Raw genomic sequence first — 60948 nt, 5'->3', positions numbered from 1 at the left:
GCAGAGGTTTGTATGGGCCCAGAAGGGAGGGTTGAACCTTTCTTCATATATAGCATGTTTCTACCCAAAAAAGCACCAATACCCAACCCCTATGTCTGCGCACAGTCTAATGCATTATTTTACATAGAATTTAATTTATTTGGCCAGGGAGGGAGAAGAGCGAGCACTAATATTTAGCAACAATGACATGAGAAAAAAGGTAGGATGATGAAATGAGGAACAGAATGACTAATAACCTGGCAATGAATTAATCCCTACATTTTGTGGTATCTAGCACAACATTACCCATATTAATTAAGAGTTTCCACTAAAACAGTCCAGTGAAAGGTCGCTCTATTTTGCTTCTGGTTAAAACACTATCTCAAGACAGAAGGACCTTGGGTCAATTCCTGTTCCAGCCAAAGAATTGCCAGATGCCACTCAATCGGTTTAAATTCTAGGTCTCAAATCTTCTCGCTATAAAAAAGGAAGAGGGGAGCTTTTATTTCCCAACTCCAAGACTACTGTGAGGATGATTCTACTAATGTTTGGGAACTAACGTGGTTATGTGGCCCATGGAAAAGTTTACTGGTAAAGACAAATTAAAGACTAGTGAAGACAGAGAATGCCAGATGCTTTGATATTTCAGTAATACTAGACAGAGAAAGATGTAATAGATCTTGTAAGGGCAAACAAAATATTTGCAGGAGCACTCTGATGCAATCAGTCAGGAACATTACATAGCTTGCCCTCAGTAGCACTCTCTTGTTACAGAAAACTCTATATCCCTGTACCTAGATTTAATTTAAAAATGACTTTGTCCCTTTTATGGAAGGGATAAGGCTTGAAAATGTTTGCTGCATCCCAGCAAGTAGTTTCACTAATAACAACAAAGACCAAAGACAGATTTTTTTCCATTAGAAAGAATGCTTTATTATTTCTCTCTTTAACATTCTTGCTTGCTTTGGAGTCCTGCTGAAATGTTTTTGATTGCATACAAGTAGGAAATCAGCTGTAATAAGGTGTGTCCTTGTCTCTCACCCCTTTTTATAACCTTTCAATTGCTGGCAGGCCTGACATTCCTCTTCATGATTTTTGAACACTCTTGTGATTTTAAAGGGCCACTAACAATAAAAACTGCCCCAAAAGTTAGCATCCTATTCTTAATTACATCTGACTGGCAGTTAGGCATACTAAGTAGGAGATCCAAAACCACCCACCATTGGTCTTTCTCTTTTTTTTTAAACAGACTGAATTTCACAGACCAATGCTTGAGTATTTCTAAAAGCATCTTTCTTGATCTTTAGACTGCAGTTCTCCATTCCTGTGCTACTCTGTCTTTAGGTTTACTCTTTGCATACTAATTTTGCCTACTACTACTTTTTGGGCAGTAAAAGTAGACTAGTCCAGGTCTCCTGGTGTTTATTCATTTATGGTATATGAAGTCTTATTTGGGTTAACACATTAGAAGAAAAGGTTAGATTTTAATTGTTTGTTTTCAGTCACATTAAAAAACAAAACAAAACAAAACAAAACAAAACACTTTCCTCTACATGAGGTGCTGTAAGTTCCCTTCCCCTGTGTTGGTTTTGGACCTGGAGTATTTTGAAAATGACCTCTAAAAAAACAATAGTACTTTTAGAACCTCCTACTGGAATGCATTTGATATGAGTTATTCAAAGCAAATGAAAAGGACTAACAAATCTATGAAAATGATCTGTGATGGGAAAACAGGGTTGTTTGTTTAACTTTCCAGGACATGTTCTGTTCTGGATGCACTTATGTGACTTCCTGAGAAGTCAATGAGAACTATGTGCATCTGCAAGCAGAATTTAGCTCCCTGATAACCAGATACATCTGGGCATCATGCAATGTCACAGTCTGCTGGTGCTGCATTTCTGGTGGGAGCTAAAACTTTGGTCAAGAGTGTTAAAACGAACAGGCCTGATGCTCTCCTCTTTGAGGCCCTGGCTCTAACAATTATGCATCCCCTTCTGGATAAGAACAGCTGTAATAGCTCCTGTACCACCAATTCAGAGTCGGGGTACAGTACAGTGTTGCAGGAAGGCCTGTAAATACATATGCCAAAACCTTGGTTGCCATGGATGTAGCTTAGCTCCCCTGACTCCATCAGAGTAATGTCAGATCATGTCAGCTCATAATCCAGCTTTATATATTTATGTCCAGTGGGTCTAATGGACAATCTAATGGCTGGTTTGTTGAGATAATTCTCACTTACAAAAGGTATCAGATGTGTGTTTTGTGCTTCTCCTCTCTTCCTCTCCTAGGATCAATGGGAACAGTCTTCAGGTGCTTAGGAATTTGTCTTCTCCTGTTACCTATTCCCACATGTGCAGACATACTCCTTCAGTTGTCACATTGCAGGTATTTGCTGTAGGGAGGATCATGATTTCAAGTAAGAGAATATGAAGCAGGATCAGATGAATTCCTTAAGCAACCATGATCCTAATCTTGTGTGTGTGTGTGTGTGTGTGTGTGTGTGTGCATCTCTCTCTTCAACAATAAAGACAAGATTACACCCCCTTGACTACATATAAATATCAACAGAATTATTTTGAGAATGCATTTTTCTTAAAACAATCACTGAATCACTAGCAACTACCTCTTCTACCAATTAACAAAGAATGATGGATTTAAGTTCAGCTTTCTGACAGACACTGGTTCTATTTAAAACCCTTTCTGGACACAGTCATCAATTCCAACAGCTGTGTGAGGGAGGATGGGAGGAGCAAGGCATGATGAGACCTATGTAAAATCTATCATTTTTTTGTTGTTGCTGATGAAATCTCAAAGCAAAGAGGCTTAAGAACCAGTGAGCACATTAATACAAGCAGTACAAAAATAATCGTTTTAACTTCCTCGGTGCTTTCATAATGCAGGTAGTGAAACTGCTTCTTGTGTGTACTCACAAAGTCTGGAGATGCTTATTTAACATGTGTGAAGAAACAAAAAGGTGAAAAATTACTATGTCCTGAGCAGCGCACTTGATGCTTACCCACTGTAGAATTCTATCTGTGTAAAGCAGTGTAAAGAATTTGCTGCCAATCAGCATTTCAAACCTCTCTGCATAAATGCCTGTTAGACTAAAGGCAGTCATGTGAAGCTCTGATTAGTGGTAAACCTGAACGAAACTTTGCCTCAGACATCCTGAAGAATCCGTCTTTGGTTATTCATATATTAGTATATACAAGTGACAACAATGTGATTCAGATTAAAAAGGTAGAACACCTATCCTCTGGTCACTCAAGTCTTATATAAAATCAGCCTCTTTTTTCTGAGATACTTCCTGGTTTGTGGTGGAAACACCAATTGTGTGAAGACAGTTATATTAATTGATGTATTATCTCATTCCTCTTCAGTGGTGTTATGATCTGATTCAATCTTTTAGAGAGTTATAGGCTTTTGTCGTCCTGTTATTGATGAAATCTGTCTTCTTAAAGTCGGCCTTTGGAAAGAAAGAAATAAAAGTATGATCTCCAGTGACAATTCTGCAAGGGAAGGGAAGGTTCACCTGTGTAAAAGCTAGGTGTCTAGCCATGTTAGGGGGCTAGGCAGGCTCATTTGCAGTCATGAAGACAGAACAGACATCTCCCTAGAGTGGAAGATAAGTGAGATAGCCAAAGATAGGTGAGATGAATCATTGCTGGTCAAAGATAGGTGAGATGAATCATTGTTTGGAGTTGCTTAAATCTCTCTACTGACTGTAGGGAGCCTACTCTTCTAGCTTAGCTCTGCCTCAGGATTGTATCAATCTCATTTGATCAACTGATTTCTGTTGCTTGTTAGACTGACTTTGCAAAAATGAGTAGACAATAGGGGGCCTACAGTTTCCAGTGCCCTACTTGGTACTTCTAAGGGACCTGATTTACAGAGGAACAGCAAGTAATCAGCATTGCCTATTATATGCACACCCAAAGTTACATTGACTTCAGAAAATTCATGCCATCAGGGTTACTGTGGTACAGTAAACTCAAGAATGTAGCTGCAAAAAAACAGAGACAATTAAATCTAGTTAAAGGTTATTTGGTTACAGCACTCTTATTTGTGAGCATGGATTTCTGTTTTTTGGGCAGTATACTGATGAGTATGATGCAAGACTGTGAAAGGATACTACTCTAAGTAACTTCTCTTGGGCAAATTTCAACAAAAAATGTGTAGTTCTTACTGATTTTTAAATCTAGTAGCCTGCAGATGCATTTTTCCTTTTCTAAGAAACAAGCTGGCGAATAAATTTTAAAGGCTAGAGCTTGAAAAATGGAATATTTTTAGTTTACAGGGAACTTTAGATGATAGAAGTTCTAAGCAGCAGGAAAATATGGAATGAAAACAGTTTAAAATGCAGAGTTCCACCCAAAGCATTAAACAGGTTGAAGTCACCCGAGTTGTGGGTTCAAAAAGCAGTCAAAGAACCTTGAAAGGAAAGAAACAACCTAGTTTGTTGGCCAATTTATGCCGGTCATTATTTGTTTGATTTTGACTCTGGCAGTTAATATTTGCCAACACCCTTCCCTGGCTCTACCTTTTTGTTTGTGTATAACTAACGCCTGGCCTTAAAGACCATACAAACAACAAGGAGAACAAAATTGCTCTGATTTTAAAGCAAGAAGCTGCCTCGCCCTTCTTTTGCTTTTGCTGGCACCTTCTTCCCTCTGCACCAGGTTGGTTCAGTCAGTGGAGGATGGACACCTACTGTGCATCACTTCTCACTATCTGACAGTTTTGGCAGGCAACATCTGTTTTTTTTCACAAACTTTGCCACTGCATATAAAAGAGAGAATAGGAGCATCAACGAGCAGGAATTAGGTGCATGCATTGCTTGTGCGGGAATATGCACGAGTAATAGAAACACCAGTTAGGAGACTGCTTAAATGCCTGTCACGGGTTCGCTCCTAACAATGCAGAAATGCTGTGTCTCAGAGGACAAAGGAAAGGGTTCTGGAACTGAAAGGACAGATTAAATGTCTTTGCAACAACCCCCATCTTACCTTTTTGTAAGCACTATGGAGATCAGTATGTGACCACAAGGAGTAGAGGAGAAGGGAAGCAGCCCTGCTAGCTTTGCTGAACTTGTTACTGCAATTTTATAAAAATGAAATGTTTAAAATCCCTCTTCACAATCACAGTGCATGTGCAGAATTCACCAAATGTAACCTCTTAGCATTCATTCTGTCTGTTCCCACCTAAATGCTGTTTTATCACTCTTCAGGTATCCAAGCACATTTCACATTGTCCTGACTACCAAACCTAATGCAAGAAACATACCTTCCTGATTTTCTTATTTTAAAAAATAGAGAGAAATGAAGTACTCTGTAGCCTTCAACTTCAACAGCTGTTCACATTCAGTTGAGTAAAATATACTTCAGCATAACAAGCGTTCAGAAGCATCTTTCCCGCAGGTAAAACCTCTGTTTAGCTAGATAGGGTTTATACTATTTAGGGCCTCATCAGGCCTCCTTTACTGAGATGAATTTCCTCTTTAAGAGGGCTCTTTCATTTTGTAAAAGAGAGGACGGCAAACAGAATAATTATTCATATTCAAAAAGCATTAATTATTCTCTTTTATTAAATATTGGTTGCATTTGGTTAAATGTTAAAGGATGATTAAAGAAAATTCAAAATTATCTAAATTGCCACTTTATAAATAGTTTTACATACAGTTCTATCAATTCTATAAAACACATTCTTGAACTCTACTGTTAGAGGCAATCTTGGCTCTATTATGAAGAACAGGAAATACAGAAACCTTTTTTGGGTAGACATGATCTGCTGATCAGCCACTCCATAAGTTTATAGATAATATAGTGCTATCATCCTCTCAGGGGTTATTTAAAATGCTGTAACATGTCCAATTTACCTGTGGATGGAACAGCTGTTGTAAGAGATTTTTCTGTATGTGTAATTCTATTCACAGCACGATTACTTAAGCTGTCTACTCCTTTAGGATACAGTGTTCCCCTCCCACCCCCCCAAACGGCAGATGTTGCAGTTTCCTTTTTTCCCTAGGGAAAGAAGGGGGAGGGAAAGACTTCTCACACATCTCACCTGTCATTCATGCTGATGGTAATAATCTTTGGTAGGCCACCAGTGTTAAGCAGAAGCCGCGCATTGTGGGAACTGCTCTGTGTCAAATTGTACAAGGTGTAGCAGATGGAAGCTGTGGTTTCATAAACAGTATCAGACTCTGGGACAGAATCAGGAAGTATCGAGACCAAATCAGGCAAAACTTCTCTAGCTAGAAGTTAAAAGAGAGACAAACATCTCCATTACTGACAGGTGGATTTTTATTTCAGTACGTACAAGACCTTAGTCCTGCCATTATCTTTTTTTCTTTCCACTGGTAAACCAAGTAAGGCAATTTTCAGAAAATCTATATTTGACAGTATCTTGAAAATGTCAGTTCAGAACAAATGTGGGTTTTTTTAGATAAAACAGAAAATTTTGTGGTTTTTTCAATCATTTTATTTGTGGAAATGTTTAAAATTAAATTTGTCTCAATTTGATATCAAAAGTTCATTTTGCTTTACGGATAGAGACATTTTCATCCAGGAAACGTTCTGCCCTTCCAAAAGTCTGGCAAAAATAAACCTTTGGCCAAAATGACTTGGAGAATTTGACCTGAATCCACATGTTTTTAGTCAACCAGAACCAGCCCATTTTCACAGAGAAAGAGTTTACCAGAAAAATTCCCCCATGTTTTCTCTGCCATGGGTGAAGCAAGAACATTGTGAAGGTACAAGATGAAGAACCTTTCTCAGAGCTTCAGGCTTTTCATTCTTTCCCACATTCTTTTATAGATTGCTTTCCCTGATGAAATGGTTACTGCTTCTTGTCAGGTAAATTCCTACTCTTTCTGGGGGATTCGCCACTTGTAATTTTTAACACCACATGGATTATGCCTTTGAAATCAGGCCAATGACATATTACAATATTTTCATCAATGGGGAATGCTTTCTGAGGATTAAATGGTGCCCAGGATTTTGGAGAATTCTGTAAGTTAATCTGTCACATGAAGCACCTCTTTGCCTCTAATTTCCCCTCCTGCCTTTTGCAGGAACATCAGAGAAAAGGACAACAAATGAAGTGAATTCACTTTGTTCTATCAGTAGGAAAAAAATTCAAATACATTTTAAATTGAAATAAAAATACTCAGAATAGAAATGGCTTCCGATGTGAAACTAATTAAAACATTTTAGAAATAAGGTCCTCCAAAAAGACTAAGCTATTTCCTCTATAGCATATTCTAGCTTCCTTTCTCAAAAAACTCATGCAGGCCAACTGAAAGATGCAAGCTTCCAAAACTTTGCATCTAAAACAAGAAAATACAATGTTTGCTAGAAAAACCACATATGTTCTGTGATTTCTTCCAAAGGATTACATAGCTATGGCAGCACAGAATTCAGCACTTCCCTTCCTTTACCCTATTTTAAGCAGGAGAAAAATATTCTTCTCCAAATCTGTGTATATTTTACTTTTGTTAAGTATTTTTTGAAAGTAACATCAATGGAAGTATCTGATAAGGCACGCACATTTTAGGGAAAACTCTTATTTTCAACCTTGTATACGGACTGAATATATCTGACCTAAAAATCTACTACACCCATATAGCAAGGTTTTTGCTTGTTTCTTTTTTGAAGAAGGATAGCTTAAGGTGAAGAGAGCAGCAAAAGAAAGGCCGAGAGCCAATGTTAGCCTTTGCTTACCTATATCACTTTGCAGAGAGGCGTTGCGAGATAAGTTCCTGAGCAAAGAGACTGCTGTTTTCTTCACCGTCGGGTTGCTTACATGCAGCATATTTCGAATGTTCGGAAGGCCATTTGCCTTCCGAACTACAGTCTGGGCCACTGCAAACGGCATCTGTTATAAGGCATACAACAAGGATGTGTCTTTACCATGAATGTACAGCTTCATAAACAACTGCAGTAGGTTCTCCACATCATTTTAAAGAATGTTTAAAATAGTTTTAATCCAGAGCTATACATAAGTTGCAACAGGAAAGTAAGGTGATATAAAGGAAACTTCAAGTCCCCTTTCTCTCACATGCTCTTTGGCCAGTTCCTCAGCCAAAACATGACAGAGGTCATCATTTTCTTCACCATAATAGTGATCTATGGTCGTGCCAAAGATATTCTCTCCCCATGGGACTTATCCAGGAATAATTATTTTCCACAAAAACACTTTTATTCACTTTTCTAGCACTTACACATCCTTCCATTACGCAATGAATTAGGAAATTACACACATGGAGATGTACACACATGGAGTGAGAAGCAGCAGTCCCCATATTTGCCAAGCAAGAAATATTTCAGTGCTGGCTATGACTTTCCCTTTCAGTGTTCTTAGATTTCATTGACCACATGTGCAAGCCAGTGACTTCTCAGTGGTTATCTGAGTTCAGTGCTGTCAGCATGTTGCACTGCAGCCCTTATGAATCTAAATTCAGAAAGAAAGGATAACAAATAGAAAAAAAGCTGACTTACTGGTCCAGTGCCAGCTGTGAGGTTCTGAAGTGCTCCCAGGGATGCTTCCTGGGTATAGTTCCTGGTACTCTTTGCTATTAAGGAAAGATATATCCTGATCAGTGTGGAATGCCAGAGTGATTCTACGCCTCTGGGATTGCTCTTTTCCTCCGGTAGTGGGGTGTCCTGTTGCTTCTAAACATATAAACAGATCAAACCTTTAGAATCAGTGACCTTATATAACTTAATGTATCACAAGCTGAACTAGCCATTCTGTAACTCTCTAGGTACAGAAGATTTTGCAGAGCTGAACACATGTTAATTTCTTCATGTGAATGAAAGTGAGCATGAAAGTAAGATAGAAATTTATCATCTTATTGTCACTCCTGTTTTAACAATCAAAGGGTCAAAGAAACCTCAAATGAATTAAAAGCTGACTGATGTTCTTTTTCCAAGATAAATACTTCTGTTTGTGGTTTCATCACCCTTCCCTGTTAGCTGAATAGGGGACTGCAATTGAAAGTAAACAATACTAAAATCCTATTCTCATTTTTATCATTTATATGTTGGAATTATTGGCTAAAAAGTGCCCACCAACTAACTCAAGTTCTATTATCAATCACATAAGTCAAAATATGGCAGTTCGACAATCAAACTGCTACCTGACAGTGTAGACAGTTTGACAATCATGCCAGAACAAGAATTCTCACCAATGGGCTCATGTGAGAAATCATTTCAGGTATGTGATGTTTTATGGAATGAACGGGAAGTAATCAAATAAATAGAAATAGGGATGCATTTTTCAGGAGAGAAGATCCTGGTATTTAGTACCACATCGCCAAGAATGCTCACTCCCACAGTCTTGCTCTTGTTATACTGCCCATATGTTGAAATAAGAATACATTTAGGGGAAGACTAGCAGACTATTGTGAGAGGATATTTTACCCTGCTCTTGACTCCCTCTATTTAACTGAGGAGGTCTGTGAAGTTTATTAGGTTCAGGTATTAAAACGAGGCACTACAGGTGAGCTGCTGAGAAGGCCTTTAATCTGGAAGTGAGTGAGTTGGCAAGAAATTAGACTGTCCAGTCAAAATCACTGCATATACCAAACAATTTTGTGTTTGGTGACTCAGCATTGTCCAATGGAAAGAAATTCTTCTGAGCAGGCTTTAGGTCAAAATGAGCTATAAAGCACAAAACGAGATATGCTCTGTATGCTGGAATCCCTTTGAAAAAGTATGCATCAGTCAAATAACCTCAAAAAATGTATAGACCCTTATTTACATTCTTAATATATCTCAAAAAATATTGGTGTTATAAAATAATAATAAAAAATTGAGAATGCAATCTAAACAATTTCATGATGTTCTTGGTATCAAAGAACCATAACTTTATGGAATAGCCATAGGAATACCCCAGTAAAACCAGAAATGTTTGAGGATTTATTGCATATTGTGCAATGTGTTTAATGTGCAATAATTCTTCCAAAATTTCATAGGCTAAGAACAGGCCTGATTTTGCTTTACTTTTACTAACTGAAATCAACATTATAGCATTTGATAACCACAACAAGATCAGCTTTGTGTTCACACTCATTTGTTAGCATTTAAGCTCCTCAGCAAATAATATCAAGTTATGTATGCAAAAAACAACTTTCAAAATTTAAATATTTAATTATACTGGCCATTCCATCTAAAAAGAGGAGATAGGTATGGGGGAAGCTGCTTCTCCTCATTTCTCAGCTACTGACACTGGGGGCAAAGGCCAATGGACACAGAAATGGGGAGAAGGAGGAACAGACACCAGCAAAGCTAATGGATGGGAATTGGGCATCTATGCTTTTTTGTCCCCCATCCTCCTCTCCTGACACCTGTTTTTCTCTCCAACAGTCCCCAGTTGCCAGAATATCTGAGATCTGCACTATGTGGCATAAAAAGAAGAGGTCCTGAGATAGCCCAAAGGCCAGCAAGCCATGAAAGTGGCAAGTCATCTTGCGATGGTTTCAGTGAAGTTCCATGTTGCTGACCACTGATCAGTACAGCACTTCCATAGTTGCTATACATGATATATATACCACATGTTTTTTAAAAGCTGCATCAGTGGGGATGAAACTGTGTGGCAGTACTCCTTAACTAATGAAACTCTGAATTACTATGTCACTTTCATCATCAGCAACTTGAACAAGATAATGGGTATTAGGAAAGGCTACTGATATATTTGCATTTTTGGGGCATAAGAGTGTCACACTACTAGGTATATAACTAAGAAAGAAGCAACCTAAATATATCATAGGCCTTATTCTCTGGATGTTGCTATAACTGATTAACAAAATGAGATAAAACTAAACGTGTGCTTTACCTCTTTCACTTTTCTGCTCCGTGTTCCAAAACAGCCTGGTGTTTTATCACTGGTAGACATATTTCTTCTTTGCATATAGATGCTTTGGGCATAGCTGTCAGGGAGCTCTAACTCTAGTTGATAGGAGAGATTGTGAAGAATGCACACACAATTCTCTGTGGCCTAAAATAACAAAAGAACACAAATCTTTAAGGCTCTTGCATGCATCATTGAATGGACATGTATAGACATGGGAAGAACTTTCATTTTTGCATCTTAAGTAACTAACTGCAGAGCTTAAACAAGAGCTAGTCTTCATGCCAGCAATCCACAAGACTGCATTTACACTGAGAAGTTAAACATGCCCTGGGATGTTCCTGAGCACTGAGGCCAGCTGGCACAGAAGGCCTTGCATTCAGAGTGGGGTGCATGCCTGTTGGAAATGGTCCTGGAACATTATAATTCCCAAACTACCTGGGAATTGTTTGGGCGAGTGCTATTTGGCACACACCAGAAGTGTGCCAGGGAATGTTTCAGAACTTAAAAGGAAAGATGATCATGTACACACCTAGTCATAGTGTCAGCAATAGGAAAGCTTTGTATCTTTCTGAAGGAAGAAATATCTTTCTGTGATAAAAGTGCTCTTTCTGGTTTGATCTGCCCTTCTGAGGGCAGCTAAGGTCAGGTCTGCAGTTTCTGAGTGATGAGACTAGTGGCAAACAGTTATTACCAGTACCTCCTTTTCTGAAAATGAAAAGGGAATGAGTGGTTTTAACGCAAAATGCAGCACGGAGCTATTGACATAAGTGTTATTTGTTGTGATTCTCTCTGAAGCTAATAGCACTGAATATATAGAGATGGAGAAACTCAAGTAACTAATTCTAGAAAAGAACTGTAAATGTGCAGTAATTACTGCTACACTGCACGTTACAGCAGGCAGGCTAGAAGTACTTCACATGCTACAGTTAACCTTCTCATAAGTGACTGCTGGTCTTCTCACCTAACTTCACCCAGCTAGAAGACAACTCTCTAGTCTGAGCAATGTGTTCAGAGTTCATCTGCAGTCAGCGAAGAGAGGATGGGAGAATGTGAGGAACTGGCTTCTGGCGGTGTCCATTTCTTCACATTATCTGTAGTTACTAGCTTGGCCAGAATGCATGACTTCTAAACAAGTTAGGTAAAATGAATGCCATTCTAAATGATGTAAACTCCTTAGTTAAACTGCCACCCAAAGAGATTTAGGTTCTTCATTTCCTTAGGGTTATTTAGCACTAAAAATACAGGAAAGTGCCCCGATTAAATCTTTAAAGTTCCTATCTAGCTCCCTTAGACAACTAAAAGGGGGTACCAGCCTCTTTAGGTGTTTCAGGATCTCTGAAAGCTGTGACTTTGTATCACTTTTAAAAACAGGACAGAAGTTTCTAGCTCTCCCTAGTGATTCTAAAAACATTATCCTAAAGCTAAAGTATGTTGCTTTTTTAGTCAGAAGGAAAAAACATCTTTCTGAACTTTTGTCACTGGTGGCTGTTCTAAAAGCTTTGGAAATGAATATAAGTTTGGCAGTTTCATCACAGCTGTTTCTGAATATTGGCTTCTAGGAATAGTGAAGAATACCTTGTCATTAGGCTCATGATCTGCAATAGCTCCTTGAATATAATACACAAGAGAATCAATCAATCCATCACATTCTCTCATCTTTTTCCTTCCTTCTGGGCCAGCAGAGCTCATGTTTCTGTGCAGGAAGGAATTAGTAAGAAAAGATTTAGTCACACATATTTGTGCCCCTCCAACAAACCTTTACAGCTAAATCTTAAAGCTACTGAAGTTAAGGATGACCAATTCCTTTCTTTAGAGTTGATAATGTAAAATAATATGAGCCTCTGTTCAGTAAAATTTCACTTTAGAGCACTCCCAGACAGTAACAAACACTCCAGAAAAAAAAAGTTGTTGTATTTGGATGGGTAAAATAAGACCTGACTCAAACATTTACTTCAAAATTGAATGAATCCTTTTTAAACAGTCAAACAAGCTAAACTTTTTTCCTATTATTTCATTTTTAGTTACCTTTTTATATCTGGAATGGTTGCTATATCAAAATACCAGAAGAAAAATATCTGTAAAGATTTCCATGCACACAGATCTCCTTTAGCATTAAGCTAAACCAAACCAACTCTTGCTCTAATTTCACCCATCCACAGACATGTTCTGAGATGTTCAGCAGTATTTGTAGATTAGCTGTAAAACTCTGGAAAATGGAAAACAGCTTTTTATATCCTAACCTCACTCTTCTGTTTCGAAACTAACCACAAAATAAACCCACCTTTTCTTACTTGATGATAACTGATCCTAGCTACAGGGCCAAATTCATGTGGTAACATTTTGGGAAATTCTCAAAAGCAGTGCTAATGGGGATGAGGGAATGGGAAGGCAGCCTGCTCTGCATATGACACCAGCAGCCCTACCGACCTCCAGGCGGGAGGCTGAGGTGATGACTTGCAATGCAGTGGCTGTTGCAAGCCTTGCCAAAGGATCAGTGTGAGAACACCAAAGCTTCTTCTATAGCGAACTGGGAAGATTTTGCTACAGCCAACTGGGAAGATTCCGTTATCTAGTTTCCCCACCTCCACCTCAGTGCTCCAAGGATGGACCAAAAGGTGGCTGAGATCTTTTTTTGCTTAGTTTACTCTTTTGCCATTCTCCCTCAGGGTCCCGCAGTGACCAGTAGGCCTATTACCTCATAGGCTTTATAAATGTTTGTTTCCCCTCGCCTCACAGGAAAAGAGATGCATGAGGGATGAGGAAGGGAATGTCTTTTGTACTGTTTCTCATGAACACCAGCTCACTGTGCCAAATGCTTCTTTGTGCTTCTCTGCTGAGACATGGGGCGCTTCTGGCAGTGAATGGCTTCTCTGCTCCACTGAATGCCCTCTGCATAAACTGCCAGTGCAGTTCTCCTGTGTGTCCCCTGGGGAAGTGCATATTCAGATTAAATAATAATGCATTCCAATTACAGTTTTGTTCTAGGTCATGCTGTTACTAATGTCCCTATCTATGAGTTCAGTTTTTCTCTCATGGATTTATATACAACAGAATTAATATCACGGTTCCTCAATATGGCCTATGATAGGCATCACTTTGGAATCTAATTTTACCTATACATAACACATTTGAGAGATGTCATCCTTTCACCAGTTTCTGGTTATGCTGGCAGAAATGTACATGTCACAGCCTTTGTAGTGCATAGCAAAAATAGTTTCTGAGGGACACAGACTAAAAATACCTTTAAAAGATAAGTGTGGAATTTCCCTCCCCAGAGACACTTCAGCTGATACAGCATTTCATTTTGTCGCAATACATTACTTCAAAAATCACTGAGCTTTTGACAACTATAATCATGCTGAGTGGTTGTACAAAGAAAGGCCATCGTTCATCCTTGTTAACTAGCCCAATAGGTGTGGCAGACTTTATAACTCAGGAAGCAGAGAAGAGCATGACTCAGAGGCACTGTTCTGCTCTGCAGAAGAAATGAATTACTGAACTTTGTTTTGTTAAATAGCTTATGCTCTACTCTTTATTCAGTCAGACAGCAGTGTGTGTGTGATTGCTTATCCACTCAGACAGAAATGTGTGTGTGTGTGTGTGTGTACACATATGGCCACTCTATTCTCCATCTTTCTCTGTTTCCTCATTACCACAATTGGACACGGAAGGAAAAGTACTCTCCTGCCAGTCCAATTACAGTCATTACCACTTCCCTCTGCAGAGGGTAGGGTGAGAGCTGTTTGAAGGTAGAGAAGAACATTTCAGGCAAAACCTCGGGGCAATGGGCTGGCAGTCAAAAGTTTGCCTTCTAATTAAAGCTGTGGGAAATTCCAGGAAAAAAGTTACTAGATTTGGAAAAAAGAAACAGACATGTTTCTGAGAAGTCTCACAGAAGAGTTAATGTCTCTCACACACACAAAAAAAGATTAATTTTGAAATAATAGCAACATTTTGCTTAGAAGATTGCAAAACTAAGTTGATCCTCGCTTCACAAGATTTGAGGCTTCTGACAACTGGAACACCTCCTCTAAGCTCAGGAGTTGGACTCTCTCATAGCAGAGCTCCTGAGGACCTGAAGTAGCCAGCATTTGGGTGGTTGCTATGGTTGGGCTGCCCCACAACTGTGGTTCCTGGAAATGCCACAGTGAGACTTCAGGGCTAGCTAGAAACCTTCAAGCCTGCTGTGTTTTACTTGCATTTCATCAGGTCACTGCCATGAATACATCTGTGGAAAAGAGAATCAGCTGGAGTCAAGATCAAGAGTTTTTTTCTAGAAAAACTCTTTTGCTAGACAGGTCCTGATATCTCTAACATGGATTGGTACTGAATGGTTGGGAGAATCCAGCATTAGGGAGATTGTTGCTTGAAGGGATGCTCTCCTTTGAATGACTCAGAACTTAAGTTTTCAGATCCTGTAGCCAGTAAAAATCTGAATTCTGGCATACCCAAAGATGCTAACCCTGGTGACATGCCCCAACTATAGTGCATGCTAGTGTGGATGCACTGTACCAATCGTGTCTCATTTATCTCGCCCAATACTTGTTTCTTCTGTTCTTTCTTGCACACATGCACAGTGTAACTACATCTGTAACTGATGTAGCCCCTTGCCTATCTGCCAGTCGGGTTTATGGAGGCTCAGCTAATTCCCTACTGGAAAATATTTTATGGTCCAGAGATGTAAGGTGGACATAAGGAAAAAGAATAGCAGCGCAGTAAAATAAATTGTCATTTTGAAAGAAACAGAATGATAATATCATTCAATTATTGTTTAATTATATTGCAAATTGAATCAAACGAAAGGGATACTTCCTTCAAGCCCACACTGAGTCACCCATTAGGCAGGCTATGTTGGGAAAGGATTTTGAACAGCTACAAGAGATCCACACTACTGAGAAGAAGAGGACTTTTGCCCCTAGGACTCATTCTGCCAAAACTGGTGATTTGAATTTAACTTAAATTATGAGACTACTTCCTGAAGCAGTTCAGGAAACTTTACTCCCTTCATGCCTTACACAGTTTAAAACTACAACAGAGAGGAAAGGGAATCCAGGGATCTACCTGGTAACTACAGGCACCAGCCTGCAAACTGCTTGCTGGAAATAACAAAATTCCTTTCAGGAATTGGGCGAGTAGATAAGCTGAAGAGGAGACAAGGAAAGATAAGAATGAATGGAAATAAACCTAAAGGAATGGCAATAGTATGTAAACGGCCTTGGTTCAGAGAGTTGTTATCATCAGTCATTTGTTTTACAGCCTCATCTAGAAACTTCCATCACAAACTTGAGCTGCCATTATACTTCTCAACACACAGTGAGAGTTTTGGCTTTACTTGTCAAATGGAACTACTTGCTGAAACTACAGCTTTCCACAGGCTTTATGGGTCAGCACGTAATTTACAAAGAGCTTACAAGGGAGCTGGGACACACAAAGGGTGAAAAATAATAAAAGAAGGAAGTATGCTTGCTATTCTACTGGCTGGGCACAGAGAGGTGAGCTGACTTTTCTGAAGGCAGTTGCCTAAAACATTCTGTAGAGTTACAATACGTAGGGCCACAGGCTGCTCCAATTACAGAACAGTTTAAAAGGAAGACACAATAATGAAACACAGGAGTTGTGATCTTTAGCTTTAACAGTCTTAAATGAAAAGGTCTTCAGGAGGAAGTGTGACCAGTAGGGCTGAACTTTCCAAAACTTACAAGGCAACACCCAGGATAATTTCCCCTCAGCAAAACAATCACATTCTGTCCCTGAAGAACAGAAACCGCTTGCATTACAGAACTTTTGGGAACAGGTATTTCAAGCTAAAAATGGAACAAGATCATTATCAGCACTCAAGGTATAATACAGACAACCAGGTATTAAGCCTTCCTTTTATTTCAAAGGAAGAGTCAGGCCAGAAATGAACTACGTATAAATAACATTTAAACCCATATACTCTGCATGCTGTTGGCATCTTACCCTTTCAGACTGGGAGGATACTTAGCCAATCCGTTTCTATTGGAATTGGAGACAAAACTATGCAGTGTAGTATTTTCAGGCCAAGAAAAAGTGAGTTTACCTCTAAAATCCAACAAGAATTTTCTTGTCTGCAGAAAGTCTGCAATACTGCTCTATAGAGTTCATTACACCAATTTTACCTATTTGCCTGGTTGTCAGGCAACCAATGTACTCTTTTGATTAGGCTTACTTTGCCTGCTCAGGGCACAGTGCTTTTCATTGTGTTTCAGCAGTGAACAATACCATTATTTATTCTAACTGCTAATGCAAAATTGTGTGGTGTACACAGCTTCATTTTATTATATTAAGTTTTTGACCTGCAGGTCTTGCAAAATGCAGTGAAAACAAAACTTTAAGAGTGATTACAGATCTAGAGCAGCAAAAGGGGATTAGCAAATCCTTCTGAAAGACCAGACTTCCTTATCACTCTGCATACATAGACACAGGCACCTTAAGCTTAGGATTCCATAATATTTCTTGCAATAACTGATTAGCAGAACTGCGAGCGTTCTTGTCATTCACTTATTCCAGTGTTAGTATCTGCAATACTATCAGCTGGATGTGGATACACTTCTCCTCCTGCAACTCTGTCAAAGAGGACGAGGAGAGCTTTAGTTTACTAGCTGGTAATTGTGTGGCGCAATGCATACGCCCATGTCAGATGACAGTGTTAGATTTGGACTGTGGGTGTCCCTGTCAGCCAATGATTGTATGTAAATTTTTGAAAAGCAGTTTTGGCATTCTCCCATAACTAAGTACTGTACTATGCATAATGCATTGCACTTCAAAGTACTACTTTTACCCTGTAATAGAAGCTGCAGGCTATAGACTTTATTAACATGCACAACAAACATGTTAGTTTTACAAAAGGAAAGACTAATTACAGATTTATATTCTGGCAAATATATATACTCTTTAAACATCTTATTTGGTAACATAATTCCCTGAATGCACAGTTTTTCATTTTGTGATGTGCTGTTCTTTTAGTTTCAGTTTTTAGGTTTTTTTTAGTTCTTTGTGGAGAAATTTTTCAAAAGAATTAATACGTAAGGAAGGAATACTTCTACTGACCTAATATGGGAAGTGTGTTAATTTCCAATGAAGAAAAGGAAACTGATTCATCTTAAAAATCTTGGAGAGATGGTCTGTACTAATACAGTAAGCCTCATTAAAAACTATTCTTTGCTAGAAAGTATGTTGGCAATCCTCAATCCTGCAGATCAACTTTACCTGTGAATTTTGAAGTCCTTGTTGTTCTCCTCCCAATTATAATTTATAGTGTTTAAGCTCTTTAAGGGGAGAAGGCCTATAATACAGACATCATATTTTAAAAATATATAACTTTTGAAGGTAATAAATTTTTACAGGTAATCTTGGGGCCTCTAGGTAAAGTCAGTTTGAGAGACTTTTTATTAAGGCTGTAGAGCTAACTGCAGCTTGGGAGTGGCCACAGTCACTGACTTTCTGTTTGGAGTAAGGCATATTCAGAATCTATTTTTATTTGATCTAAAAAACCCTCAGCTTCTGTTACTCCTCATTTGTCATGTATTGAGGTGTGTCAAGTCACTACAACAAACTCTGAAAAAGTAATACGCTAAGACTGTGAATAATTCTCTGCCCCCACATGCTGGCTCATTGAGAAGAAACCTCCAGAGTCCAAATACAAGAGCAGGTAATGAATCGCACCTAATGCCACCATAAAGTGGTGCAGCTAAGAGTCATGCTGTTTTCTACGCAAATGCAGCTCAGGCTAACTGACACGAAAAAAGACCTTCCTCATTTCATAGACAATACCACTAGTGTTAGCTATGGAAATTTTATCATAGGTAGTTAATGTTTCTCTGTATTTATTTTTGAGCCATCAAAGTAAATAAAAGGTAATTACTTAGAGCTGAAGTTAATTAGTAGTTAGTGGGCTGACAGGTGTTTCTGCAGAAAAAGATGCTTTATTGTTATTTTGTATAGCTATCACTTCATTTGTGCTCTGAAACCACTTATGAGTCAGAAGCAGAGCTATTTACACTGTAAAACCTCATGCAATACCGATACAACTACTCCACTATGGGACATGTCAGCAAACAGTTATCTGTAAGGTAAAACATTCAAAATTAAAAAATAAAATTTTAATTTTAATTTCTTGGACTTTGGTAAGAAAAGCCTAAAGCTCAAGCCACACCGTTGTGCTCATATAATTGCTCCTAAGTTATTTCAATCTATGTCCTTTCATGCATTTTTGAATGCATGAATGCCCTGAAACAGCTATATGTGAATATAGTGAATTTTCTTTACTCTTAATAGAAGGCCAATTTCTAGTCAGGGAATTTGTTTATATGACACTTGTTGGCATAAGATCAAATTCTCTAAATGGGTGTATGTGATGATAAAAAGAGCTATTACTGTCTATAACAGTGTTTCATTTCAGCATAACTAAGAAATTCTGTTTTAAAAAAAATAAACCTTACTGATTTACCTGCTATAATCTAGACCTATTCACTTGGTTTTGCTTTGCTACTTTTCAACAAATGCGATCATAAACCTGCTCTGCCAGTCAGAAGTACAGACACATACTCAGGCTATGTGTAAGAGTTTTAAGTATTTTGGGTTTGTAGAACAGGAAGCAAAAAAAAAAAGTAAACATATTTTTGTGCAGTTCCAATGGACAGTCACTTATTATGCTGCATATAGTTTAGAAAGGAAAATGAAGCAAGAATTGTTTCTAAAAGAACAAGGAGGTTGTAAGCAATACATATATGATTCAAAGAACTTGATTATCCTATGAAACTGTCACTTCTTTATTTGTATCAGTACATCATACAGCTCTAGTTCTGAAGACACTGACTTTGAAAGTCACCATGCTACGTATCTGCTAAAGTCTCAAAATAACTTTAACAGGCTTTCAGAGGTTTAAAGTTCCTTTTAAGTTACTTTTAGTTCTTCTCCAATGCTAATTGATAATAGTATTCCTATGACCATTTCAAAAAGCTGTGTTAGTGTTACTATCAGCAGCAGCCAGGGGCTAACTTTCTACCCCATACCCACAACTGTTATTCAGTGAAGGATCTCTTTGGCTTCAATGCAACCATGCACTACAAATACAGTTTTGATTATTTTCTTCAGTAACGGATATATTTAGCCTGTGGAGTACCCATCAGAGGAAGCTACAAGAGCTTTATAATGAAAAGTTGTTTTTATTATATTGACCAGTAATTCTTCTGGTCTGATACACAGTACTTGATGCATTTGAAAACAGGATCTGTATGCAAACTCTTCTCTCGGAGACATTAAAGTTCAAAGAAAGCAAGAAAATAAGAAGTATGCAGGCTTATCTTATCAGGATTGTTTTGGGTACTTATAGACTGAATGCTCACCTCAGGCATCCTGTGGCATTGTAGAAAATATCAGGGTCAGGTAAGACACTTGACTTTGGGTAATCTCTATCTGGCCAGCCAGAGTAGGGAATGAGAACAGTTTCCGTCAGTGTCTGTAGCGCTTCTCTAATCAACAGGTGCTTCAGCTGGTCATTGGAGGACAAATTCCACAACAAACCTGCAACATCCAAAATTAAATCAGAGTGTCAAAACGACTTCCCCACAGTTTGAAAGACCTAATCTCAAACTCCTTGAAGTGAAGGAGCCTTTCACCACAGGACATCACACCACACATGATTGCACATGAGTTCTGGAGGTATTTTTCTTGCTTTCTCTAATGAGATAAGCATTTTGGCATTCAGTCATATATGGATTAAATGAACAATACTGCTCTTCCTTTATCCTGAACTACTGTAATTAGCTGTAAAAAGTAGGTCAAAAGGGTGCTAAACTGACAGTCAAAAGGATCTGAACCACATTGTGGAGTTTCTATGCCTGAAAGTGGGTCAGAGATAGAACTTCTTGTATTGAACATCATAGAAGTTTGAAATAGCTGCCTACTGATTCATATATCTTCCTGCAAGGGAAAAGGAAAAAGGAGGAAAATGAAGCATGTGCATAAGGAACTTGTCTCCTTTCTTTTCTCACAACTCCCATTGATACTGTGGGTAAATGACAGAGCCTTTGGACATACTTCTGTGACTGGAGGACACAGTACAAGGTGGATCTTAATACTGAAAAGAGAAACAAATAGCTTTGAATATTCATTATTGCATCATTTATTATTGCCATTTTGACCACATGTCCTTCAGCTGTCACAGGTTCACAAAGAACGTATTTCCTAACCAAAACCTCCCACTGCTGAAGATGCAGTTGGTTGACACAGGGAGATGTGTCTCCACATTCACTCCAGTGTGTTGCCACTCTGTGAGTGAATTTTTCCTGAATGACAGGACTTTGAGCTGAAGATGTGGAAATGGGTCAAAAAAGTGTGCACTTATCCATGTACTTAAAGTCAGATCTCTATACAGTCAGTGTAATGACCTACTATCAAGTGCAGTCTCCTATAGCTCTGCATGTGCATTGACAACTTGCAGTTCTGCAGCAATCATTTTCTCAATTACCAAAGTAATGCAAGTTAAACAGAGCTAAGAACACTTCATGCTGGTGATCTTTCAACATATTTACAGGGATGAATTCATCCCTTCTAGTTACCTGTCAGAACTATTTGCACTTTCAGGTATCAAGTAAAGACCAATGTGCTGGAGAATAAACTTGCATGCAAAGAGGGATAGATGGGAGGTTTAGAGAGTGAATTTAAAAGTCTTTGGAAATCTGCTGGAAGATGAGAGATGCCCACTACCATGTTTCCCTAACACTTGATAGCAAAATTCCTCATAGGAGTGAAAAAATTTTAATCACTGGTAGGCTGCTATTGTCCAGTCATTTGTGAATACATAAATCATTAAAGGGGGACACTACACACCTTGTCTGCTCACAATCTCCAAACATTTAAACATATTTCAAATATAATCTTGTATAATTGAGTAGCTTTGCTTGTGCTCTGTTTCAACAGATGACATAAATCTTTTAAAGAGTCTTCCCTTGGCAAGAGATATGTATTTCTGCCTTTCACTACAAAGGCATGTATTGTTCCCCAGCTTGCTGCTCTAAGTTTCACAGACCTCTTCCTCCAAACTCTAGCAGAATATGTGTGAATGTTCCTTTCATCAGTTCACAACAAAAATGTTTCTATTGCATCTCCTTACACTTTGAATTTAATTACTGCTATTGTGAGCAATAGTAAAATCAAAACAAAAGTCAGCCAAAAGAAGCCTATTTATTTTTCTGGGAGCAGCTCCATAATCTCTGAATTATGTGAAAAAAGGAAAAATGTACAGTCCTGAAGGATAAGTAAGGCTTACAGGGAATTAGAAACACGGGTAAGGGAAATATGTTACGACAGAACAGCACAAATGCACGGGCATCAAGAAACCAAGTGCATTTTGAGTTACAGACAGATACCTAGAATAGAAGTCAGAACTGCCAAGACAGAATCTGAGATGTTGCATATATTATAATTTTTCTCACATAAATCCTAACTTTACCCATGAGCACAATCACACTAGGGTCATAAGGATTCTCTTAGTGGCATTGTGTGTGTGAATAAACTTGTTCATATTAAAAAATGTCTTCAGAAGTGGGGTCTTTCCTTGCGACTATACACTATAACGTATCTATAGTGGCATATTTTTCCCTTAGATGGTTATTTGTGAAAATGGGTGTGGTCCCCTTATAAATTTACATTTATTTTTGTGACAGTTCTATCTGTTTGTGCCGTAATCTTCCCCGCAGGAAGAATTTTCTTTCATTTCTTAGATTTATGCTGCATGATAACAAGATCAAGAGGTTAGATACTCCCTGGAGGCTCATCTGGCTTATCTTCAAAGGCTAATCTTTTTTGTTTTTTTTCATGCCACAGTCATTTTACTTTCTGTTCCTTAGTGTTCTCACTAAACACTAGAAAATGCCATTCCTACCTTGGCTCCTGCACTGTCTCAAAGTGACATTCTCTCTTATGGTTCAGGAGTATCCCCATTCCTTTCCTAAAAAGATTTGCAAGAAGTTTGTTTGTATGTTAAACAAAGGACAGAGCCTATGGTTCCTTTTCTTTAGCTGTATCAATGATTTTAAGAAGCTAGCAAATCCAGTCAATGTGATCTTGAGGAGGTTTTAACCACGCTAAAAACAGGTCATATAAGCACAGAAATTGCACAGAGAAACCTGACAGCTATTTGTTGAATGTGGGGATTAGGTAAACCAGCCCAGCGCAGCTTTCAAACCACAGTACTAAGCACACAGACACTTTAGTGGGGGTACTGGTTTGGTACGTTTTGTGTGCTCTCCCGGGATGCACAGACTGTGTGGCAAGAAACAGGACTGGCTATTATTAGCATTCATCTCCATACTTTTTAATTGCTTTTACTCCTTTCGTAGAAAGGACTGAGCACCACTACATGGTGGTGCTCAGATTGTATTCCTCGGCCTAAGCGCTGGCCTGCACCTGCATTTCTGGTGTGCATAGAGGAGCACGTACTAAGGGAAGAGCAGCTGCATGTTCTTATGTGGTGGTGGAATCAACACAAGGGAGGCACATTTTTGATTTTGGAGACCTTTTCCCTACTTTTCTGTTATTCATCAGGGTTTTTTAGTTCCTCTCTGCACACTGAAAGAGAAAGAAAGGGAAGGGAGGGCCAGCAGAACAGGCCAGAAGAGAATACAGGCCTTCAAAATATGTCTTGAGATATACCATATATGATATGGTCTTTTACTATGTCTTAGTATTATCTGACATGGCTTTGCCTGTATTAACACTGCTGGCACTAATTAACCAGTGACCTTACAGATAAGCTTCTAAGGCTGAGATATACTTTTGTCATGTGCAGAGCTATTAGAACATACTTCCAACAGGTACTGAAGTACCGTATGAGAAGACTTCTGTATCTCGGAGTTTTAATTTCTTTCTCTTCAATAATTTCCTTATCTTCGCCTATTTTTCTCAGGTAGAATACTTGGTACTATGCTTCCTATACAGCAGCAGAAACAAAAAGCTTGTCTCTGTTGGGCTTAAACATATTTCTTAAGGAGTATCACATGCTTTTGACCCTTAGACATATGTCTCTCACTTTCACAGTAATTCAGTGTATTATTATCAGGTGCAAATATTGCTTTACTGATCCCTTCTGGAGGAAGACATTCAGCTAATTATCATATCACACATCTGGAAATTTCTAATTTACAGTCATAAAGTAGGCAAGCAATAAGTGTTACATGGTAAGACAGATAGGCTTCTCATGCTGAAGAGGTGAAATTCCTAAGATTCCACACTAAACCTTTCCTAGAAGTGTATTGTTACAACACTACATTGCAATTACATAGCTATGATGATGTTCCACCAGTCCTGTAGGAAGTCAAAGGTAATGAAAAAATAGGAAAAAAAACCTTTTAGGTGAGCCATCAATCATCCAGGAAAACTGATGCAACAGGTCTGCCATGTGGGATGGAAATAATACACTACTCATCTACAAACAGATTGGACTCCAACTCAGTGTGGTCCAACCCTCCTAGTAGAGAGACACACGGAGGTTTGCACTGTGCTTGGAAAGGCCTTATGCCACAGCCCTTCTCTGGCTACTTCCAGTCAACCTATGCTATGTGCACAGCAGTAATTCCAGGGGTTCCCAGATATCACTGTAGATATCAAGATCATCTGGAAATACTGACTTTAGTAAGCTTATGCTGTATAGTGACAGCCTACTTGTCCGCAGCCTGCTCCTTGCCTGCCTTTGAAGTGTGAGCTGAGAAAGAAAGTGGCTGGAAGCAAGGTTAATATTCTCAGAGAAATTCATTCAACCTGGCTGTCCTCTACCCTGTGGGATCCTCGCAGCTTGCTAGGGAGTTGGAAGGATTCCTCAGGTGCTGGCAAACATCTCTCCTAGTACTATTTTCACCAAGGGACTTAGCATACTTCTCGACTGCACATTTGATCTTGAACAAAGTGCAGTGCTTTTTTCTTGTATTTTTAAAGCCATCCCTTGCAGCTGATAGCTGTGGAAGTATGTTAGAATACTTTGTTTTATGCAAATGACATACTATTCATTATTGTTTATATATTTTGTTGGTGTGTTGTATGTTTCTGAAGCAAATATTCATGTTCAATGACACCAGTAACTGCAGAAAGAAGGTGTCCCTGCTTCCACTTTCAGGCTGGTGAAGGAGAACACACTTATAATCACAACACAGATATCTGTATGAGCCCTTCTCCTGAAACAGTCAAAGCTCTTGTCAGAAATGATGAAACTGCTAGCAAGAGCACAGGCTTTCTGGCCTTTCCAAGACCAAAAATTCCAAGGCCACCATTTTCACTGCTTCTGTCACTTCTGTGTAAATGCACTGAGACAGAACATACTATACAAGATATTATCAAATGACCCAATTCTGCATCTGCTGAATGTGAAAAACTTCAAGACACTTCAACTTTATGGGGCTGCTGAACTGAGCCAAAAGAGTCAACAATGCAAAGCTTTGTTCCCCAGCTTAGGAAGCACAGTATTTCAAATACTTAAAAGAATGCAGAATTACAGAAGGTCTCAACATGCCTTTGCTTTAAGGCAAAGCTGCCTGACACCTATATCTTATAAAGCACTGTTATTTTAATCTGATGTTTTTAAAGACCACTTGAAATGAAGCCCCATTCATTTACTCATTATGTTTTCTTCAGTTTGTGAAATATAAGCCTGCTCTTCCTCGGCATGCTAACTAAAATAAATATGGGCCACCAGTGGCTGACTTCCTTGAGATGCAGGCCAAACAGAAGTACAAGGAGAAAAGGGCTGTCACACTCTTTTGTTGCCTGCTGCAAAGCCGACAGGGCAGTAATCACAGGTTTCTTTGTAATAAAAGGCAGCCATTTCCTCCCACCCTTCCTTCTGCTAGACTGATGTACAACAAGAGGCTTCCTTCAAAATCACAATGGGCCATACTCATTTTAACTGTTCTCCCTCAGGGAAACCGGAGCAAAAAGGGTGAGAATGTAACCTCTGTAAAGATTTAATCAAGAATACAGGTTGCACCACTGATATGATCTTTATAATCAAGTGCCTTATGATCTTTATGATCAAGTGGATGTCCTCCCAGGAGCTCTCCCCCTTGCACACAGAAAGGAAACATGGTGTTCTTGTGGCAGTGTTTTCTGCTTGTCACAGATCTGCAAAGGTAGATTCTGGGATGTAAAGAGCCAGGAGTAAGAGGGCTCAAAGTAGACATTTGTGGCTGTAGGGTTTGTTGAGAGTATGTCACCTACTTTCCATCCTCAGCATCTGGAAGTTCTTGGGGACAGATACAATGCAGTTTCCAACAAGAGCTATCAGCAGCACAACTCCACTGGCAACATAGCGTCAAAAAGTGAGGGCTGAGCTGCTGTGGAAGTAATGGGCACTACTTATAGCCCCAGGCACCTCTGGGACTGCCCAGATCAGTGCTCATCTCAGTGGTTCTAAAGGATTTGCTATTTGGACCCTCACTTTCTTTTCTGGAATATCAAGGACTTTGAGCTCCCTGCAAACACATGCACACATGTCATTTTCGAAAAAGCTTTAAGAGGGGAAGTTGCAATTCCTGGTCTCTTCTTGCTGTCTTAAAAACAGATGGGAAAGATCTTGGAATTTCACCTATGGGAAGTGCTTAAAATATGTAACAAATTAGGTAACAGTGTCTTTTTAAGTCATTGTTCTTAGTCACTAAACACTGGCCTAAGTAAAGAATCATACACCTCACGCAGAAAGCCTGTGCACTAGCTGGAGCACTTAACGCTTGCAAGCACAGAAAACACTACCTGTTATTTGTTTTTTAGTCTCTACATCCCTGGTGTATTGGAGTACACGGAGCAAGAGGGGGATCCCTTTCTGCTCCGACACTTCCAGCTTGTTGTCATTGTCTTCAAACACCAAGTTTCTCAGAGCGCCGCATGCTGCCCGCTGAATGTCCTCATTCTGAACATCCAGAAGCTGTATAAGTTTGGGGATACCACCAAGTGAGAAAACCTGTGAGGAAACAAAACAGGGCACAGAACAGTTAGATATTGAAAATGAAAAACTTCAAAAAAAACCAAAAACAAAACCCAAAACAAAAATCAAAACCTTGGCCGAAACCTGCAGGGACTTTTTTTCATTTGCTCCTGTTTGAAAAACTTGAAACACAGATCATTCATATGACATGACTGTAACTTCTGGGCTTTCATGAGAGTCACAGTTAAAATCTGCAACTAAGGGAGGCATCATATTTTAATAATTAATGTGAGGGAATGAAACTAGATCTATTACAGCTCTGTCACAGATTTGTACTTTCTGATGAGACATTCAATTGCTCTGTATTTTAGCGTCTATGTTGGTAAAACGGACAGGAGAGTAACGGTGCACCTCTGGTGATACTTGAGATTTAACTCTGGAATGTTTATAAGCTGCTTTGAGATTTATGGATGTAAAGTGTTCCTGATATGCCAAGTTGTTACTTTTTCTTAGCATCTGGTCTGATGGAAAGGTGGTATTTTTCTTTGTTAACTTCTGTGCATGTGTTGAATGTGTGTTAAAAAAGAATATGTTTTAGCCAGTACTGTTTATCTGTGGCATACTGAGAAAAGTCTAGTAAATGTATACTTCAAAATGTAGACCATTACACACTGTAAAATAGTTAACTACTGAACCACCCACATCTAACAAAGACAGTGCTCTTCAGTGTCTAATTCTTTAGAAAACAAGGTTTTGGCCCCAAATGAATGGAGAATTAAAAGGACTTTTTATTTCACAGAAGCTGTGGGGAAACAAATAGCTTCCAAGTGCTACATGTTGTGGCAAATGATGAATCTCATATGAGCTCTGATGTGGTAAAAATAAGGCTTAGCTTCTTTAGGAATGAGTTTACTATAGAAAATAACTTACATTCATGTACAGTTGAGGATGATTTCCTCCAGCATATCAAAATGCCATATGGTTTTGTGGACAAACTCATCCTTGTATAGAATCGATAGTACATGAAAGACTTAGAAATATGATACAGCTGTTTTGAGCAGTCCAGAGTTTAATGATAAAAAGAATTTAATCTGGCCAACAGGTGCTGGGAAAAGGAAGAAATGAAATGCAACAAAACCTTTTGCCCTTCATGCCATGTCAAATTACACTGCCTGCCTGTCTTTCCTCTGATTCAGTTGAATAAAAGGTAGAGTTTCTTGCTACTACACTGCTGACTTGATTCCCTCTGCTTTCAACAGTCATCTAGATTCTATCAGAATGAACTACAGAAATGTACATCTTAAAGTAAATGGAACATAGAACACTCTGAAGGCACACTGACCTATTTTGTTACAGTCGATAGGCCCTTTTGATACTGCTTCCTTATTTTTTTTCTTTAAACATTTATGCAGGTTTTCTGTTGGTAATTTTAAGTATAAGTGACCTTCTGTAGGTAATTTTAAGTTTAAGTGATCTATAGTTCTTGTAAAACAAAGTGGTGCTATTTGGAGTCCATATGCTGAGAAATGAGCTTTTTACAAAAGCTATCGGTCTAAATTCTCATTGGCAGACAAAATCTGCCAAAATACTGTAAGACTGCATGGTCACAAGAAAAAGTCACTAGAACTATAGACCATCAGGTAACAGGGAATAAAGCATTAGGAGACACAGACAGGAATGCATGTTGAAAGACTACATAGGGGAACAAGACAATGCCAACATGAAAAGGTCTGATAGGCACTAAATAGAGAAACTTAGCTGGGATGTGTGGGATGGACAGGAAAATAGATGGCTTCAGGCTGACTGTTCCAAGGTTTCTTGAAATATCTTTTTTCACGTTGGCATGCAGTGCCATACAATATGGAAAGTTATTTGCTCTACCTGATTGAAACTGGCATAAAAATAATTACTTACTTTTCTTCTGGCTTCTGCTTTCTGGAAACACTCATGCTGTATGAAAGTCACTGCAGCAAGAACCCTAGATGGCGTCTGTGTATTTTCACTCTTCAATATGCCCATTGCATGCTCCAAAGTCATCTCGCCTTCTGGGCTTCTAAAAGTACAGACACACAAGATATAGTGAAGTAAAATTGCAAAAAAAAAAAAAAAAAAAAAAAATCATTTAGCCTGTGAAATTTCTTGTAACAGCAGGCTGTTCATAATTTTCGAGGAGCTTTAGTTTTACTTAGAAAATTACTCCCTTCCCAGTAGCAGAAAATATTAGAAAAGCTTTGAGAAGTACTAAGTTTCCGGGGGAAACGAAAATCATAAATGGGATTTTTGCAACAACAAAAGGTTCAGGATAAAGTAAGTCATGCCTGAAATTATAAAAACAAAATGGAAAACATCAGCAGATGAAGGACTAAGACCCAAAGAAGGCCAAAGCAAAATTAGAATGTCTTTTACTGATGATGAGGATACCCTGATGTTTTTCTCACTAATGTGATGGTAGCTTTGCTGTATTTGTTTTCATGTCTTTCTTCAGTTTCTCTGTTCTGGATTCAGTAGAGCTGAGTCTTTGCTTTTTTGAGCTCATAAAATTTGCCCCAGTTTGAAATGGGCAAAGCCTTTTCCTGGTGGGACAAAATGAAAGTGCCATACACTAAATCAAATATGTACATTGCCTGTGGTAGGATTAAAGATATATGTAGCCATCTTCCCCCTACTTGCCAACACTTTTGCTTGACTGGTAACTGTATTAGACAACCATGTCAAAAATTGGAAAGAAGAGTCACCAGACCCATTTCTTGGGAACATAAAGCAATTCATGGCACAACTGGGTAGATTATTCAGGATGCAGTAGCTCTGGGATATATGGTTATGTTCCCCAGGCTTTCTACTCAACTTTTCCTTCAAATAATCCCCACCCAGAAAAAAAAGTGTTCTAGTTTTTGGTTGAAAACAAACAATTTTGTAGAATCAGATCACAGACTGGCCAGACAGGGACCAGAGGGCAGTTTGTGAAGGACAATGAAACAACAGTCATGGGCAATAGCTCCCTGCTTCAGAGCTACAAGAATCAGAACATTTATTGAAAATCATCTCAGTAAGTGCATCTAAAATTGGAAATCTCACCACAGCTACCTTATATGGTAAAACAGGTGCCTGGGATATAAATTTGCTTAAATTCAAATTCTGAGCTTGTGGATTTTTTTTTTACTTTTAACTAAGATGAAAGTTAAAAAATAAATGATGTTCAGAAAAATGAAATATGAAATATTTTGATACTGATTCAACAGAGACATTTCTAAAGCATGTGCCTATGGACTGCACCAGGGGTTATTAACATTATTCAGCTCTGAGACTATCCCAATAATGGACTTCCAGGAACTAATGAGCCTAGAAGTTCAGGTTTGCCCAGGCTGTGGTTGAGCAAGGTAGACAGACTAGGAGAAAATCAGGCAGATGTCTCATACAGAGCCTTGCTACAAATGCACTGAAATCAGACTGTTTTCCCCATGCATGCACAAGAATGTGCTACAACCAAAACAGGATCTAAACATCAAGTCCTTCCAGTGAAGAGAATTACAAGGGGACTTACCAAACATGTATTTTTAGACATCATATATGTGGATATCATACATATGCTATTACTTAAGCATATGTAACAAATACTGACTTCATTCAGCTAAATGGCTATAGTTTCTTTCTTAATATTTAAGAATTCAGTGATACAAATCCTTTCAGGGAACTATATCTTATATACTACTCCTCACCAGCCTCTCATTGATATAAGCTGTTATATTTTACATACACATATTTATATTTTTAAACTTTGGGTAAAATAAGAAGCCCTTCATCCTCCCCCCAAAACACCTATGAATCCAAACTACAAACTAGGATATTTGAAAATACTGAGATAAATGAAACCTGTAAACATCTGCCTCCAATTGTTTTCCTCTGTAGTTTCCAGCAAAAGTTGAACTGAGAAACTGGCACTTAGGGAGCTATGCTGTTCAAAAGGCTTCCATTGGGTCACAAATCTTCCACCTGGAATTCAGCATGGTCTCAAGCAAGCCACATGCACAATGACAGAAGACGGATGTTAATTTACACAGTGCAGGTGTGAAAAGCACTTTGGTTGACATCTCTGCAGTGAGACAACCAAATTCTAGTGTCTGCACCTGCAGAACAAGAACCAAAATTGCTTCTACGCAAAATTAAAGTAGCTGGTAGTGGTTTAAATGCACTCAAGAATGTACTTCAAATTAAGTAAATGACTGAGTCAATGTGTTATATGCCTGTTTGTAAGCTGTCTTCTTGAGAAACAAAGTCCTCCCAGGCACCTATTTTCAATGTCAGTACTGCCAAGCCTTTAGCTGTTGTCAGCTTCCAGTTGTCTTTTCTGAACTTACTTGCTGTAAAGACTGAATACTTAGGGCCATATCTTTAATACCAGATCTCTGAACTCCTGGATCACCAAGCAGTAAAAATTTTCAACCAGACTAGATGTGGGCACAAGATCATATATTTGTAAAACTATATCACAACAAACAATATATAGTTTAAGATAGACAACATCTGATCTGTACACAGCAGTGATATCAGCTGATGCCTAACCTGATATAGTAGCAAACTTAGAAAGAGAAGAAAGACTGCCTTTGGAAAAATGATCTTAACAGCTATGCAACTGTGGAAAAAAGGGACATTTCTTAATAACATTGTTAGTAACAACACCACAATTAACATACATAACAAACCTTGGGATCCTCTTCAGATTATGAAACAACAATAGAAACTGCAATAAACAGTGTAAGTAACGATCTTCCGTTTACTCAGTAGTTTGTTCTGCCTACTGAAACTTAGAGCTCTCAAAACATTCAGATTTTTCTTAAATTAATTCTTAGGGGAATTTCACCATTGATGGATAAGTTTGCTTTTTGAAAATGGAACAAGTGTTAGAAATTCTGAAGTTTTCTCTGAAAAGAAAATTCAGGAAAAAAGTCATTTAAAAAAAATCTGAATGCTTCTAACATTTTAAATAATTTTCCTGAAGTCTGGGGGCAGCTCTGGGAATTCCTGCCATAGAGCTAAGAGAGCCTCAGCTTAAGATAGTGCCCTCAGTCAGAGCTTGTAGATTTTTGTGGTGGTGAGAAGCTTTGGGGTCCTGAAATTTAGAGCAATCTGCGCTCGTCATAGGGATGGTGCTACTGGCTAGCAGAGCTATGAGAAATTCCTGCCTGTGTTTTAACTGAAGTTTGTCAAAACCAAAAAGTTCCCTTGAAATGATGAAGGACTTTTAACTGGAAATTGTCAATCTGCCAAATCTGCCAAAAGCTATTTCACTGGCAGATTTCTGACATATTCCAGTGAGAATCAGAGCTGAAATCACCTGGCTTCTTATGAGCGCAAATTCTGTCAATACGTTACTGTGTATCATGATTTAGGTTGTAAATTACTCAGGATCTATTATATGTCCACTTATAAATTTGATTAAGCCTTGGCAACAGAGGGTCCCAAAGTTGAACAGGAGCTGTGGACCCTACAATATCTGCATATACATATATCTTTTCTCTACTTCCTCTTTTGCATTGAAAGTGGATTTTTAAAAGCAAATCTACTTTTTGTGTCCTCTGCACTGACATTTTATACACTGTGCTGGCTAGTCAACCAATATCTCGCAGTCTATCTTTTGTTTTTAAGCAAACAGATTCTTTTCAACTGTGAACCTGAGCAGATTCTGCATCATGCTTACCCTAGCTGAGATCCATTGATGGCAACTTGTTCACTCTGCAGGAGACCATTTCTCCCTGCTGCCGCCATAGCAGCTGTCAATGGCCTTCTCTTCCCATCTGTTTCTGCAGCAACACTGGTTATTGAAGCTGGGTGAGAAGCTTCCCTCCTGGTCTGTGTGCTTCTGAAAGTAGTTTGGTGCCAGCTGGACCTCAAAGATTGCCTGTTCTGAGACCCAATATAGGAAGCAACTGGTGATCTGACTTGTCCTGTTGCACTGCCTGAGGTCAGGTAATTCTCCTTCTCCAAAAGGTTGGTCATACTGCGACTGTTGCCTACTTGCTGGTGCAGAGGTACAGTGGGGCTGGGGAGGACACCATCAAAGACAGTGTCATTAACAGCTCCCATGCGCGACTGCCTTTTAAAAGAGCGTCCCCTGTTCACTGAATCATGAAGAGTGTAACCAATAATCTCAGATCGAGCATATCTTGGTGGGACAGTCATATTGGATCTCCTGCTATCTCCATGCCTCATAGAGAATCCAGCTTGAATCCCTCTGTCATAGTGAAAATCATTGGGCACATATGCTAATCTCTCAGGGCCTCGTTGGGGAGAAATCTCTAATCTCTTCAGAGGTTGCCTTTGAGATCTCTCTTCCATTGACTTGTAAGTGGTTCTAGTCCCCCAGCCATTTGTATAAGAAGTTGGCGAAGCCACCTGTTCAAGGGTGCATACAAGAACAGGAGTCACAGCAAGATCACAGCATTTAAGATTAACAGCAAAGAAACTAAACAAAAAAGTAAAGATAAAAATTGTGAGGTCTGTTACCCAAACAGGAAAATCAAATATGAACACCAAAATTGTATATGAAAAGTGATTCTGCTACACTTCTTTGCATCTACCTAATGAAGGTAGAAACAAATGTAGTCTAAACATTAGCAGACAAAGTCTCAGGATCTAGGCTTCTACCACTAACTCAAGATATGTCTATAAGTCAATTACACTTGGATAAGACCAAATATGTGTGGCCAGACAGAAAATCCTTACTTTCACTGTGGAAGAGCTAATGATGGGGATAATGGACTCACAAAAAGAGTATAGGTTACCAAATGTAGTAAGTACAGGTTCAGATCACTGGATAGGTTTGTTTATCACACAGGAGCTATGCAAGGATATCTTACGTTACCGACAGTTATCCATTGTTGCCCTCTTCTAAAAAGAACAGATTCACATAAAATATTTTGGACTGGATGACAGGTGAGAACAGGGAGGACAGAGAAGGAAATGTAGTTAAGTAAGTGGTTCTACCTCTAGCCATACAGAGCCAGAGATGCTTAATTAACTGGTCAGCAGCTGGGCTATTTCCTTTAATGAGAATAAGCACAGAATCATTCTTGCCTCTGAGCTGAGAGAGAATTGGACCTTCCACATACAGCTACTGTACTGCTGGACTCTATTTAAATATTTCCATTCCCAAGCTGAATTGCTTTCAGTTTACTAATGTTGATCATGCAGCAGCATTGCTATGGAGCTATGTGTTGATTTTCAAATCATGTGATTGCTCCTGCAACTGGGTTCATACCAGTTATGACCAGAGTCATGAACCCTGCAGAAAATCAATTATTTATCTTAGCAGTTAGGTCACAAACTGAAGAAAAGTGTAGTCACCACAAGAAGTGGAGTTGTAATTTGAAACAGTTTAGAAACACTATTATACTGCAAGGACTCTAGCACTGAAATTCTTGTAATGCTTAAACAGGACACAACAGGATTATTTAAAATGGTAACACTCCACCTGTCATGGTGAAGTGAATGCAGTCTGTTTTCCTATGGTTTTGGATGCTTAATTCTCTAACCTCTTTCATCATATTCCCAGCTCCAACCCATGTGCCCAACATGCTGTCATTCTTCACCCACAGGATCCCTGAGATCCCTCAAGCAGCTGCTGATTCTTTGGCTGGGTAAGTGGCAGCACAGCCTGAGGCCACTTTGAGCTACATATGTGCTGGCTGACCTGCGGCCTGTTGGGATGGATAAAGATCTGATGTGTAACAGCCTTTGCCTTAGTGGGGTGTTAATATGGTTTTTCATTCTCTATCCCAATGTCAATTCTCACAAAATCGATAGATGTGCAAAAAGCCTGTCTGTCAAACTGAGGTGAATTTAGCTGTCGGGGTCAGAAGTTATCAGAAGGAGGGAGAAATGTTAACAGACAGGTATTTCAGTAGTTAAAACCTTCTTTAAACAGTAAACAAGTGAGCAAACAATCTAACCTTGTAACACCATTTAACAACAGGAGTAAACTATACATATTGTATTTATTTCTGTTCATTGCCTTCTTTTCCTCACCTGGTTTGACTGATAATATGAGAAACCATATTGAGCTCTTGGTACAAAATCATTTTCAGTAATCCCCATGTTATAAACATGTTCTGGAACACTGGAAGCACGGTGTAAACTGCCTGTAATAAAGACTAAGATTAGTAAGATTTTAATAAAATGTTATATTACTATAAAGGATGATTTACAGTACTAGGGAAATGACCCAGTCCACGATGTTAATAATATATATTAGCAGAAAAGCAGACAGAGAAAGGATGGAAAGATGTTTGTATTCAGTGTATCATGTTCAGAATATGGCTAAGCAAACCTTTCTGAAGACATCAGGCCTTTTTCAGTTTCTTGTTTATTTTACATAAGATGAGATATTTTCAAGTCTTAAAAGTCTTATGATCTATACAAATATTTAAGAAACATGGGTGTATACCTCTATTACTGTATACCCTAGAGGTGCATTTTTTACAATGCACAATTGCAAATAAATAGCAGACACTGCATATAAACCATTTTCTTCATAGTTGCCTACCTCTGCTGCTGCTATTTCTTTTTCCTTAGGCTCTACCTTACTGATAAGATACTGGAGCAAGCAATGCTTTGTTAATCTTCTCAGTGCTTCACCCAGAGAATGCAAAGGGTCCATGACCAGACTCTACAGTTTATGGAAACATATGACATATGAAGCTGAAAAAGTTGGGGGGAATTTAATGACACTTTAACTCCGTATCCGAAAGGTTCACTAATCCCACAAACAGTGTAGAACATCCACAGTACCTCTGCTCTAATTGTTTTTTTTCCATGACCCTGCTTTGAAAATAAAACAGTTCATTGTGGTTATTTATCTTGTTGAAACTTCACTTTTCTTTTAATAAAAAAAAACCAATTATCAGGCTGGGTTTTTTTTCACTGATACCATGCATCTTTAAAGGAAAGTGTTTCTATCAATAAAAAATGTTTTTTAAAGCTTTGTAACAGATACTGCTGAAATTATTTTTTTATGAGATTCCCCTGTTATGAGAATCTGCTTACAGGAATATAAAAACCACCAAGATGGTTAAAGAGGTGAAACAGAAATCAAAAGCTGAAGGCAAGACATACCCGAAATCTGTCACAAATGTGGCCAGTGTGTGATGCAGAAGTTTAGGTAACAGTGTTTAACAAAGAAGTCAGACACACTGACTGACTGGCCATGAATTTTCCAAATAGAAGACGCTGCCTGAACTACTACAGAAAATAAAGAATGAAATCATTAACTTGGTCAAAACTGATGAAGTTTCCACTTCTAAAAATATTAGGACTCATATGCACAACAGTGCCAAAAACAAGTGGGTAAATGCCTAGTGGGATTTCTGAAAGCACCTTGTGTATATATGCCAAACAAATGAGGATTTCAGCTTATGCAGTTAGGCTCCTGGCTTTATTAGGTGCATATGTGTTTCCTTAGGGACTTAAATAATCTTGTGTCTTTGATCTTTAGTTACTGTAGGTGGTAAAGGGCCTGAAAAGGATGAAACTAAACAAGAGAATAAGAACATTTTTTCACTAGCATGTGTCCGCCTGGATGAGACCAAATCTGTGCATAATAAAAATCAGCGTTTAACAATTTGAGGTCCAGTTCAACCATACTTTCCAGTTATTTTGCTTACTTAATCATACTTTCCTGCTTTTTTGCTTTGGCCATGCAACACAGATTTAAACATGCATTAGGTGATTTGTTAAGACACATTCATTTCAACTTTGCATCATGAGACTGGCATAGTACAGCTTGGTCAAACTAATGATTTGGATTGTAAAAATCCCTACTTGATATTGAAAGTTTGTGTGTTTCAACAAAGCCCAAGGGTTACCCAAATAGATGACAAAGCAGTAATAGGAGAGTGACTTGTTTTACACCGCAAAAATTTCCTGCTTAGCTCTGCCAATGTACACTGACAACAAAAATCTGCACATTCATATAATGTGTGATATAATTCTTATATCAATGTACAGTTTTAAGTGCCCAATAAGACTCCATCTTAGTCTATTGCCTATGCCTGCTTTTTAAAGATTCACTTTATTCATTGCTACCCATGAAAATACTCTCATACAAGCAGTCTTTAAATATACACAAACACACACACATATTAACAATGTTTCTCTGTTTCTTTATAGTTAGTATTTTTGTCCAGTTCACTTTAATTAGTCAGAAATAATTCTCTGTTACTTATCTGCTTAGAACACAAAGATCCTTTGAGCAAGGCATTTCTCTGTGTTTTAGAAAACTCAGAACTCTGTCTTTACTAAACAAATAATAAAATAATGACGGTTATAAAGCTGTCCATGAACTAGTTTAGCATAAACTACATATCCTACAGTTGCCCTGTTTGTAAAAGCAAAATAGAGTCAATTATAAATCACAGCACTCAGGTATCTTTACTAAACAGTAGCTTTAAGCAGTTCTCTTTTTTAACTTTCAGTCTTTCTGTGAACTATCCATCAGTAAAACAAAACATTTTTCTCTCTCAGAGGTAAACACAGTAGACGTTAGCTTGTGGAATTTCACTTTGCATGTACAGTATCTAGTGTTTGCTCTTACCATATCAGTAAAATATTTTGTGAGCATTTTACCTAAGATTTATTAGCTACCTAAAATGTAGTTCGTAAGATGGGCTGTTTACTTGTGCCAAAAGCCAGTGTGCACAATAGGTGACCTGGTCAAGACTTGCTTCTCTCACTGAGGCCACCTCCAGCTTTTTTTTCACCACAGTACGAAACACCTCTGTGTTACATATATTCAGAAATCATTAGGCAGCCGTTATACACTCAGTGCATTGATTTAAAAGAAAGCACGCCATGAAGGATTTTCTTATTGTATTGTGGGTTCTTTTACTGTTACAATTAACATTTTCCAACTGTGAGACCACTGTGAGTGGTCTAAGCCTCACAGAAACTCTCTCTTCAAAAACTATAAACCTGATTCAGTTAGTCACCGATAAGGGTCCAAACCTATATAAAATGCCATAGAGATAGTCCGCTTGACTTCCAGCTGCCAGTCAAGAAAAGGATGGTTTACTATAGGCTCTGTGTCATGTCTGTCAAGCCATGCGGGTATTCTGGAAACCATGGGCATCTCAAATAGCAGCTGACACCCATGCGCAAGCAACTGAACTGAACCTTTTATCTCAGTCTTCTCTCTTTCCTGCCAATATGTAACCAAAGAAGTTCAGGAACACTGGCTTTTTGGACATGGTGAAGTGGCGGAGGAAAACTAAAACCTCTTCACTCTTCCTTACACCCAAAATAAAAGCCATACAAAAATCACCTAATCTCACAACAATTATGATAAAATTCTGAGACCTGACAAAATAGTTACACTATAAAGGAGGAGACTGAAGAGACGACTGAGAAAAAAATCCTATCTATTGTCACAGTGGCTTTTCTCAGACCTCCTTAGTTCCCTTGGATGTGATATGTGGAATATCTCTAGAGGCCTTGAAAGCTCCTGCCCAGTGATTACTGGCCATACTAGCCACCGTTGCAGACATATCAATCCCTCGTGTGACTGGCCTTCAAAAGTCATGACAATATGTGTGTCTAAGTTACATGAAGACAATTAGTCTCTATTAAGGAGTTAGGTGCATCAGATTTCTTTTAAATCCTGTATACTGTTACCTCTCAGTTATGTGTCTTTTTCAGCAACTTTGTATTTAAATGGTTACCACAAAACCCAAATTTTGCCTTTAAACCCCACACTGCAGGCATGAACATAATCGTACCCCGTACATAAAAGTCTATGAAAGATTGTGGTATTTTCTTGTATCCCAAGTGCTCACCTGTTGAATATCTATTGTCCACTCTTGTTCGGAGGGGCAATAATACCCTCAGCAGAGCCTTGCTTTGTTCTGTGTTCCTGGTTTGTCACCTTTTAATTCTTTTTCATACACCACCGCTCATGGACTGAGATAGTGGCGTTTTAACAATGGCTTATCAAAAACTTCACTGAATCACTCAGTCTAGAGATGAACGAATCTCCTTTCTAGTCATTCCCCTTCATTGCTCTGCCAGTGCAACCCAAAGGACTTTTTCTAACATTTTGTACTTTGCACTGGTCAGTACCCATTTATACAAGTGCTCACAATGAAAGAAAAAGATATCTTCTGGCTCAGGAAGCAGAGGTGAGGAATTTAATGACACCAGTGACAAGTAGAAGTCACCACCAAGCAATTTTTTTCTACTTTCTTTTTCTACAAAGATACAACAAGAAGGCTACTACAAAGCAGTAAGCATGGTCAAAATTCTGTGAAATGGAAGACTCAGGATAGGAAACTCCTAAGAATCCCTAAAAAACAGTTTAAGAAAAACACTATTAAGAATTGTAAAAATGAAGAAATATAAGGAAGAAATAAAGCTCTGCTTATAACTGCCTTATATCTAATACTGTTGATTTGGAAACCTCATAAATTTTGGTTGTTTTTCATAAACAGATGCCTATGTCAGAGAAAGTATCTCTACACAGACAGCAGTTCACCAGACTGCTTGGTTTTGTAAAATATATTACTAAATTCTGCTCTCAAAACTGAGCAAAACTGAGAAGGTTGTACAGGAAGGAAGACTTTGGTCCAGGGATTACACTAAAGAAACAGGAGTATCACAAGGGAATTTAAAAGCCAATCAAAACTCAGAGAGAACAAGATCAGGGGCAAGTGGAATCAGAAACTTAGTATGTTTTCACCAACTCTTAAATTATACATGAAATAATCAATGTTATACATATGAGCTGAAAACCACTGGTGATTAATGTATACGACTCTGAATGCCATTCTTCTGAACTATATACCATTCCATTTCTATCTTTAAATTCAGAAATCAGAAATTTCATATGGCTGCTTTAGTGGCTCACATTTACTTCCGGGTGGCATAATCTGTAACTCATAAAAATATAGCAAGTGATAAAGTGGAGAAGCTGCAGCTCTTGGCAAACTACTGCTTGAAAAAGGTTTGACAGTGTTTTAAAGCGATTTGAGGCAGCACATAATTTTAATCATTTTGCAGTTACGGGAATCCTCAAAGCACAAATCTGAGGATGACCTGAATTTCCATTATAAAAAAAAAAAAAAAGGAAGACACCTTCAAAAAACAAAAAAGGGAGAAAAAGAGCATAAAATAGCAAACAAAATGGATGAGGGAGGCAAAAAGGTGCTTTCCCATTTGAAGGTAATGTTTAAGGCTAAGCAGCCACGTTTAATTTCAAATTTTAATGAGAAATTGTGCTGCCTGATAGCATACTCCTTGTGCTTCAAAACTCCCAGTATTGTCTGTGGATGGGTGTGCATACAGTATACTCTGTAAGACCTTTATTACCACTGATTTTTTATACCCAGTGGTTATGTGCTTGCCTTATTTTAGGCATGTATGTGAATACTCTAGTTAGGTATGTGCTAAGTACCTTGCTGAACAGGGCCTGAAATACTTCTACTGATAGGACAGTTGTATCGCAGGGACCTGCTCCTTTTAAATCTTTATATAGTTTTCCCTGTGACTTCCAACATTCCAACATGTGGATTCACATACATATATACATACATTTTTCAGGAAAGTCATCGTATTGAACACATTAGAGGCATTCGACACACATTATAGATATTTGAGATACAGATAGATAGATATATAGATAGACGTATCTATATATTGTGTGTATATAAATAAATACATTTATTTATATAAGGAATACATTCCAGTTCCATTTTTTTCTGAGTTTTGCAGTAGGACTAAAAATGCATGATGAATTGGGCACAAGCATATGTTTGAAAGAAGAAAAATAGAAAGTCCTTTTATGCATGAATAATGCATGTAACAGACATGATTTGTCACTCCGGTTTCTGAAGCATAGAAGTACTGATGTCTCAGAAATGCAAAGTGCCCAAATACTTGACCTTTAGAAAAACTTAGACAACTATCCCCTAATCCATCAGTTTTGTTAATGTGTTCCAGAGAAGGTAATGGGAGGACTGGAACTTCTCTTCATAGACTTTTATGCATAGTTTAGGGAAAGCATCCCAGTTTCATGACATCGACTCATTTGTTAACTATTGTTCAAAAAGCATTTTCCGGACAGCTCCTCTCTAGTATCAGAAAACTAATGAAGTTACTCTAAAAATGTTTAGGAACCTTATTCAAGTAAGAACTTTCAGCCTGAGAACTTGCATATGTACCTGCACACTGCTGAGCTGTGTATACTTGTTTATGTGATTTATGTTCCTAATTTTTCTGAGTAGAATATGTCTGTGTCTGCATTGTATTCATTTTTAGTCACGAGGTGTTTTTCAGATGGAAGCCAGCTGAAGTACAAGGAAACATTTTTCTGCCTGACAAGACAGATGAGTGAAGTGTGTTTATAAATGTGAAGCCCTTTCACTCAGTTTTTTGAAAACAAAAAGTGACAGCTTCCACAATGACAACTGAGCAACAAGGTGTAATAACCTGTAAGTCAGTCATACGTACAAGTCATACTGTAAGTCAGTCATATTTAAAAACAGGAGGAAAGCTTTCAGGATAATTAATTTTATGTTTTCAGATTTTTTTTTTGATTTACTTTGAAAACAATGCATCTTTTCCCCATTAAGACTAACCCCTCCCAGCAGCTTGCCTGAAACCCTCGGCACCTGACGAAGTCACCTCATCAGGGCCTGACACCACAACTGGATCCCCGTCGCACGCAGGTATCACTGCACCGCGGGCCCTATGGAAGGATCGAGCCTGCTGACTGCAAGAGCTTAAAAGCAATTGACTTCAATTTGTACTGCGCATGTAAATGAAAAGGGTAAATAAAGAGTTTAGCAACATTATCACTCGGTTTCCTTTTTACGTCTTTCCCGGGGCTATTTTGCCAAACCTCCTTTTAGTTCATTTTCTTCTACTTCACGGTAAAATATGGAAAACCATTTCCGACATTTCTTTCCGTTTTTTTTAGCAAACAGGGCCAGTGGGTAAAACTAAGTTATTAAAATAAGCACATTAAAACTGTTACAGGATCGGGAGAATTTAGCCTCAACTCTTCTCTCAGGCAGCAGTGGCTGGGCAGAAGAAACATCTCATTCGCTTAATCAGAAAGGAAAAAGAAGGAAAACGTGTGATACAGCTCAGGTTTTTATTACAGATGTTGCGAAGGGAAACGATTCGTATGAAGCCGGTATTCAGCAAGCTCTTTCTCCCCGGGCCCATGCCATCCGCGGGGCACGAAGAGGCTATCCCCGTACAACTCCGCTTGCACTCAGAAGTCCCAACTCCGCAGCCACCTTGCCGGCTAGCGGCTGTGTAGCGGCTGATCACCACCACCGCCTTCACGCAGCAGCTGGCTCCGCTCCGGGGTCAAACCCACCAAAACCGATAGAAAAATGGCTGTGCGTGTGCATGTGTGGCGGGGGGGTGTGGGGGTCCGCGACCCAACGGCTGCGGCAGCCCCGGAGCCGTTGGGAGCCGTTGGGAGCCGCGGGACACCCGGGCCGGGGGGATGGGGGAGGGAGGGGAGCCGGAGGCGGCAGCTGCCTCAGGGGAGCCGCCGGCAGGGCAGGGCCGGGCCGGGCCGGGCCGGGCCGGGCCGGGCCGGGCGGGCACTCACCGTTCACCAGCGATCCCCTGCTCTTCCTGGCCAGCGTCTGCTGGACCTGCCGGTGCAGCCGCAGCGTCTTTTCCTCGCCGGCTCGGCCGCCCGTGAGCTTGAGCCTGGCGTCGGAGGGCAGCGCCAGGCTGGAGCTGTCCAGCTCCCCCAGGATCTGCTGGCCCAGCACGGTGCGGATGTAGCCCTGCTCGGCGGCGGAGCCGTGAGCCGCCATGGGCGCCGGCGGTCGCGGCGCGGCGGTACCTGTTGCGCCGCCGCCTGCTCAGCGCCGCGCTCGGCTGCGGAGGCACGGGCGGCGCCCGGCGCGGCCCCGGGCTCGGCCCCGCCCGCCGCGCAGGTGCCAGGCACAGCCCACACCGCGCTCCTCCCCCGCCGCGGCGGGAGGCGAGGGCAGGGCCGCCCGCTCCCTTCCTCTCCCCTCTCCTCCCGCTCCGCTTCCCGCCAAGGCCTCGGCCCGCGGCCCGGCCCGGCGCGGCTGCCTCAGGCAGCGGGGGAGCGGGGCAGCCCCGCTCCGGGTGGGTCCGGGCCCCAACTAGGGTGGGGGCTCCCTCAAAGAAGTTTTGCTGCGTCTGTCTCTCACCGCCGGGGACACTGAGGGCTTCGAAGAACAGAAACAGTCCAGGCAGAAGATATTTGCTGTGTCTGTTTACACACACACACGCGCGCACACACACACGTATGCCCCACAGAAACATATATATATACACACACACACACACATATATACATACACATTTTTAACATATAACTCTTATTCATTTGCCCTAATACAGTTTATATTATCTTTTGCATCACGTTGTATATTTTGCATATTTATATATTTTACACGTAGCTGCATTTCATATGTGTGTATGTAATTTTCGACCTAAAAGCATAAGGTGTGAGACTGTGCTTTAAAGACAGTGTTCCCTGGCTGTGAAGATAAAACTCCTCCAGGTGGGATTGTGGAGGGCAGGTGGGCACAGGGCTGCTGGTTTGGGAGGCCATCATGCTGTCTGAGGTTTTCACATCGTGTTGAGGGTTTGCAGAGAGAGGTGAACTGAAGCTGCTTCTCTCGATTTAGTTGTAAAGTGCAATTGCACAATTAAAGGCTGAAAAAGCCCAACTGGTTCTGCTCCTGCAGCTGTTTGTGCATGTGTTTTCTGTCATAAAATAGCCTCTTATGCATTGAAATAAAGCTTGGTAAATGGGGGCAGGATGAAGACTTAAGTTCTCATATTACCTCAGAACAGAGCTTTGACTTAATGTTTAAACAAACACGAAGGAGGAGTAAAATGAAACCTGCAGCGTATTGTGGGTGGGAAAGTGCAGACTTTCATGTTCACTTTAGAAAAAGATGGTCCAGGGTAGCACAGTTCCAAAAAATCCCTGACAAACTAAACACAGGTATTTTAATAGAGAAGTTAATGTGTCTTACAAGCAAGTGAAAAATGCATATGTCTTTCAACCTAATTTGTGGTTATATCAGAGAGACAGTGGGACTCAAAATGAGCTGTTATAACTTACTCTTAACAGTACTTTAGACATGACAGTGAGAACACAGAGTAGTTCCAGGAAACCTGGGGAAAAACTGGGACTGGGACTACCCTTGTTTTAAGTTATACCGTAAAGTAAGAAACTGGGGCACTCTCTTTATTTCCTGAAAACTCGGGACTCTAGGGAATTGCACCCTGCTTACTGACATGTCGTGGCAGCAGAATCCTTCTGGTTCTGTGCTGATTTACTCTTTGTCTATCTTCTGTTTTTCTTTAGGAGGGGGAGGGAGCTCTGGCCTTTCCCGTGCCTTGGTCTGGCTAATGTCATCCCCTTTTGCTGTAATGTGGCATATCACAGGAGAGGCTGCATATATGTGAAAATAGCTTCAGTGATTAAAAGAGATGGAGAGTGACACACTTCTTCCTAATAAACGTGGAGGAAAGGTTACTCATGGGAACAGAAAACTTGGAGATAAGCTGTGGGGTACCAGCTGGGAAAGAGGATCAGGGATTTGTGGAAAGGAGGGAGCTGGAGGTATGTGGTAAAACTGCAAAGATCAGGCAGAAAAATGTAACAGAAAAGTGGAAGCATAGGATGGGCAGGATAAGGCAGGGAAAACAATGGGGAAGACACATCACAGCTAGGCAGGAATGTAAACTATGTTAGAAACTATGCTAGAACCTTTTACTGAACCACAGATAAGTCACGAAAGCATTTCCAGTAAACAATAGATACTACATTGTCTCTGGACATCAAGAATGGACAGGCATGTGTGAGTGAGGATTGCTGAGGAGATTAGAAAATAGTTTAAAAAATGTGAAACATTTCCTCCCCTCCTCCTCTTCCCTGCCCTCTCCTCCATTCCTGAACTCCAGCACAGACATGAATTCTGATTAGTCTTTATAGTTGCAACCAATCTGGTTTCACACACAAAATATATCTGAAATGGATTCAGGATTTAGAAAATACTCTTGTAGAGGGTGTCCTCAGATGCCACTGACACACCTACAGGTTTACAAAGTCTTAGCACGTTAGCACTGAGTGTGTTGGAAGAAATGCTGAATTGTTACTGTCTTGCAAATGTGTGTATGTGTGTTTGTGTGTGCTTGTGAGGTCTGTGGCAAAAGGAATGGCAGTTTGCTCTGGGCCTTAAGCTCTTTCATGAGATTTCTGAGACAGATTTCCCTCCTTGTAATTAGGAATACTAACTGGAAAGTTTGGGGTAGAGAGGAGAAAGAATTTTGCCTGCACAGCATTTCTGACAATGCTTAGTCAAGATCTGAAATATAAATGAAATAAGACATTTTCTTACACAAAGAAAATAAGATATCCTGTAACTGATTGCTACATCAATAGAAATTGATGATCTGCAAATTCTGAATTGCAAAAATTGCAAAAACTTTTTGACTGAATTGCAAAATTCAGTCATTTGCAAAAAATGAGTTTTTCTAGAGGAAAATAGTTTACCAGTGGCAATTGTAGACTGAAAGAAATGTAGTCGGATGTATCCCTGAATGGATAGCAATTGTGATGGATATTTTGCTCATTAGATTTTTGAAAAAAAGATTTAATTTTGATGCATTTAGTGACTAAGAGATGAGGAATCACATACAAGAACATTATCTGTCCCATATCTGATTGATTTAAGCAGCTCACCAGAAATTTCATTTTACAGCTTGTTTGTTGTTCTCTCCAGGTATGCTTTGCCTAAACTGTGCAACCTTTTCTTCATCAGAAGTCCCACTCAAGTAATATATTAGAGTTGTAATATTTGATTATTTGGTTCTTTCACTCTTCTTTCCTCCCTTCCTCTCTCTCTACATTATGACTTAGATTGAACAAGCTGTTTTTGACGATATGCTGGACACAGATTATTTTCATTTGCAAGGAGCTTAGAGGAAACTGGGATAAGTATCAACTTTGCAGTGTTTAGTTTGGATGTGAAACAGCTCGCCAACAAGGGCTTTCTCTTAAATGCATACCAAATTATTCATATTTGTCTCTCTAGGAGGACATAGAAAATGAAGTGTCATTCGTTTTTTTGCTTTTATTTATATGGAGCTTGGATAACGTGATTAGAAGTGTTAGATACAAATGTAGGATAGCCAGAAATAAGTGGATTATGTCTACCTCTGACCTATTCTAATTTTATTTGAACAGCAGTGCAGAAGGAAAGTGAATTCTTCACTGTCGGTAAAACCCCACTGAAGACGAAGAAGCCACACTGCCACCGCGTGTCTACTTTCTGGAACAGCACTTCCAAGCCTAACTTGTATTTCTGCCTTTTCTTTTTAGAATACATCTTGCAAAGTTTTTGCTTTCTGTAAAATGTCTGGATTTGTAGTGTATCAAGGAATGAGTTAACTGCTAGCTTAAAATCTGAGATCAGTACTGTATTGCAATTAATTTGTCACAGGAAATGGAAGTGAAGTTCAGTACAGCTATTTTTTGCACTAGGCACTGATATCCTCCTATGCTCTTTTACAGAAATATATCCAGCTTTTTAATCTCAGCATTATTTTTGGAAGCAGAGAAATAGAAAAGCATTTCATTTTAGTCCTGTGGGATCATTTAAAATAAAGATTTTTTCATAGCCACCTAGGGGGAAAGAGGGTTTCTTTGCATTAGTAAAAAATCTGATAGAAGTTCTCTGCCTGACAGAGATGTGATAATAACAGCATTAACAGCCATGATGGGGACTCTCTAACTTAGCTAGAGGAGCAGCAGATCGCTTGAGGGAAGAAACACACCCACACAAAAGATAATAATAATCTGCAGCTAGATCTGGCAACATCATAAACCTTCACTCACTCTTCTCTTTGGTGAAGTGATTGCGCAAGTGCTGGGCTTGGAAAGCCAGCCTTGGCCTTGAGCGGGCTGAACCTCCTGACTTTATAAGTGTCATATCAAAACTGTTGTATGGCCGAGAGCCATGCTTTATGTTTCAAGAGAGCCAAAAACTGCAGGAATCCAGGGTGGTCCTGAAGCTGGAGATAGCAGACATATGCCTTTTCTATTGTGTAGTAGGGCAGGACTAACTTGCACTGTGACCCAGGGTGTTGAGGCAATGCTGATTTCAGCAGTCTTTCTCAGTTTGTTTCCTCTTACAGCTGTGTTGTCACCGCAACAGAGGTGTTGATTATCTAGCCCACCTATACCAGGATGGCAGCCAATGTTGGTCACGTGTTGTCAGCCTCCAAGTAAAAAAGTCCACTTGGACCTCTTGTGACCTGCAGACTGTTTAGCAATTTTGAATAGTCACAGTCACTTGGAGCTTGCTCAGGTAAGAATGGGGTGCCACTGCTAGAGATCTACATTGGGATACATTCAACCAGGAGATATTTATAGATGTTATGCCCAGCACAAGTTGTAGGGTTAGATTGTATGCTGATACATGAAGAACAGTTTGCCAAGAGAAAGGAGTGCCCGTGTGTGTCTATGTTTGTGTATGTGTTTATAGCTGCCATTATATACCATCATATCCTTCTCTGTGACCCTATAAAAAGGATGTGACCTAATGGATGAGACAGCAGGAACAAAGAGACTTGAGATAAAATTTTTAACAGGCCCAAGAATCACCTCTGTGGAGTTTCCCCAGTAGGGATTTTGGTCTGTTTTACTTGTTTGTGGGCTCCTCTTTGCACTGTGGTTAGGTGAGAGCCTGGTTGCATAACTTTCTTTGGATGATGTTTTCAGTGAGCAAGAGAGTAGGAGAGACAGAGTTAAGCCTGGATTTTCCATATCTCTGAAGATTTCTTGTGCCCTGGAGCAAGGTCAGCTGCACACTGTGAACTAGAGTGGGGCAGCGAGTTTTGGGGGAAGGTGGTAAATTATATCCTTCTACCCTGTCCAACGCTAATCAATGTCTTGTATATAATGTTCACTTGACCACTCTCTTCTTCCACAATATAATGGCTCAAGGCTTGCTAGCAAAGGAGGCAAAAGTGAGCAGTAAGGAAGCATTGGTAATACTCCTTTTAAGCACTGATAAAGTAGGCAGCATGGCCTGTATATTGGACTGTTTGCTGCCTTGCCCTGCTGCCCTAGGCAATTGCCTGTGCCTAAGGCTTGCCCTCCTGTCCTCATTTCTTTTCTTTCTAGTTCCATTTGCCCTTTTTTTAACACTTGACTCCTGGTCTCCTTTAATAATCAAGTGAAACAATCTAAAAGAGTGGGGTTTTTTTTATTTTTTGGGCTCAGAGGTGCATGTAACCAGTTATTGGAACAAGGGCAGTGCTCCGCATCTGTCAGTTCTTGAATGATCTGGGCACTGGGCAGACAGCTAGGAAAGATGCAGGAAGACATATTCAAATGATCTTATCAGATGCTGAGCTAAAAAGAGCAACAGGGTGATGTGACTTCTGTGCAAGGCTGGGAATGAAAGGAATGAAGCAGAGCTAATTTCAGTAATCTGCAATCAGTGCTCTGAGTAACACATTTATTCAGCTGTCTCAGGTGGTAGTTGTTTTTCCATGTGTTAACATTTTGGTCACTGTAGTAAAAAAGCATGTTGTATATGTGGCATGAATAGTCATAAACTGTACATGTAGCATGAATACTCTTAAACTGTTGATGGAGGAGCACAATACTAATTTTTATTGGAGTTGTTATTATGTGCAATATCACCCAGAGGATCTGAGTTTTATCAAGTTCCTGTTTTGCGAGAGCTGCATATAATGAGAGGTCTTTGTCTTCATCTGGAGGTATAAGTAAACAATACATCCGAATGACTGTTGTATCGTCTTCATCTACAAGTCAGGGATGGAGAAATTACAAACTATTCCTAAAGAAATACGGGCACCCCGAAATTGAAAACTATTTTTATATTTTGGCTGCTAATTTTGAGGTGTATGAGACGGTTATTGAAGGACATGGTAGAGCAACATTTCAAAACAATCTTTTTTATAGTGTTAATATAAAGTTTTTATTGGTGGTATTTTCCCCCAGTTAAAGCATCTTTTGAGCTAAAACTAAAATTTTGTGGAAATTTATTGTTAAATAAGGCTCTGAAGAAACTCTGCAATATTGAAGTTATTAGCTTCCTTAAAACATCCTGCTTTCTTACTTTTCCTATTAGATTTTCTAAAGTTGTAGAAAACAGGGCAGAAGGGGCCTGAGGAGGACATCTACTCCATTTCCTGCTGTAAAGCAGGATTAGCTAGATCTAAAACACCACAGATATCTATCTAACTTGCTTTTAATGTGTTTACTACATGGTGGGAGACTATTTCTATATAATAATGCTTTTCTATAATCTTAGGATGAAGATCTTCTGTTATACTAGATACTCATTTGTAATGACAGATTAATGCATCCAGACCAGTCACCTTAAGAAAATGACAGAAAAAACTAATACACGAAGGAGATTAAGTTGGAAGAAAACCAAAGCATACATGCATATTCATTTTGGGTTGGCTCCACAACTCTTCTTTGGCAGTCACAAAGCTGGATGGCCTGTTTCCTCAGGAAAGGGAAGTCTCAGATGGCCTCCAGTTGCCAGAATAGCTTGTAAGTGATCTCTGTTTAAGACGAGCAGGTCTGTCATAGTTCCAGCTATCCAGCGGGAACTGCTGTTGAGAGCTTCTGTATGAACAGAGTCATTTCTCAATAGACTTGTTTTATTGTTATTTTCCATAAGGAGTCAGAGTCATTAACTTTTTTACAGGCACATTTTTTATAATAATTTTTCACAGGTGGACCAGGTCAGGAAAGGTACAGTTCAACCTGTTCCTGGCTCAAAATAAATGCAACCAGTTCTGAAAGATAAATAATTGCCTTGTTTCCTACACTTTTCAGTTTCTATGAATCTTTCTCTTTTTTGGGTTTTGTTGTTAGCATACACAGAGGTGGGTGTTATACATCAAAAGTTTATATTCTTGGCATTTCCAATAAAGTTTAGGGGCATAAGAACAGAAAAATATCAGTCCTGGATCAGACCAAAGATCCTGCTAGCCTACTGTGCTGTCATAGTGGCCAACAGTGGATGCCCAGCACAAAACCAGAGGAAACATAGAATGATTCTCCCTTAGGATACTTCTGCAGCTTCCAGCAATGTGCACTACAGGGATATCTTTAGTTAGAAGCAGTACCTTTGTATTTAATTGTCTTTAATGACTTTCCCCTTATGAATTTGAATATGGTCTTTTTGAATCCATGTAAGCTTTGGCACTGCTCTAACCCTCTGTAGTGGGCTACACAGCTTAATTATGAGCTATGAGAACATATATTTCCTTTTGGCTTTTTGGAACATTCTAGATGATAATTTCACTTGATGTCATCTTTTTTTGGTATTACAAAGAAAAGAGAATAAGAGCTCCCTATTCATCCTCTCTGTGCTACTGATTTTACAGTTCACAGTTCTATTGCTCTTCCATTGCTCTTGCAGGCTGAGAAGTCCTAACCTTTTAATCATCTTTATTTTACAACTTTACTTTTTCTAGCTCAGCTCTATCCAGAACTGCACACAGTGTTTAAGGTGCTGAGACACCTTGGTTTATACAGTGGCATATTCATAATTTCCTGTTTTGTTCTCTATTCTGAACCTAATAATTTCTAATGCTCAGTTAGCTTTTTTGTCTGCTCCTAGAATGACATTTTGAAGTTCAACACTGGTGCAGAGGATTCTTTTTTTGGCCTTTATGCTTTTTGGAAGAATGTTGAATATACACACATTTCAGTTATTATCACAGAATGAATCCTTGGTAGTAACATTGTGACACAGGCCAAAAATACATCTCAGAAGAAGGTGAAAACCTGATTGTTCTCTTTGAGTTCCGTGACTAGCTTATCAATGAAATAGTCATTTACAGAGTCTAAAAATACCCCAGTGTGACATTTAAATCTACATGAGAGTAATTAAATTCTCCTATTATTATGGTGTTTCCAGTCCTGGCACACTCTCTGGATCTGATTTTTCCTAGCTTGTCACAACTGTTATCCATCGTTATCTTGTCCGTGATTGACGGTAATGTATATACTTTGCCTTAGGAGCTGATTACTAGATAACAACTTTTTTAAAAAAGCTGATTTTAAAACCTGGCACTTCTGTATGTGATTTGAGATTTGTAATTGGACATCCAACCAGGGCTGTGGTTTTGGTGGTCTTACAAGGTGTCTCATGGTGCAGTATAATGTATTTCAGATTGAACTGGGAAAATCAAGTGTACAAACACATCATCTTCGTCTGCGAAAAAAGAGCCATGGGTCAAAAGGAAGTAAAACAAAATATTTATGAGAAACAGTTCTTACCAGTAAAGAGTGAATTTTGAAAGAAATCCAAGTCCCAATAGCTAATCTCAAATGTTTCAAAATTGCCACCAGGTTGTATCTTAGCATATATATTTTAGTGATATTAAAATTACTCAAGATAAAGCTAGTCTCCATTGTTTCTTGACTGAAAATATCTTGATGAGCAAACACCTGCTATGGTAATAATAACTCATGTGAATGTATTCTAATAATAATAGTATGCTTGTTTACATTTCTTTGTTCCAAACATTGCAAGGTACTTTACGCATATATGCATGAACTAAGCTTGACAACATCACCAAAACCAGAATAATTGGCAGCTAGTTCCCTACCTAGGGCCATCTGCAAAATGAAATGAAACTTTGGGGATTTTTCTACTAGCATGCTCTAACTGTGGCTTGATCAATGTGCTCAAGCACTTTTAAACCCTCTTCCCCTTTGCTCCTTTGTTGCATAATAAATTCATGTATATTTTTCTGTACTGCAGCATTTGCCATCTGCTAATCCAGGTGCTAGATCTAAATGGTAGAAGTTCTCTATTCCAGTGGATTGTTCCTTGATATGTATTATCTCTCTGAATTTAATTATCATTTTAATATCAACAGCAGATTTAGGTGTTGTTGCCTCCTTTGTCAGTTTATGGAATGCTTTAAATAAACAATACAAATGTGTGCACTCCCATTTTGGTTTCAGTACTATCCTGTAGTTTCTCTGTAGTCTATGTAGTTTTATTTTTAGCTTACTGAAAATGCAACTATAGGAATTTCCTTCTGTCATATATTTTAGATTATTCTGAATATACTGTGCCAGCAACCATTGTATTTCATACCTATTTGTCAACTCTCAACAATAACTCCAGATGGGATATGGGAGTTTTATAAAGCACTTCCTGGAAATCTAAAGAAATCCAGCCAAATGTATTCCTCATGTGAAGCCACTGGTAATAATGGAAATATAGCAAGAATGAATGTTGCCTTGGTGCCCACTAGATCTATTTCGTTTCGTTTTGGCAAAACATTTATGTTTTTTTTCTAATGAATTAGTCAGTCTCTCAATGATCTCAGTCCAGGCTGGCTATTCTTATTCAAGCTGTGCTTTCTCTGACGCTGACTAAACTTGATGAATCCCTAGATATGCAGTTGGTGATTACTTATTTACTGTTGCTGCAAGAAGCTTGTATCCAGTAAGCAATTTAAACTGGAATATTCATTCAGCTGAAGAGCAGGCTAAGCAGACAAGGACATTTTCATCTCTAGTCTTAGCTGGAAGAAAAGACTGCACGAAGTTGAGCAGCATCTGCCAGTTTCTGGGAATTCAGTGACCAGTAATTTAAGTGGAAAGGTCATTGTGGGCATCTTCCATTACTGACAGGTCTCCTGCCAGCCTCTCTAAAAGCTCTGCTCAGAGTTTCCCTCGCTGGACCTGGAATTAACCGCAGCCAGGAACTGGAATTTATTCCCCCAACTCTATCTTTAAATGAGCATGGAAAGGACATCAAAGGTTTCCAGTCTTTAAATCAATGCTCTGTTTAGAAAGAAGATAATAAATTATGATATGACGATGTTTGCTGCTGAAATGGTTGTTTCCACTTTTTCCCTTGCACATTCAGTCATATGCTTCTGCAGTTTCTTTCGTGTTGGTTGTGGCAATACTTTGGTTGCAGGGTAAGTAGTTGTTGCAGGGTAAGTTGCCACTGATGGAAAACGAGTAATATCTTTTTTTCTGCTTTAGTTTTCTCTGAGATTGGCAGCTGAAGGAGCAGGATTAACTCCTCTGGCAATTGCAGGCAGGTAACTTGAAACTGCACCCTGATGTTTGGCTGCAGCTCTGCTCCCTCTGGCAGGCTGCCCCCTCACTTCTCTTAGAAGTCTCAGTCTCTATTGCTGCTCTATGCTCTTTCCTCAGGGTATTTCTCCTTTCCTGCCTGCCTCTGCACTTCAGAAAGTTCCCTTAAGCTCAGCATTTTCGCTTGCTTTGAGGAAAAAGAGAACGTCTCTTTTTCCCTCTCTCCAAAGGGATCAGTCGAATTCAGAGATTGGTAGTTCAGATGAGACAGACCTTGCTTTCTTGCAAGCAGCCATGTCTGTAGCATAATGGAGTGCACAGAACTGGAAACAAGTTAAGCAGTTTCATCAAAAAGTGTATAGGCATATATATATGTAAAATACACACATATACTGTATAAAAAAAGGATGAAAATTAGTGTTGGTGTAGGACCTGCAGACAGTTGGAAAACCTGTGTGAGTTGCCTTCCATTAGCTTTCCTCTCTCTACTGGGATCCATCACCAACAGCTCGTTTGGCCCTCCTGCCCGGAGTCATTTAGCCAATCTTTTCTCCATCATAAGGAGATCTTTGAAAAAAGGTTCTGGCTTCACAGGATCTATACTATTTTCCACAACTGTGAAACAAGATCTCAGGTATATTTCAGATTAAGAAAGTTGCATTCTATGTATCTAGATCTCTGGTGCTATATCTATTTTCTAGGATTGTTGTTTCTTTGCTTCCTCTCCTATTCCATTGTGCAAGCTGCTCTGAGCTTTTTCAGCTACTGCTGAGTGCTGTGCTATGTTCTGCTTTGAGGCATAGCTGTACGTTAGTAACTGGCAACATGACTCTTCTTCCTTGTGTATGAGCACACATAGAAATGCGCAGACATGCACAGACTAATTTTCTTGTTCTTCTGTCCAGATGAGTCCACTGGGGAGGGAGAAACTCTGGATTTCTTGTCTACTCACAGCTATGGCACAGGATTGCAAATACAGTGTTCCAGAGACATTGAGCTTTTAATCTGTTGCTATTCCACATGGACAAAAGATCAAAGAGTGAATAATTTATCAGGTGACACATTTAATTTATGCATTCATTGGTTGTATGTGGCACCGAAGGATGCATTTAGACCAGCAGAGAAGTTTAACCCTTTGTTATTAATATATTCCCCAAACTGTAGCAGCATTGTGCTCAGTGTTAGCCTTCTCATACATTGCTGTTTACACTGGAGGTGAGGGGCAAAAATGGGATGCTCTGTGGTGTCCTGGTGTCCTGATCATTCAATGAGGGAATTTGGCCGCCATATAACAGGGCTGCACAATCTAACATCTGCATTTGTGTGTCCACACTTCCTTCCTATGAGAACCAAGGTGTGAGGAGAGGTATGAAGAGGTAGTAGGGCTACTGTGGTTTGCATCTTTGTATGGACTGGGATTTGGCCAGGACACAGTCTGTATCCACCTCAACATAGGACCTCAGAAACCCTCTGGGGTCCCTCAGTTTAGAAATGGTCACAGTAGGTCAGTCCAATAGACAGGGCAGTGAACAGCTGTATTATGACCCCCAGTTTGCCAGTTAGAAAATGGAAATCTCCAAGAGATCTCCTGCTTGCCTAAAGTCATACAGGTTTGCAACCCTGATCTCCAGTCCAGAGCTTCAACCCTTCAGCAGACAATTTGTTTATTGTAATTATGAATTTCCGTGACTCTTAGAGCTATTCCTGTTATATTTATCATCAAATGGCCCCTTATTCTGTAACAATAATGCTCTTCAACTAAGTAAGAGAATCTTCAATCCCCGTTTTGGATCTTCGATATTATAATAGACAGCTGTGTATATTATGACAAGCTTCAGTGTGAAAGAAATGCGATTAACAGAAAGAAAGAATGTAGGCATCAAACATTAAATACTTAAACTAATACTTATACAACTACAACTGCCAAACAGAAGGTTGTGTCTGTGTTCTCTCTCTCAGACTGGCTTACAAATGCTGACATTATTTCTCGATGATTACTGTATATGGAAGAGAAGTGTGATTGTGTTTATCAGCCACTTTTCCTACACAATGATATTCCTTTGCAGAAATGACACAACCTTGTAGCCTACTGAGAAGTAAATTAAAAAAGTACTGAGATTTATTCCCTGAATGAAATCTCTGATTAAAGTTACAGTTGCTCAAAATATTGTCTATTTTGCTTTTCCAAACTTAGGAAAAGACTAGTTAGACTACGGCTAATGACATTTTGATAGAGTTAAGATAATGTGCTCATATAATGTGGAAACACTTACTGCAGTTAAGTTCTGTGAGACTGACTTTACTCCAGTATGTTTCCTTACATGCAAATTTGAGACGTCAGTCTCCTTCCACATGTATGTAGTTCCACTGAAGCAAGTGGAGCTGCACTGATATGTTACTGTTGTCAGAAGGAATAGCAAAAAATGCGAGTGGAGACTGAATACCTATGAAATTTCTGGTAAAGACAAAGTAGAATTCTGCTGGTGAGATGCCAGCAGAAAAAATTATCAGTGGAGACTCAGTAGAAAGAGAAGAATTGATTCATGGTTGGCATCATTTATTCTTTATACCAGCTGCACCTGTCATTCCCTGCAGCAGTGATGAGACAGAAAAGGACCTGATGAACAAGAGCACAGCTGAGGATTAAAAGTAATCACAAAAATATCAGTCAATCTTTATTACTTTGTTATGAGGAATATGCTTCCTGACATCTGAAGTCCAGTTAAAGTAAATGCGGTACATGCAGTAAATGCTACCTGGACAGCAGAATAAAAGGAAGAGCAAAAGTAAGTGTAATGGATAGCTTTCACATTGCTGAATGGAATCCACATGGAAATAACTGATAGCAATAAAGAAAGGTTGTATATATTTAGAGATATCGTGGGGAATCCTGACTGAGAAATAAAGAGAAGAGCTATCGAGGCAGTCTCGAGAAAGGAAAAGGAAAAAGCAGCATCAACATGATGAGTGATGGCCAGGATTCAAGGGATTCTGCACTTCTGTTTGTTCTGGAAGGGGACAGTTTTGATTTGGTGTCCTCTTTTTAGGTAGGAAGTGTGTCAACTCTTTGACTTCAGACAGGCAATGGTTGTTAGACATGACCGAAGATTAGGAGGTAAGGAGAAGAGAAGCTATCGCTTAATTTTAGCAAGGCAGAATCTATTTCCAGCATATAGTTTGTGAAAAAGTGACATTTTCTGTTCTCAGAAAGGAAAAAAAAGTCTGGCAAAAAAAAGGAAGAAAGAATAGTAAAAAGAAATGGGAAGAGGGAGTTAGCTTTCATTCGCACTGAAAACAAAGCCTTCAGGTACTGTGTAAACCTTGTAAGAAAACAATATATATAAAATACTTGAATTTGGGGTCGAGTTAGTCTGCTCCAAACTGTAATGAACCTTGAATTGTGCCTTTGTGTTGTTAATGTCTCTCTAATGGGGGGAAAAATTGGAAATACAAAAAAGTTGCACATTACAATAAACATAGTAATGAGACTATAAATATACTAAACTGTTGTAATAAACATAAATCTGAAAATGTAAAATAAGTTTCTGAAAGTAGAAGTGTATTGATGTATCATATAATGTCTCATTAAAAGTTCAGATACTTTATTTTCAGATTTCCATGTCTATCTTTTTTTATGAGACAAACAGTAAACAAAAATGAAAAGTTCTGCTTCCTTATACAGGCCTGTAAACTTTTTTAGAAAGTTTTTTTATATAAGAAAGAATGAAGCGTAGCTTGAAGCAGCCACACCACATACTGAAATGGAGATTCATAAAGTACCAATGAATTTTCATGTTCCATAAAAAAGCTGACAGAAAAACCCCAAGCAATTTCATGGAAAATAACATCAGCTAAATATGACTGTTCCAAATATTTAAAAAGAGATTATAATTTAAAATATTTTTTGCAGAGATCCATCAATATTTTATGGTACTTGGTGTTTGCTAAAGAAAAAAAAGCAGTCACACATGTCCATTTTCTGGAAACATCTTTGAGAATTTTGAGAATATATTGTATGCTCCAGAAATAGGAGGTTACATTGTGGGGTATTCTGCCCTGATGAGGCCCAAAGGATACAGATGCAGCTTATGTAAGGAGCTGAAGGTTTACCTGTGGATACATGCTACAGGATTGAGCCCTAAAGAGCACATAAAATGCAGTACCCTATAAATATGGTATGGAAGGAAAAAATGGTTTTTGATAGTTGCGACTGAAGTGCTAAATAAACGATTAATCTAACTGTAACTACTAATGAGATTATATTTGGAAATGGAAATGTGTTCCTGAATATCAAGGAAAACTCTTCATGGTGAGCTATCTTCAGTGTGGATTTTTTAAGTGGCTCTACTTGGGACATTCAGATTTAGCCTGAACACTATATTAGGTAATATTTCAGAGGAAATAATTCTCTATTGATAGTCACACACTCACACTTCTTCAATATGTGGGTTCTTGATTCCCCTTGCATCACATTTCTGAACACTGCAATTTAAGATGAGTAAAAATCAACCCTTCTCTGTCTTCAAATCTGAAGTTAGACTTGTAAGGGGCCAAAACATCCTTTTTATCATCCTCACACTGGGTGGTTTACCTTTTACATAACTTACTTTAGCATCCCCCACAGTCTGAAACTGGCTCATACTATACCAGGCCCAGGCACTACCTTGGTCCATAAAATGCAGCCAATGGGCTAAACATGTCATTCAGCACTGAACAGCAATATACATACTCTTGGCTGAAAATGACAATGACACTCAAAGATTTTATAAGCCAGCTATGAACTTACAGTCCTAGAAAGGAATTTTAAAATAAGCACAACACTTCAGTAGAAACAAGGATAAAATATGATGGCTATTCAGAAATGACTGTGTAGTGTGATTTAGGCACCACTGAAGGTGGAAAAATTGCTGCATGATATATTTTGAGCAGAAATGCTGTCCTTTTTTACATTGAAGTATCAGTGATAGGTCATGGTTGAAATAAAGATGTTTCTTGCATGTCAGACAGAATGATAGGTTGAAAGATGTGAGCTTTATCTGTGACCATCAGGAGAGCTTTTAGTTTTAAATTTATCCTCCATGAGATGCATGTGAGATAAGGTAATCATGAATGGTTTAAAAGCTCTCACAAAGGTAGGTGGTTTCTACAGAGAAAAATGAAAGGGTCACTTTAGCTCTTCATCTACCAGAGTTGCCTCAGTTCTCAGAAAGACTCTACTCTGACAGAAGCAGGCTAAACTGAACTAAGTCCATGCCACCTTTCAAGCTTATATCATCTTGCTTGAAATACTGATTTGAAATATGGATAGCAACAATTCAATAATTATAGAATCTCTTAAAAATAATCCCCATAAAGGCTTCTATTGGATGCAAGCACTGGACAGTAAAGATGACACAAGGATAGGTAGGAAATAGTAACATTATCGTTACCTAGTAACTGCTTTTGTTACACTGTTGGAGGCAAGCTAAAATGGTAGTAAGGTAAAGAGTGAGGTTTGGTCTTCATCTTTTCTTTCAAATGCCTTAAATTAGGAGCCACTGAAGTAAAAATGAAACCTTCATTTTGACTGTCTTTCAAATAAGAGGAACTACTCCAGTAGTGTCAACTGAACAACAAATGTTAAGGTGAATCAGGTGAAGTCTTTGCTTAAAGGTTTCAAATCCATGCTAATAGTGTTATGTACACTGTCCTTCCTCTTGCAATTTGTTTTTCTAGTCTACTGCGCTTTGTTCTTCTTATGTCACCATACAGTGCCTGGGTGATTTTCCTCACCCTTTTGGGTCTTTATGAAACATGAGATGACTTATTTCTCTGGGAATTGCTTGCTAGCTGTCTTTTATTGTATTTTACTCCTCTGCAGTCTGTACAAAGTCTGCAACGGAATGGCATTCCCCTGAACTGCTCAATAAATCAGTGTATGAAAGCAAGTTCTTGCTGGTTCTGTCGAACATTTAATTCTCTGCTTTCTGTGCATAATATGGTTGACAAGAATATTGCGTAGTTTGCATGTGACTCTTCAGCCTTTGCAGGTCTATATTAAACTACAGGTTGACAAAGCCCCAAGGCTAAGATGCAGTGCTTTTGAAGGTTTTATTTTGGAAGGGACGGGCTAGCATGGGTTAGAAGCTCCAAAGGGACCAGGGGAATTACTGAGACCACGAGCGATGGCTGGTTGGGCACATGTATTAGTGTTTATTAGCTCTGCCTAGGCCATCTGCTAAAGGAAACAAAGCAGCAGGGAACCAGTCATGCTGGGTGGAAAAGATCTGAGAGAAACGATACAGCTGGCCTAGATGGCTCAGTAGAAATAGAAGGAGAGACAAATCAGGATGAAAGTGCAGAGGGAGAGGAGGACAAGGAGGAGGAGGAAATTTGGCTCTGAAAAGAAAACAAAATGCTTGTCAGAGCACTGCAAACTCCTTTCCCCCCCCCCCCCAACTTTGATACTGAGGACTAATTGCTGAAATACAGCAGGAGTGCACAGAATATAAGGGCTGATGTCACTGCTCACTGGATTTCATTCTCTCTTTTCCTGAGACTATTCTGCGAAACAATGTCAGAGGAAAGAGGACCTGAAATCACTACATCTAATCATAGGAGAAAGTTAACATTGCTGAAAAGTCCCATATCTTGGGATTTAGCACCTGGCATAAAACTCCTCAAACCATTGACAGACAATGTAAATTAGAGCTTGCAGCTTATGTTGAAGTGACTACATGAAAAGAACATCAGGGTTATAAATTAGAGGACTTTCAGTTAATGAAATGTCAGAACTAAAACATGCATAGAGTATGTACAGTTTTAGCCTGGCCAACACAAATCTACTAATAAATAACTTAAAATAAAACTTGTACTAGGAAGGGTAAGGGTAATAGTTAAGGGCAGAGGTACTATTCAATAGTAATAGTGAAGAGAGCAAACAATGGAAGGAGAAATAGCATAGGAAAGTCAAATGACCGTTCCAAAATATTCCAAAATAACTCATCTGTTGCTTAAATGCCTGTTAATATGATAAGAACTTTAGGTTTTTGTCACTACATGAATACTTATATGACTATGATGCTAGCCTTGATGTTAATTTAGCAAGTTCGTTTTTATTCATGACATAAAACTGGAGAGAAGGAAAAGAAACTATAATGTGAAGGAACTGGAATTGAAGAATGAAAATGACTTTGCCAGAAAATGTTGAGTATGATATATCCTGTGTGTATTTTGCCTGTCATGTGGAGGTAGCTGAGTGCCCAAGTGACTGTCCAATATCTGCATTGGCCACCAACTGGAAAGTATATGTCATAAAACTGATTTTTTTTCTATGGATTATAATTGAGCTGTGGCGTTTCTTTACAATCTCATGACTTTATTTTAATGAAATAGGAAACAGTATAAAATGAAGACACAATTTTGTATTATTACATGTGTGAACTATTAAAAAAGCAAATAGGGCATATAAAAATCTCAATATTGTATAGAGCATATACTAGGAGCAGTGCTCCAAGGGCTCATTTTATTCATCATTTCTGTTTTAACACACACATGGTAGCTGCATGCTTAAAACTGCTATTTCATTTTGGGTTTTTTTTTACATAATTCTGTTTTGGCTGGCCAGTAACATTAACCAAAATACCTCTTCTTATCTTCAGTCACTCTTCTGTTGTCAGCTGTGCTTACCTGTTCAGATTTACAGTGTTTTAGGCTACCTTCTTCCCGATGCCTGCTTTTGCTGATTTTTCAGTAGTACTAACCACAGTCACATCAGGAGTGTTTGAAGGAGTGCTAACATCTTCTGCAAATACAGGAAGGTTGGGTGCTTCAGTTACTTTGCAATGGTGAAGCCATAAGCATATTTCATTTGTAAAGATTTCATAGAGATTAAGACAATGCTTCCTTATGACTTCTTTCTGATATCAAACAAATGATTGTGTGCTTGCCCTTCCAACAAGGCACCCTATCATTTTGAATGATAATTGAATGCTATATTTATTTAAAGTCATTACGAGTGAGAAATGTGTTATCTACCTTTCCAAATTCATTTCACTGATAATGCTATAGAAGGGTGTCTCTAGAG

General features: G+C 39.1%; 1 protein-coding gene across 1 annotated transcript; it reads right to left on the bottom strand.

The window, feature by feature from the left end:
• Positions 1–886: 886 nt before the first annotated feature.
• PKP2 (plakophilin 2) lies at positions 887–42780 on the bottom strand. The gene is made up of 13 exons (XM_026119781.2): positions 42375–42780; positions 34790–34902; positions 32463–33157; positions 28682–28820; positions 26596–26803; positions 20202–20379; positions 12409–12526; positions 10816–10977; positions 8478–8651; positions 7701–7854; positions 6043–6232; positions 4986–5073; positions 887–3445 (listed from the first exon to the last, which is right to left on the bottom strand). Exons 1-13 carry the CDS (start codon positions 42586–42588, stop codon positions 3377–3379), a joined length of 2502 nt encoding a protein of 833 aa, XP_025975566.1. The 5' UTR covers positions 42589–42780; the 3' UTR covers positions 887–3376.
• Positions 42781–60948: the final 18168 nt, after the last annotated feature.

Source organism: Dromaius novaehollandiae, chromosome 1, assembly GCF_036370855.1.
Source record: "Dromaius novaehollandiae isolate bDroNov1 chromosome 1, bDroNov1.hap1, whole genome shotgun sequence".
In the NCBI taxonomy this organism is placed as follows: Eukaryota; Metazoa; Chordata; class Aves; order Casuariiformes; family Dromaiidae; genus Dromaius; species Dromaius novaehollandiae.
This window is presented reverse-complemented; position numbering and strand designations above follow the sequence as displayed.

Excerpts from the sequence above, each read along its gene's own strand:
- PKP2 (XM_026119781.2), bottom strand. The coding sequence starts at position 42,588 with ATGGCGGCTCACGGCTCCGCCGCCGAGCAGGGCTACATCCGCACCGTG. Across the intron at positions 34,903-42,374 it reads CAGGGGATCGCTGGTGAACG|GCAGTTTACACCGTGCTTCC; the intron begins GTGAGTGCCCGC and ends TCTTTATTACAG. Across the intron at positions 12,527-20,201 it reads AATGCCACAGGATGCCTGAG|AAACATGAGCTCTGCTGGCC; the intron begins GTGAGCATTCAG and ends CTTCCTGCACAG.